At 38.9% G+C, this 58,836-nt stretch overlaps 2 protein-coding genes, 2 long non-coding RNA genes and 1 other non-coding gene across 5 annotated transcripts; 3 read left to right on the top strand and 2 right to left on the bottom strand.

The window, feature by feature from the left end:
* The first annotated feature begins 16,234 nt into the window (after nucleotides 1-16,234).
* On the top strand, nucleotides 16,235-23,503 carry LOC140620016 (uncharacterized). Its single transcript, XR_012019769.1, has 3 exons — nucleotides 16,235-16,470; nucleotides 19,893-19,954; nucleotides 23,054-23,503. It is a non-coding gene; the product is annotated as an uncharacterized lncRNA (long non-coding RNA).
* Nucleotides 23,504-25,822: 2,319 nt separating this feature from the next.
* On the top strand, nucleotides 25,823-33,101 carry NRG4 (neuregulin 4). The gene is made up of 2 exons (XM_072803812.1): nucleotides 25,823-25,869; nucleotides 32,694-33,101. Exons 1-2 carry the CDS (start codon nucleotides 25,823-25,825, stop codon nucleotides 32,977-32,979), a joined length of 333 nt encoding a protein of 110 aa, XP_072659913.1. The 3' UTR covers nucleotides 32,980-33,101.
* Nucleotides 33,102-37,929: 4,828 nt separating this feature from the next.
* Nucleotides 37,930-39,345, bottom strand: RPS20 (ribosomal protein S20). The gene is made up of 4 exons (XM_072804590.1): nucleotides 39,132-39,345; nucleotides 38,820-38,919; nucleotides 38,436-38,509; nucleotides 37,930-38,149 (listed from the first exon to the last, which is right to left on the bottom strand). The coding sequence occupies exons 1-4, from the start codon at nucleotides 39,132-39,134 to the stop codon at nucleotides 37,967-37,969; spliced, it is 360 nt and encodes a 119-aa protein (XP_072660691.1). The 5' UTR covers nucleotides 39,135-39,345; the 3' UTR covers nucleotides 37,930-37,966.
* On the bottom strand, nucleotides 38,581-38,647 carry LOC140620480 (small nucleolar RNA U54). Its single transcript, XR_012020263.1, has one exon. It is a non-coding gene; the product is annotated as a small nucleolar RNA U54 (small nucleolar RNA).
* Nucleotides 39,346-39,434: 89 nt separating the features above from the next.
* LOC140620390 (uncharacterized) lies at nucleotides 39,435-41,296 on the top strand. The gene is made up of 2 exons (XR_012020184.1): nucleotides 39,435-39,684; nucleotides 40,187-41,296. It is a non-coding gene; the product is annotated as an uncharacterized lncRNA (long non-coding RNA).
* Nucleotides 41,297-58,836: the final 17,540 nt, after the last annotated feature.

Raw genomic sequence — 58,836 nt, 5'->3', positions numbered from 1 at the left:
AGTGGCCACTGAAAGGCAGTCAGAACTGAAACACCAGCATCTGGTACATGGACTGAAGTAAAGCCCATGTTCAGCCCCTAGCTGAGCTCCCCAGCCTTCGGGTCATAACTGCCACGCTCCACAGCCAATCAGTTTCTTGTGTTCTCAGATGAGGTCAGACCACCTATCTCTCTTCGCACATCTTTGTTTTCTACTTCTGCTGAGTTGAAGGGAGATGCCAACTCTCCATCTCCTACATTTTGACTACCTGAAGTTATTAGATTAGGAGAAGATGAGCCTTGCTGTTCTTCCTGATGGAAATGATAGTTATAAATACACGAAGCTTGCTATACAACCATCATTTGCTCAGTGCTCTCTTTTGCAGTTTGGCGCTTTATAAAAATGACCTGTAACCTATACCACAACCCTTGAAGGTATGGACAGTCTTATGACTTTCACGGCTGAAAAATCGGATGAATTTTAATTTTGGAGGAAATGCCATGCAAGATTTCAACTCACCACTCAGACCTTTAAAAAGACAATTTAGGGACCCCTGGGTGGCTTAGTGGTTGAGCGTGATCTTGGGGTCCTGGGATCGAGTCCTGCATCGGGTTCCCTGCAGGGAGCCTGCTTCTCCCTCTGCCTATGTTTCTGCCTCTCTCTGTGTCTCTCATGAACAAATAAATAAAATATTTTAACAAAATAAAAAAGAATTTATAGAGACTACACCTTTTTTTCCATCTTTTTTTTTTTTTTTTAAGTGGTCTCAATGCCCAATGTGGAGTTCAAACTCATGACCCTGGGATCAAGATCACATGCTCTGCTGACTGAGCCAGTCAGGTGCCCAGGGACTAAACTTTTTAATAAAATGCTTTTATAACATTTATGCTTTGTTTTATAACATGAAGTTGTATTAAACTGATAAAGTTTTATTCTAGAAAGCTCTAACATGACAGATGTATAAGAGGAAAGCCTTCTGATTTAATTTCCTGTGTTCTTATGACTCTAAATACTTCAGATAGAAGTAAGTGCCAAAAGCTTCACAGGGTTCCCAAGATGGTCACCATGTGATCTTAACTGTTTCACTTACATGTTAAAATAATTGGGCAGTCTTGGTGGCCTCCAACTCCAAGTTGTTGGAAAGATTAGTCAGAAATAATCAGGATTGGGCAATGTTCAATATTAGCACAAAACTTCTAGAATCAAAGCTGGCTTTATTTACAGCACTCAGGTTAGATACCATGTCACAAAGCCGGAAAACAATATGTGAATTGTTGTTGTTGTTGTTTTTTACACTTATGTAGGGTTTGGACAAAAGTCCTTAATTCCTCATATGCTAATCTTAAGGTCAGATGTGTTTTTTTATTTCAGATTTTATTTTATTTTTTATTTAAAAGCTTAATGCAATGAAAATACTGAATATTTGGCGGTTAACCTTCCATGAACACTGGAGAAGAAACCTTTAATCAAAAAAATATATATATTTCTTTGCCTCCCTGAGCTGCGACTCAAGGGCCGCCCTGGGTCTGGGCATTGCCCTGCATTCTCCCTGCTACGCCCAGGTATGGCGGGCACAGCTGGGACACGGCCAGAAGATAGCCTGCCTTGTGCTGGCCATGGGGCTTCTGGGCCCCCTGGACTGGCTGGGCCACCCTCCTCAGATCAGCATTTTCTACATCTTCAATTTCCTCGAGTTCACCCTCTGGCCATGCTTTGTCTTGGCCCTTGTGCCCTGGGTGGTGCACAAGTTCAGTGCCCAGGGGACACCACCCATCAGCTCTTCCTGACTTTTTTTTTTTTTTTTAATTTTATTTATTTATGAGAGAGAGACCGAGACACAGACAGAGGGAGAAGCAGAGAAGCAGGTTCGGTTCTATGCAGGGAGCCTGACATGGGACTTGATCAAAAAAATGCCTAAACTCACATTAAGTAGGATGAATATAGCCTGTAAATTGCTTCAGGTCAAGTTCTGCCATCAACTGATTTCTTTAAAACAAAACAAAACAAAACAAAACAAAAACAAATAATAAAAAAACCCAAGTTTTCTGATTTTCAAAATTTTTTGGACTTCAGAATTGTGAATTAGGGATAGTCTTGTACTCAGAGATCTTGAAGAACATTCAAGACCACAAGACCTTTTAGTATCAGTGGTGTGTCTGATTCAAATGGAGGACTTTGGGACGGGGGTACGCAAAACCCATTTTATGCAGCCATGTTCCAAGATGCAAAATATTTTTAAGTCTCTTTGAAACAACACAGCTATGAAAATAATCTCTGATCGAATTCACCTCAGGGAGGTCTGATACTTAGCAGGTCCAGTGGAGGGAAATATCTAGCAGTTTTAGGTGACCACAAGAGCTACCAGTGCGCTGTGGTTGCAAAAATAGTTAAGAGGTGCAGTAGTGAGTTACATTAGGATCTCATAAAAGGGCTACAAACCAAAAAATATGTTCATCCATAACACACAATTCAGACCATGTGGAAGCATTACATTCAATTCTGAATGCTTAATGGCAGATTCTCAAATCTTAACTATTCTGGAAAAGTCACTTTGATGTGGGCGATGGGATATGCGTGAAAGAATTGGGAGCATGTCAAATGTGGAAGTTTTGGGGCAGTCAGGGGGAGCCACAGCACAGACGTTTTGACGGGAGAGATAAGTGGGATCAATTTAAAGCATTTGCTCTGTCAACAAACTGTATTTTGAATCTTACTTTGTAAGACATTTTAGAAGTGGCTCATCATGCCTGATCTCTCTTTTGTCAGTGTACTTCCCTTTAAATAAGGTGTCCTGTGGGCTCACAGTAGTCATTCAATGCAGTGCTTTGCTGCACACTCCCCTGAGGCCAGGCAAGGGAGTAGACATACAGATTGTTAGTCTCAAATTGCTTGCTTTGAGGGGATAAGTACAAGGATGATACCAGTAGTGCAAGAAAACTATCATAAGGGGGAAAAATCGATTCAAAATGGGAAGCAAATCATTCTGAGCAAAGATGGCAAAGCTGATTACGGGAACAGGCTTGGAGGTAAAGGAAAAAAGCTTCGTTAAATAAGCAACATTCGGGTGGGGTTTTGCAGGGGGACAGGGCGCTGGCAGGTAGAAAGGAGTCTGCAGGGAGAAGTTTCCAAGAAAGGATGCAGCAGAGCAAGAGCAGCGTGGGAAGCACCGAAGGACAGCGCCCCCCAGACTGGTGGAATTGGAGCCCTGAGACTCAGACTTGAGATTGCATCAGAATCACCTGGAAGGTGCATTAGAACAGATCATTGCCCGCCACCCCGAGTGTCTGGTTCTGAGGTGTAGGTCTGGGGAGGGACTCAAGAACAACAGCTGAGATTCCTGGCTCTGGACCGCTCTTTGAGACCCGTTGGACGTGCTGGTTCTCAGCAGCTGGGGAACCCAGTCAACCAGGATGAGGCCACATCACGGAGAAAATACAGAGTCCCTGGGGAGGAGTGTGGCCTTTATCAGAGCACGCAGTGGCAGTCCTACACATTTGAGGGAGCCTCACGTGCGGCAGCACAGCGCAGAGCCGGCCGCCCAGTTACTGGGGAGCCACGGGGCCTGGCTTCCCACCCTGGCTCTACTTACTGTGCTCAGCGACAAAATAGGGGTAAGAATTCTGCTCCCCTCACAGGGTTGTTATACAGAAAAAGTGATGTAATATTTCGTTATGAGCCAGGCGCATGGTCAAGCCAAAGTGTGAAATAGAAACGTGAAATCAAGATGTTTGGTAATTGAGATGTTGAATAAAATGCAGTGTCAGAGAAGCACAGTATGAAGTCCAATCGGCGAGCAGTGTGGGGGACAGATGGGCAGGAAAACCAGAGAGGAGGCTGTTGTGGCAGTCACAGTGGGGGGGAATAAGAGCCCTAACTAGGTAGGGTTGGTGTGCTTTGGGAGACGCTGTAGATGCAGACTCTGAGGACCTTGCCTGACACTCTGAGATTGATTTCTTCAGATGTGGGACAGGGTACAGAGATCTGTTTGTATGACTTGTTTTTTTGTTTGTTTGTTTTCAAGATTGTATTTATTTATTTATTTGAGAGAGTGAGGGAGAATGAAAGCACTAGCAGTGGAAGGGGCAGAGGGAGAGGGAGAAGCAGGCTCCCTACTGAGCAGGAAACCTGACACAAGGCTCGATACCAGGACCCCAGGATCATGACCTGAGCCAAAGGCAGATGCTTAACCGACTGAGCCATCCAGGCACTGTGGGTTTTGTTTGTAACAACCTCCCCCATCTGTGAGATCTGATTTCAGAATTCAAGTTATAACCCTGATACACTCAAGCAGGCAATTGGATATTGGAGGTGGTGACTGTTACAGATTTAACTGTCCTCCCAAATGGTATGTTGAAGTCCTAACCTCCAATACCTCAGAATGTAACCTTATTTAAAAATACAGCTGTTACAGATGTGATTAGTTAAGCCAAGAGGATTTCACCAGTAGGTCCCTAATCCAACAGAACGGGTGCCTTTACAAAAAGAATGTTCCAGGAAGAGCTAGAACACACATAGAAGGATGACTGTGTCTGCAGCCCCAGGGAGAAGAAGACCATGTACAAACCCAGTAGAGAGGCCCGGAACAGATCCTTCCCTCATGCCCTCTGAAGGAACCCACCTGCCAACACCGTAATCTCAGCCTTCTGGCCTCCAGCATTGTGGGATGAGATGTTTCTGGTGAAAACACCCAGTTTGTGGCACTTTGTTACAGCAGTCCTAGCAAATTAATGCAGCAACCTAGTGAAATTATAGGAGTGGCTAATAAAAGAAAAAATTGTGGATAACCAAAATAGAGAGAATCTGCAGTCAGGAAGAGGAGAACTGGGCCAGCAAACCAGACAAAGAAGCATTTGCTACGGCAGGAAGTAGAGCTAACCTGGTATGCTGTCCAGGGTCCAGAGACCAGGCAGCAGTGTGTTTCAAAATGTAGGTTTTGTACTCAATGCACTCAGGCGTACTGAGGCCAACAGATGAGGAGACAATTGCCCTTGAAAAGAGTTTGTGGGACACCTGGGTGGCTTAGTTGGTTGAGCGTCCGATTCTTGGTTTCTGCTCAGGTCATGATCTCAGAGATGTGAGATTAAGCCTTGTGTCAGGCTCCACACTCCACACAGAGTCTGTTTGTGAGTCTCGCCCCCTGCCTCTCCTCCAACTCATGCACGCTCACTCTCTCCCTAATACATAAGTAATCTTTTAAAAACTGGAGGAAGAAAAAAACAGGGAGTAGGCAAACGTTTTGTCTTGACAGGAGCATAAGCAACCTGAGTGCAAGAATCATGCCCCTTTGGTACCCTATCCTGAGTGCCCAGAAGAACCCTTTTAAACTTCAACTGCATCTGGAGAGTGGTGGGGGAGAAAGGATTACAAAGAGCTAAAGAGAAGGGATTTGAGGATGTTCCCCATGAGCTAATAGGGAAGGAGGCAGAGCAGTGCTTCTGCTCCAGCCTGAGGGATGCTTCTGGTATAAAGGATGTAAAGCCACGGTAAGGACTGCTGTTAAAGCTGAATACAGGAGTCTGCTAGGGCTGCCATAACAAAGCACCACTGACTTGGGGGTGGGGGGAGGTGTTCTGAACAACAGAAATTTATTTCTCACAATTCTGGAGGCTAAAAGTCCAAGATCAAAGGCATTGGCTGGGTTGGTTCCTTCTGAGGCCTCTCTCGTTGGCTTGCAGACGTTCACCTTCTCCCTGTGTCCTCACAAGCTCTTCCCTCTGCATATGTCTGTGATCTAACCTCTTTTTCTTATACATACCAGTTATATTCGATTAGGGCGCAACTCATTTTACCTTAATGACCTCTGTAAAGACCTTCTTTCCAAATACACTCAAGTTCTGAGTTACTGGAGGTTACACTCAATGTGTCTGAGGGTGACACAATGCAACCATAATACTCAGTCTCTCCAAGGAGAAGATGGAGTAAAGAGGCGACCAGATGACCCCAAGCTGCATCAAGGGCAGAGAGCAGTTACGATCTCCACGTTTCCTTACAGAGAGCATCAAAGCCCACACACTGCTTCCAGCTCCTTCTTGCAGCTGCATGGCACCGGACAGGGGCTCAGTTCCGGGGCCAGGCCCTGTCTGGCCCAACCCAAAGGCTGTTTGAACCTCTCTAGCCTTACTTTGCTCACGACCTACTCTGCTGGGCAGACAGGACTGGTGAGTATCAGGGAAGACAATGATCTGAAAGTGCGTCCCAGTCTACCAGGGACTTTGCCGGCTGCAGTAATGGGGAAGGCTGTCACAGTGCACAGACAGACAGGTGCTGGAAGCCAAGGTTACTGGGAGGGAGAGAACAGCACCTGGAGGCCTGGGCAAGGTCCAGTTCCAACTGGCTGCTGAGTGAGGCTTAAAAAAAGGTCAATTTAAGCCAGAGGGGGAAAAAGAAAGGTGAGAAGGGAACCTTTTCAGAGGTGAAAAGCTGCAGTGCCTCAACTACTTGCCAGGCAGGCACAGGACTGCCCGCCGGGCACACGGAGCTAGGGCCTCACTGAACCTGGCAGCTGCCCACCCCCTGCCCCCGCAGCTTCCTAAGGCATCTGTCAGAGGGGGAATCGATGGATAGAGAGCTCTGGAGCAGCAGCAGGCCAGAGCAACCTCTGATTCTTAGGATGGACAAATACAACCAGCTGGATGTTTGGGGCCACAGGCCCGGGCACATGAGCGTACACACACATACACAGGCAGTAATAATTATTAATAGCGATCATCTTTCACCATATCATTATTCCAAGGGATATGTAAGTACACCAAGCCTTTTTTTTTTTTTTAAAGATTTTATTTATTTATTCATGAGATAACAGAGAGAGAGGCAGAGACACAGGCAGAGGGAGAAGCAGGTTCCACGCAGGGAGCCCGATGTAGGTCTCGATCCCGGGTCTCCAGGATCACGCCCTGGGCTGAAGGCAGTGCCAAACCGCTGAGCCACCCGGGCTGCCCAAGCCTTTTTTTTTTTTTTTTAACATACAATTATCTCAGAGACAGAATGCTTTCCTATTACCACTTGCCAGAATCTTCAGCAATTGTGGGATTTTGTGGTTAATGTCATTTAAAATTATTAAAAAAAAAAATTAAAAAAAATAAAATTACTTTTATCCCTAAAGAAAACCAGAACTCGTGGATCAGAAGGAGTGAATTGATCTCAACTATGGGAAAAGTATAACAATAAGATACCAGCTGTTCGCCCATTTACTCGATCAGCTAATATTTATTTATCGATCGCCTGCCGTGTGTAGGCACTGTGCCAGGTGCTGGACTCTCGTTGGAGTGCACTTCATACTAACGAACACCTAGACACACACCTCACCCTCACCTCGCACACGCACACCCCAGCAATTCTGTTGTCACTTATCTCTCCAGCAGCAGCTTCCCATCTGTCAACAGCTTTAAAAATAGCCAAATCATACTGCAGAGAGCTGCTCCGCTGTGGTAGGAAATCAAGAGAAATAGAGAATGAAAATTTAAGAATCAATTTAAAACTCTCAACTCCAAAGAGTCAAATAAGAAGAAAATACTTTTATTATTATTCTATTAGTGTAGAAGCATTATTATACTTCCATCTTTATTTATCAATAATGTTAACAAAGACTCCCTTTAAGTAGTGAATTCCCCCATGCACAAGCTTCTGGGATGCGTGCTGGGAATGAGAAAATAGGGCTCTCTGTCCAGAAGATGTAAACTTGTGGCAGAGGAAGAGGTGAGAGCACCTCGAGCTCCTCCTCATAGAGCAAAACTTGAAATTAGTGCATCCCCACTAGATGCATTTCCCCAAACCAACATTCAACAATAGGCCTGAGTTTAAAACCTGAATGTGCAACCCCATAAAGAGACTCCCGTGTTATTATACCCAGTAATGCAACACAGGGACTGAACCCTCTCTTGCAAGAGAAAAATAATTTTAAAACTTTTTAAAAAGGACAGAAGGAAATATCCTCTTATTCTTTCAATAAATTACCTCGTATCAAATGTAGGAGTCTAACTTCTAGTATTTTCTGGGGTTTTCAGGCTACTATTTAACTTTCTATTTTTTAAAGATTGTATTTACTTTAGAGAAAGAAAGAGAGCACAAGCAGGGCTGCGGAGAGGGGAGCAGCAGAGGGAGAGGGAGAAGCAGACTCTCCCCTGACCAGGGAGCATGAATAGATGTGGGGCTCGATCCCAGGACCCTGGGATCATGATCTGGGCAGAAGGCAGATGCCCATCTGACTAAGCCACCCAGGTGCCCCTATGTTCTTTTTAATGAATATTGTGGCTAGCACTGAAGTGTAATTAAGCAGATTGCTTAGGAGAAATACAAATTCTCACTGTTTTGCCCACCTACGACAGTGCGTGAGGTTATGTGACCAGTGCTGCCCGAGATATGGATTCGTCTCCTCCTGTCCTGTGTTGAGCAAAGTTGAAATAAACTGGTCACACAACTTCCCCAAGTTTCAGCATAGCAGTGCGGATGCATGCTGAGAAAGGCAGCTCCCCCTCTCTGAATTAGGCATTACATCTCTGACAAGTCTTACGTCTCACTAATCAGCCCATTCTGATGAGATTCTCAACCAGAGACCCCTTGCTTATTTGGATAGTCTGGATGATATTTTTCCCTTTCTTTCAATGATTAGCCTCATATAATTTGCCCAATTTTGTAAAATCTAATCATGAATTAAGAGCTTCAAAAATATGCTATTATTGGACTCAGCTCAATTTCTAGAAATCTTAAGTATGTAAAAGTATTTAAGTAACTCATAGACTCAAACACACTCTTTTCATCATTATTTATAATTCAAAAATATCCAAACTCTCTAAATAGCTAATTTATTCTGTCCCTGTGTGTTAAAGACCTGCTATGCAACCAGAATCATGCAATACACTGAGGGTATTTATGAGCCAATTTTAATCAATTAAAAGGAAAGGTTGATTGATCTATGTAGAACATTTTAAGTGATATATATTAATGAGGCAGGAAAATGTTCACCACGTATTGTTAAATAGAAATAACCCAAATATGAATTATTTACAAAGAACAATTAAACCTTTAAAAAAAAAGAAATGGTGAAAAGGATGCAAAGAAGGAGGAAGAAAAAAGGAAGAAAAAAGGAAAAGAAGGCACTTCAAGAGAACACACTCAAGTAATAAACATTGTATTGCACTTTTTTTCTTCTTTCAATTTTCATTATTGTCTATAACTTTGATAATGGAAAAGAGAAATGCTCAAAGAATAATGGAGCTAAATTCTGTTTGTAGACCAAACAAAATCTATTACAAAGCAAACAGATTGCTTAAAAAAAACAAACTCACAATGATGAAGAAGACATGTCAAAGGGACACAGGAACCAAGTGAAAGAGCTCCCAAAGGCCAAAGCTGGAAAAATTTGAGTAGCTAAATAAATCAAGTAGTATTGGATTATAACCAAGTGTAAAATAAAAATTTATGAGTCTGCACTATAAATAAATAATTTGACAAATAAATAAGTGGAGAAGAGAAAATTTTCCCATGCAGGAGAATTCCAAATAATTTATGTAAATATTTCTCCTTCAAAGAAGCGAAGCATTGCATCCCACTCCTTAAGTGGTCATTGTGTGTAATGACTTCCTTCCAAAGCAGACAAGGAAGGGAAAAGGTATTTTGAGAGTGAAGAACCCTGACAAAGACTGCCTCGGCCAGGTAATAAAAGTCAACAGTAGTAACAATGAATAATCTCCTTGACATTATGATCCTTGATAGGATAAAATGGTACTTAACCTCTGTGGTCTTCCTCCTCTAAATATATCATCCCAGCCTAATCATAGGAAACATCAGATACATTCCAATGCAGAAGCATCTTATAAACTACCCAACCAGTAACACTCAAAATCTTCACGGTCATTAGAAATGAAGACAGTCTGAGAAATTGTCACAGCAAAGAGGAGCCTAAGGAGACACAAGGCTTAATTTCATGTGGTTGCCTGGATGGGATCCCAGAACTGAAAAAGGACATTAGGTAAAATCTAAGGAAATCTGAATAAAGTATGGACTTTAGTTAATAATAATGCATCAGTATCAGTTCATTAATTGTGACAAATGTGCCACAGTAGGGGGAATTGCATGCAAGGTATATGGGAACTTGCTGTATCACGTATGAAATTTTTCTGTAAATCTAAAACTGTTCTAAAAATAAAGTTTGTGGGACGCCTGGGTAGCTCAGGTTGTGATCCCAGGTCTGGGGATCAAGTCCCACATCGGGCTTCCTGCATGGAGCCTGCTTCTCCCTCTGCCTACGTCTCTGCCTCTGTGTGTGTGTGTGTGTCTCTCATGAATAAATAAATAAATTATTTAAAAAAATAAAAAAAAGTTTGCTAACAACGACAGAAAGGGAACCAAGTTCCATGAGTCTGTTTTTGGTACCATGAAACATAAAAGTTACTATCCTGTTATTTACCTTTACCTAACATCTTAGTTAGAGTTACATTATTCGAGAAGTCCATGTTTGTTTCAAGTGCAGATGCTTATTCATAAAGTTAAAACTTCATTAAGAACAAAAAGTAAAGGAAATATTTATCTAACTTATGGAAAACACAAAATAACAAACTAACCACTGACAACAGGCTTTAAAAAATTTAGTATTCCAGTTAATTCCTTTGGGGGACAGCGCCATCTAGTGTTTGATTACTTAAATGAACCAATGTGGTTCTGTTTCCTTCTCTGTGAGGGGCTGGCTATACATTAACCTAAGTCCTATTTCAAAGCTGAAAAGAACAATAACATGGAAATATATCTCTACCCCCACACCCCCAGAAACTGCTCATAATCTCAACTGACTCGAGTAATCCAATTGAAATAACCTGGTTTCATTTACAACTTCAGCCTTGAATCTGTCTATATAATGTGTGTGTTCGTTTTCAAAACTTCAGTCCAAAAATAATGAAAGAGATTTTATCAGAAATACAAACTCATGAAAATGTCTCATAATGCGGTCACTGTTTAAAAGTTGTAAAATGACTTATGTCTTATAAAACAACAGATCTCCATTCCAGCTGTCAGTTCTAGAAACTGCAGAGCTATGACAAGTTCCTATTGGGTTAATTTTACTCCAACCCCTACAGCAAGTCCCTTGCTTAATAAGTCCATGCCTATTTTAATATGATATTGTGATTCATAAAGTTATGTCTTTATTAAGAGTAAACAGTAAAAAAAGGAAAAAATGGGCTTAATTAAGGTCTTACATGTCTCAAAAGAAAAGACTCAAATGTTTAGTTAATATATATTGTTTTTCAACCTGGATGATTTTTCAAAATGTGTCACAAATGGAAAGGAACGCAGCTGAAATAACTGGCACCTTCCAATTGCAAATACCCTAAGAGGTAGTTTGCCTAAAATATAAATGGCAAAAGTTTACTTTCCACCCCTAATTTCCTCTGGACTTGGCATATAGAATAGGTGAGGGAAAAACCCCATTCTGGTTATTAATTTGAATGACACTTCTTGTTCTTTTCTGACCACATGGACATATTAAGATAGGCCCTAAAAGCAATTATTTCCATCATACCTTGAATTAAGAAGTATGTTCTTGTATTAAGAAATCACCTCTCAAGACTCCTAACTCTGGGAAACGAACTAGGGGGGTGGAAAGGGAGGTGGTCAGGGGGTGGGGGTGACTGGGTGACGGGCACTGAGGGGGGCACTTGATGGGATGAGCACTGGGTGTTATTCTATATGTTGGCAAATTGAACACCAATAAAAAATAAATTTATATAAAAAATAAAATAAAATAAAATATAATGATTTAAAAAAAAATCACCTCTCAGGTAAGATTGGTTTTGGGTTTTGTTTTTCAGATTTCATTAAGATTTAATTAGTAGAGAGTTTAAAAGCACTGATAACACTTAGCCAGGTTATAATTTATTCTAGTGTTTTGGTTTGTTTTTTCACATAAAAACTTCTCTTAGGTTTGAGGCTTCAAAGTTTTCCTTGAGAGTGGGGCACCTGGGTGGCTCAGCCAATCACGTGTCTGCCTTTTGGCTCAGGTCATCATCTTGGGGTCTTCAAATCAGGCCCCACAACAGGCCCCATATGGGCCCTGTATGGAGCTCCCAGCTCAGTGGGGAGCCTGCTTCCTCCTCTGCCCCTCACCTGCTCATACTCTCTCTCGCTCTCTCAAATAAATAAATAAAAATTTTTTTAAAGAAAATGTTTTCCTGAAAGCAAGCAAATTATTGTCCAATTTAAGTGATGATATCTGAGTTATGATATAACTACAGACAATTTACCCCATTTTATTGATTGATCTTTTTGCTCTTGAAAATATTAAAACTTCCCAGCTACAAGCCAACCAGTGATGGCAAGAAAACAGAAAATGTCTGAACTGTAAAACACGTAACCGAGAGGTGTATTTTTTCTTAAAAGGTTTAGCCTCAAGAGAACTATGTGGTAATAAACCACAGTACAAGAATTTGGACAAAATTGACTCTGATAATAAGCACAGTGATTACCAGAAATGGTCACCCCTTCTTACCTGGAAGCAGGTGCCTACCCCCCTACATTCACTGGAACGCCTGCCCTGTGCAGGTCTAACCCAGAATCAAGACTGTTAAGAGGTATAAGCCAGGTGCCTTTCCACTGTCCAGCAGTCCCAGCTCAGCCATGTTTTGTTGTTCCCCAGGAACTACCTCTTATCAGTAGTGACACTTATAAGATAAAATAGAATTGGTTTGCCCTGGTATAGACAAGAGAAAGCCAAATACTTTTCCTGATGATAGAAACAAACAGAAATCATCTAAGGAAGTGATGACACTGGAACAGAAAATAAGAATTTGGGACAGAATCAACACTGATCCCACAATGGCTCTGATAGGTGCTAGGAATCTTCAGAAACAAGAAGCAGCAATTCATAAAAAGCCCCTGCCCACAAGGCTCTAAACAGAGGCTCTAAACAATGGGGAAATTTCTGTAGCTGTAGATGTGAATGAGAAATAGATGACCTGCAGCAGGGCAGTATGGCCCAAGGCTGGAGAGGTCCCCAGGACAACGGGCTAGGATCTTCCTCCTGCCAACATATACTGGGCACAAATATGTCAAGTCCTTTGGAAACATTTTCTTTTTCACAACGTGAACTTACGAGAATAACTATCAAGGTGCTTTCCTTCCTGAGCTGAAGCACACCAAGGACAAACTAGAGCAAATGTTCAGCACAGACAGAAACTAGCCTGTGTTACAAGAGAAACCCTTCATGATCTGCCAGGCTCTAGAAGAAGAAAAGCCTGGGTTTTATGATGACCAAAGACAAACGGACTTATTTTACAGCAATGCAGGTTTTATGAGTCTGAAGGTTTTGCTTTTTTCTTCTCAAAATCTAGGATATCACAAAGAATGGAATTACTGTTATCAGTCTAAAAAGCTTGAGACACGGTGCATTTGTATTTAAATCTGCATCAAAAATGTTCTTACTGTACTTGGAGAGAATAGGCAACAAGCCTCCAAGGCTGGTGAAGGAGAGGCAGTTTTATCAGGGACAAAACAACATGAGGAGAAATGATATGCCGCCACTAACTCCAACAAAAATAGAAAGCAAAACAAAACACTGCCCAGAACTTTATGAGGAGAGGGTTGGAACCTAGTGGTGCTGGGACGGAATAGCCTTCTGCTGTGCTAATATCTTCTCATGAAAATTAGTGGGTCCTTGGGCCAGGAAGATAGAATTCATCTCCTAGACAGCAGAAGAGCACTAGTAAAGAGCCAGGAGAGCTGTCCCCATCAGGATGGGTCATGGGAGCAAGCCCCTGGAGCACGCTGGATAGGAGGCTCAATGCAGTGATCTGCAGGCTCTGTGGACTCTACCCTGCTATCCATGGAAGGCAAATCTGACAGTTGTTTTTACTGGGTTTCATTATTTAAACATAATCTGTAAACTGAGGCTAACACCATCTGCCTCACAAGGCTATATTCAGGAGTAAATGAGCTAATATGTGTGAAGATGCTTACCAGAGTGTCTGACACAGAACAAGCCCTCAGAAACAACTTTATTTTTAATTTTTATTTTTTAAATGTTTTTTAAAAAATATTTTATTTACTTATTCATTAGACACACAGAGAAGAGAGAGAGAGAGAATGAGAGAGAGAGAGAGAGGCAGAGGGAGAAGCAGACTCCATGCAGGGAGCCTGACATGGGACTCGATCCCTGGTCTCCAAGATCACGCCCTGGGCTGAACATGGCGCTAAACCGCTGAGCCACCCGGGCTGCCCCAGACACAATTTTATTACTCATATCCCCAAAAAATAGCATTAAGGATACTTACAAGTAAGAAATGCTGTGCATTCAATAGGCATATTCCAGGTATTGGGTGAGGCTGTGTCACCAAGTGAAATATGATTTCCCCTTCTCTCTCATGGAGCAACCAGGAGCCCTCAGGCCATGATGTGGGGGATACTTTCTACTCGTTACCTTAGAACCAGGTCAGCTCCCATATTGTCCTTTCTTCTTTGCTGAGGGTCCCAAGGATGCTTTCTTAATGAACGGCCACCCCTGGGCCTATCCTTTGGGATTTTTGTCCTCCAAAATAGGATTCACTTCAGCTCTCACCAAAGATGATTATAAGCTCCTTCCATTTTAAGAATTTATCATAAAGAAATAGACATTATGAAATAAGAAGTCACAAAGTCCAGCCATAGTGACCTGGTCCTCAAGTGTCCAAAACCTGACTCAACAAATAGAAGCCCCATTGGGCTCCTGATCTTCCCTCATGTTCTCCTGAGAGAATGAGGTTTCAATGGGTAACCATGCCCCCACCCAATATCAAAAGGGAAGCTGGATTTAGTAGAATTTTCTTTAAGAAATGTCTTTTCATAATGATTATAAGTTGATTTAAAAATAAATAAAAGTTATAAGCAATGAACACATTTCCTTGTTAATTGAAGGAAGTAGAATTTCAGTTTTAATGCACCTCCTCATCGTTTTGGTGTTTGTTGTAGAGCGACTTCAGAATTGTTCACTTACTTCACAAAGTTTTATATGTAACTGTAATTATAAAGATATCCCTTAAGGGTTTTGTGGATTTAAAACATTTTAATGACTTTCAGTGACACTGGTAGGTGAGTTGAGGTCACAGAGATTTATAATTGGATGAAGTCTGGAGTATACGTCACTGCAGGTGTGAACACATTCCCCATCAACTACCCAGCCAGATTAATGACCAATTGGGTTATTTCATTAAATTTTCAAGTAAAAGTTTTTTTTTAAATGTCCCTCAGGAATCTCTTCAAGGTTGCAATTAAATTGTGCAATGAATTAAATTTTCTCTAATAAATTTCAGCCCAATCCTGAGTCCCTGAGATTAATAAAACATATAGAGATATATTATGCTATGAGTTCTGGAACCTCCAAAAGAACTGAAGAGACGTTCTTAAAGAAACAATGTGGGCATAGAAGCTGAAGAGGGTCTTCAAGGTTGGCCTAATGGCACCACTCTCTACAAGAGGACAGACAGTGCCAGGGTAAGGTGCCATATTCTCCAGTCCCAGCAAAACGGCAAAGGAGAAGGAATGCCACAGCACCTCTGTTGAGATAGATATGGGGAAATGGAATCTGGGGATTTTGGTATGATTCCACTTGGTTCTCAAGAAGGCCTAGGTGGGAGGAGAGGAGATTTGAACATGATTCTAGATTTTTTCCATTATTACAATGTACTGCTGTTTTCCTCCACAACACTCCCGGACCCTCAAGGAAAATGAGAAAGAGAAAATAAGCAAGGCAATCTGTACCACTTGGTGGGGCTCCTTCTCTTTAGGCAATGACCAGGACATCCAGACCATGGTTCTCCAAAGGAGGCGGTCCCTAGGAGATGTAGGGAGGAGAGAGATGGAGGGAGCTGGTTTAGTTTGCACCCTTGGCTCTCCCATCCATTTTAAGTGAGGATGTCTTACATGTTTTTTAAAATTTTTAATTTAAAATGTTTTAAAAGATTTTATTTATTTATTTGAGAGAGAAAGAGAGCACAAATTGGGGGCGGGGGCAGCAAAGGGAATAAGAGAACCAGGCTTTCTGGTAAGTAGGGAGCCTGATGCAGGGCTCCATCCCAGGACCCTGGGATCATGACCTGAGCTGAAGGCAGACGCTTAACTGACCGAGCCACCCAGGCATCCCTTTTTTTAAGTAGCTACTTATTGCAGTGTAATTTTAAATGCACAATTCAATGACCGTTGCCATGTCATCTAACCACCATCACAATCAAGATGTAGAACGTTTGTATTATCTAAGAAAGTTCTCTCATGTTTCTTTGCACCTTTGCATCCACCCCTGCCCCAGGCAACTGCTAATCTACTTTCTGTCAAGACAGTTTCACTTTTTCTACAATCTCATACAAAGGAAATCATGTGGCACAAAGACTTTTTTGCTTTGTTTTTAGAAGAGGAATTACCTGTCCAACCTTAGCTCCCTGTTGCCCTCAGTGGTCACTGGAGTTCTGGCAACTCCACGTGGCTGTGTGGCTGCAAAAGTCCTCCAATCACACTGCATGCTGACCATCTTGCAAGGTCAGTAATGGAGCCTTCCTGTGTACCATTAATGTACACAGGGGTCTTGCATTTTCGTCAGAAGGAAGCAAATAGAAGTCTTTCTAGGACTATCATAGCATAACTTGGATGACTCTTCCCTCTGCCTTTCAAAGGTCTCCCTTTCCAGCCATGTGTGAGGAGAGAAAGAAGAGTCTTGACTGTTTAGATTGTGGTGTGTGGATGGTGGGGGAGGGAATAAAATCCCACCACATAAAATTGGGCTTATTTGTTTTCCCCCAAATCCCACATCAACTTGAATTTTCTTCAAAGAATGCACTTTTAAAAAGACTTATCCTGGACCAATGGAGTAGAAGGAAAATTTGTCCTGAGGACTCAGTCTACTAGGGGCCATTGGGGGCTAAGGAGAAGAGAGTGATGCCATCTGAAGGAGAGCACTCCATCAGACTCAGCCAGGGTCCAGCCCCATACTCAGGGCTCCTGGCTGGGTTCTCAAAAAGAGAAAAACACCCCTGGGCTGAGATGGGTTCAACCTGGGGGGCAGGGGTTTAGGAACCACATCAAGGCCTTAGAGGAAGGAAACAGAAGGGTCCCAGAATAAAATCATATTGTTTGGATTCTTACAGATGCACCTTCTTCCAAGAAGGCATCAAAAAAGAAAGCCAGAAAGCAAGAAGGTGTTTGTGTGTTTGCTTTAATCTCCCCTAGAGAAGGGCAGGAAAGTCAGTGTTTCCTGTCCATCCACTCGATGGCAGGTACCATATTAAGTGCTTTATACCCATGGTCTCATGAAAAAAAAAAAAAACCCTAAACTAAATTATAAACTTTTTTCCCACTTTTTATGAGAAGGGAGAAGTTGACGTAGGAATGAAAAGAAAAGGGATCTTTTAAAGAAAAGTAACAGTAGAAGAGTAAGAAAAGAATGAAAAATCCTAAGGGTTTATACACGTGTAACGGTTCACAGATTTTCAGAGCAGGCATGCTCTGATGCTCTGCTATGTGTTGGCCAAATTAATTCAGTAGGACTCACTGATGAATGATAGAATTCTTAGACCCAACTCAAGGAAGGTTAAGTTTTTTTTTCAGGATAATTACAAAATAAACAAAAGCAGTGTCCAAGAGTAGACAAGCTAGTCACTCTCACTCAAAGAGAGAGGCATAGAAAGCTAAGCAAGTCAAGAAAAGAGAGATCCGAGAGGGTTGAGGGTATTCAAATGTGAGGGAAAAGGAGTAAGGAGTTAGGACACTGGTTAATAATCATGTTTAATGGTAATAATAATTAACTACAAAAGCTGGTGTCCCTGTCCATAACATAAATAATCTTATTTATGACAGCTCACTATGTAAAATGTTTGGCTTCTTACTCTCCCTAGAATGGGTAAATAATGTCATGATTATTTGTAGACAGGTCCAGAGGACACAGACCTTCTATAAAGGATTGGGAACCTCTGGGTTCTAGCACGTAAAACTGCCCTCTATCCAGCTTCTAAGACAAAACTTCCCTTTATCTGTAGCTTCCAACCTGGCCCAAAGCCCTGCCTGATGTCAAATAGCATTTTAGGGCAAATAATTCACCACAGTAAAGAGAGTGCTGAGCCCTCTCCTGCTTCTATATCTGCATCATTGCTTATGGAGGTGGTGAGGTGGGAACTGTTTCACCAGCTATTTCAATGTGAAAGTAAATATGTTCCCATCCAGCCAGCAGGTCATTCACTTTGGGTGCCACCTATCTCCAGTCATTCTTCTTTCTCATCATTAGTCCTCCAGAGCCCGTCAGTATCCAAGAAAGCCCACAAAATGTCTCCATCTTCATTCACTTTTAACACTTTAATGCATGGCACATACATCAGATACAAATGCAAAATAGAATCACGTTATCTTCTTCAGCCTAATGCCTTATGCTGGAAGACAGGAACCTTAAATTATGAAGGATTTTTTTTTTTACAAGGGTTTATAGAAAGCTCACTACATTGTGGCACTTGTGCAGTGGCTTAGAAAAAATGTCCTCATATCTCACAATAGCTACGATTTGTCCGAAATTTATATAATCCCTTAAAATTAGTGTTATCATGATATACCTTTCTCCATCTTTTTACTTTTTATGTATCTAAGTGTATCAAAGTATAATGTACTGATAGAAAACCTGAGGTAAAGTAAGATCAGTAATCAGTAGATGATTACTATTACAAAGATAGTTTATTACCATTCCTAAGAGGAGAGGACACACCATGCTGCAAGGGGCCACACAGGGAAACATCAGGGCCAGTCAAGAGGCAGAGAAAGAGGAGAACCCCTGGCAAGAGTCTTTATTGTGCCTTCTTCAGGATGAAAACAGCAAGGGGGGACAAGCAGGCTCAGGATTGGCTTGTTTGAATAATTTCAGTGGGCTCCAGGGTATAAGGACACCTGGTCCTGGTAGGTAGAGCAAGGGGATAATGACTCAGTGTGAGAGTCAGATGGGAGAGGTGGTTGGGAGCATGGACTCTGGATTGATTGGCTTGTATCTGAGAAGCACACTCCACTGAAGGGAGGGCAATGAGGAAGGCTGGAAGTCAAGGAAAGGTGACTAAGGTATATTATTGAGTCGCCTAGAAAAAGACATGTCAAGCAGATATATCTAGAAAAAGACACATAGAACAGATGTTAAAACACAGAGTTTAGTGAAGCTAGAAAACATGAGTTTAATACATTGAGTCTTAATTTTTAAACTGAGTTGGATCTATTTTTAAAATCTAATCTGACAATCTCTGGTTCTTAACTGATATGTTTAGGCCACTCTCATTTAAATACATTGTCAGTATAGCTTAGTGAAAATCTCTCATCTTTACAAATGTTTCTATTTACTGAATTTGTACTTTCTTTCCTCTTCTTTCTCTACCTTCTGTGGTTTTAACTGAGCATTTTATTTGATCCCATTTTCTGTCTCCTCTCTTATATCATTTATACTTCTTTTAAACACATTTTAGTAGTTATCCTAGACTTTGCAGTATACCTTGCAACTACTCTAAGTCCACCCTCAAATAATACTCTATCTCCTCATGTAGAAAGCAGTTACCTTATACTAGAATATTCCAAGTCCTGTGACATCTTACTTATCCATATGCTATAAACTAACTCCTTTAAACAGGGACATTGTTGTTCTAACTCCTTTAAACAGGGACATCTGGGTGGATCAGTGGTTGAATGTCTGTCTTTGGCTCAGGGCGTGATCCCGAAGTCCCAGGATCAAGTCCCACATCCAGCTTCCTGCATGGAACCTGCTTCTCCTTCTGCCTATGTCTCTGCCTCTGTGTGTGTGTGTGTGTGTCTCATAAATAAATAAAAATCCTAAAAAAATAACTCCTTTAAACAATTCTCTTTTAGACGAGTTAAAAATAAGAAAAAGTGAAGAATCAATTTATCTTTATTTATACCTTTTATAATATTTTTCCTTTCTTTTGTAGATCTCAATTTCTGACTTAGATAATTTTCCTTCTTCCTGAAGGCTTTCCTCTAACCTTGCAGGGTAAGTCTATTAGCAATAAGTTCCTCAGTTTTTGTTTGTCTTCAAAAGTCTTTATTTCTCCTTCATTTTTTAAAGATTTTATTTATTTATTCATGAGAGACACAGAGAGAGGCAGAGACACAGGCAGAGGGAACCTGATGTGGGACTTGATCCCAAGAACTGGAATCAGGACCTGAGCCCAAGGCAGACGCTCAACCACCGAGCCACCCAGGTGCCCCTCCTTCATTTTTGAAAGCTAACTTTGCTAGCTATAGAATTCTGGCATATTCTAGATGTCAAATTCAATCCTCAACACTTTAAAGATTTCCCTCCACTCTCTTCTTGCATGGTTTCTGAGAAGTCAACTGTCATTCTTTTTTTTTTTTTTAAGATTTTATTTATTTATTTGAGAGAGAGAGAGAGAGAGAGAGAGAGTGCTTGAGACAGAGCATGAGCAGAGGGAGGAGGAGAAGAAGAGGAAGAAGCAGACTCCCTGCTGAGCATGGAGCCTGATGAGGGGTTCGATCCCAGGACCGTGGGATCCTGATCTGAGTCAAAGACATTTAACCTCTGAGCTCCCCGAGCATCCCATCAACCGTCATTCTTATCCTTATTCCCCTAGAGCCAAAATGTTTACTCTCACTCTGATATCTTTCAGATTTCTCTTTGTTTTTGGTTTTCTGCAGTTTGAATATGATATGCCTACCTGTAGATTTCTTGGTATTTAAGCCGACACAGTGCCTTCTGAAATTCTTGGATTTGTGGTTTGATATCTGTCAATAATTTTGGAAAATTATCAGACATTCCTTCAAATATTTCTACTGCTCCATTCTCTTTTTTATTTTGTCTCTGATAGTCCAGTTATGCATGTTACACCTTTTATAATTTCCCCATGGTTCTTGGATGTTCTGCTCTATTTTTCATTCTTTTCTCCTTTTTTTCTCATTGAATTTCAGCTTGAGAACTATCTATTGACCTACCTGCAACGTCACTAATTCTTCCCTGAGCTGTGCTAGTCCACTGATGAGCCTATCAAAGACATTCTTTATTTATGTTACTGGGCTTTTGACTTTTGGCAACTGCTTTTGATTTTTCTTTAGAGTTTTTCTCTCTTTACATTACCCATTCATTGTTCATGCATGCCATATATCTACTTTTTCCATTACAGCATTTAACATATTCATCATAGTTATTTTTTAAGACTTATTTATTTATTTGAGAGAGAGCACTAGTGAATGGGAGGAGGGGCATGACTCTTTCTTTTATTCACAGAGACACTAGGAATTGACATATGAGTAATTACTGAACTTCAGGTACCAAACAAATGCACATACTTACCAAAAGGGCTTGTCCTTAGCTCTTTCTTTCTAGTTACAAAAGAAAAGGGTAAGGTGTCCCTCCTCTTCTTCAAGCTAATTTCTCTACCTGTCTCTGGATTCCTTCCCTTCAGCCTTCTCAGGAATCCCACTATCTCCTCCCACGATGATGTCATTCTTCACCACTTTTTCCTTCACTTGCCACCGACTTCTCTTATGTGTTCAATTCTTGCCTCTTTTCCCATCAGCCTTTAAACACACCTTAAGTTCATCTGGAGAACACAAAGTCTGCTCAACCACATGCTGCTGGCCTCCAGCCCTTTCTCTCTTACCTCCATTACAGCCAAACTTTTCCAGAAGTATTTGTTTGTGCTCACTGCCTCCATTTTCTCATCCTCCTCCCACTCCTCAGCATGCCCCCTCCATCTCCCTCACATCTCCACCAGCTTTTTGAAGCCATCATTGTGTAAGTTTCTGCTAAAACTAATAGACTCATCTTATCTGACTTGTATCTTATTTGACTTGTATCTTATTTAACCTGGTTGATATCTCTATCATTTTTGCAATGTTTTCTTGGCTTCTCCTATTTCACAGTCCCTTGGTTTTCTTGACAAGGATTTGTGATCTCCAGGGTTCCACACACTTCATCTTATCTCACTTGACATGTGCCCTCTGTGCCATCTCATCTGTCTCTATGTCTGTACTTATCTTTGTGCTGAGGCTCCCACATCTGATCTCTATTCCAGATTTCTCTCCTAATCTTCAGATCCATTTTATCCGGCTATCTATCAAGTGTCTGCATGTGGATGATGTATGGCCACCTCAAATATGTCAATGCAGCACTCAAAACCTTCTCTACTATTCTTTGTAAATGCTCTATCAGCTCTTCAATGCTCAAAGACATCACATCACTCTTCACTTTCTTTATCCTATTCAATCTATTTACAAATATGGTAGATTCTTCCTTCTGAAAACATCTCACATGATAGAACTCTCTCCATTCCAGTTTCTACTATTTTAGTTAAAGTTGCAATCATGTCTCATCTGGGTTGTTAAAATGGTCTTCCAGCCTTTAGGTTTCTCCCTCTCCTCCAATCCATTTTTAATACTGTATCTCATCATCTTACTCCCCTGGCCAGAATTCTCTAATGTTCTCTTCTTTCTTTGAAGGTAGTCTATATTCTTTAGCATAGAATGAAGCCCCTGAATAACCTGACATGTCTTACATCTCCAGCCCTATCTCTCTTCTAACAGGAATCCCAGGCTAGATATTTCATCCACTCCCAACTTCTTTCAGTCCCTTTCACATGCCATGCTCTTTCTCACTGGTGAGCTGGTCCTTCTTCCTGGAATACTGTTTCACCTATTTTTTTCCTCCTCCTTGGCACTTCTTGGCCTCACCTCCAGGCCCTTAATATAATATGTTCCTACTTATATTTCACATTGCTAATGGGTCCTTGGCAAACTCCAAGTGAGTTAGGTAAAACATCTAGCTTAGAGCTGTGCAGATAATAAAACAAATACTCATTGAATTGAAACCATGATTTATCAAAACCATATTGAAATTCACAGAAAAACATATGACCTACCAAGCATTGCCTTCATTAATAGAGCTTGGCTGTCTTCTTCATATGGAACCACACTCTTACTATACTCTCAAAGAATCAAGTGACATATTAAAATAAATATTACAACTGTCAAAAACTTGCAGGGAGGGCAGCCCAGGTGGCTCAGCGGTTTAGCACTGCCTTCAGCCCAGGGTAGGGAGACAGGCTATGTATCGAGGTTAACCACGATTCTGTAGGGGTCCTTCTCGCCGAGACAGCCTGGAGAGGATGGCAACGAGGAAGATAAGGAAAATCAAGGAGAGGAGACCCAAGGTCAGCGGCCGCCTCAACGTCGGTACCGCCGCAACTTCAATTGCCAACGCAGAGGCCCAGAACACCCTAAACCGCCAGGAGGCAGAGACCGAAGAAGCAGCCGATCCCCCAGCTGAGGAGGCCCAGCAGGGCGGGATCCAGTAAATGCGGCTTACCACCTCTACCATCGTCCGGTTTAGTCATCCAACACGAAGAAATGAAGATGAAATGCCAGCAATAAGAAATGAACAAAAGATTGGAGCTGAAGACCTTCAGAGCTTGCTTTTTGCCCATTGACCAGATAAGTAGAACTATCTGCATTATCTATGCAGCATGGGGTTTTTATTATTTTTACCTATAGACGTCTCTTTTTGGTAATGATAAACGTGTTTTTTTGTTTGTTTGCTTGTTTTTAGCCTGGTTTTTCTCAATACACCTTTAAAGGTTTTTAAATTGTTTCATATCTGGTCAAGTTGAGATTTTTAAGAACCTCATTTTTAATTTGTAATAAAAGTTTACAACTTGATTTTTTCAAAAAAGTCAACAAACGGCAAGCACCCATTAATAAAGGTCTTAAATAATTTAAAAATATATATAATACTTATAAAGATATATTTATTGAAGCAAATGGAAACATACAGTTCATGGAAAAATAAATACAAATACTCCATCTATACATGGAAATCTTTAAGGGAAAAAATAGAAAGCAAAAGTACAAGACACAGTTTTCACCTATCGTTCTGGAAAATGGCCAAAAGATAATTATGCCTTGCGTCAGAAGGGAATGAGCAAAAAGGCATTGCCATACATTATGCAAAGCCAAAAAATACAAAGATATGCAGTGCTGCATTGTTCACATGACAAGAACAACAAAACTATAATAAAAAATCTAGATATCTATCAAGGGGGTGCCAAAAAAATAAATTGTGGTATAGTCATACAGCAGAATCCCATGTAATCCTTAAAAAGATTAGCATAGTTTCATAAACACAAAAATAAAATGCCTAAAAAGTTGTCCATGGTATATTAGTGAAGAAAAGAAAGGTGCAGGATGCTGTGTGGGGAACCTTATGACTTAAATGTGATATACGCTTATATATGCTTCAGAAGCTAACCCCATAGAGGTAACTGTTGCACTTAAATTTGTTTACACCTGATGTTTAGCTCAGATTGAGCCTGTCTAAAAGACTAATGTAACTCACTTAATCACTTCTTTTTCTTAAGAGTTAGAGGGGTAACTTCTTAGCCCATTTCATTTCCTCTGAGAATCTGACAAAATATTGGAACTTCTTCCCAGAAAAGTCAGGCATAAGTACATACAAAATTTTATCTATGATTTCAAAGTGAATTTATTGGAGTTCACTCACAGATTTCTGGTGATCCAAAGATCCTTAGCAAGGAGCTCTTTGTTAAGTAAGAACTTGTGATACAGTACCACACAGAATTCTAGGAAAGCATTACAGCTAGATCTGGATAAGCTGCACACTCTCTTAAGTTTAGTGGGTGTGTTGCTCCTCAGATATGTTCTCAAAGCCTTGGAAGGGCAAGTGAGTATAATCATATGGGTACAAGACTGACAAGGGACCTAGATGGGTTCCAGTCCACACCACTCCTACTTGGTCTACTGGTACTTTTCATCTGAGAGCTAAGGTAATTGGAACTTTGCCTTGGTCTTTCCAAAGGGAAGGTTATCCCCTAGGCATTATGCCACTGAAAAGGACAGCCTTAAAGGGCTTTCCTGAAGCAACAGAAGATCAGCTAGAGGAGTATCTCTTTAAATGAACTTCAGGGCCTCTCATGGGTAATGGCCCTTGAGGACATGATGGTCTTCTAGCATGGTATAACACCTGCAGTTCAGAGTGATCCTCTAGCCAATAAAGCCCAATAATTGGTATGTAGATTCTATTTTATAGAGCATGGTAAAGTAGAGCACATTTTAGAAAGATTTCATTGCAAATGGATGAAATAAAAGCTTTAGAAATTAAAGCATTATACTTTAATTATCTGTAAAATTAATTTTCAGAATGTAATATTCCCCAGTTGAGATTTTCTGAAATGTATAAAGTACAAAGGATAAAAAATGTTTGATTCTTCTTAGCAGCTGCATCTGCCCCAGAGAAGCAAATGCTTGCATCTTGTCTCTCACATCTGGTTGCCTTAAGACATCAGCAGCATGATGAGTTCAATTAAAGTCATGAACTTGAGGTTTTTTCCTATGTTATTGTTATAAGGTTGGGAGTGGCTCTTCTTCTAGCTCTGAACATCCCAAGCAGAAACTAGCTATCTCAATTGGAGAAGTTTAAATAGAAAAAAATGACACGACCTGATTCAAATATTGGAAAGATAATTTTAGCACCTAAGGAAAAAAAATAAGATGATCCTGGGGCTTAGGACAAGAGAGAGTAGGGAGACCAGTCAGGAGGCTATTGCAATAGCTCAGGTAAGAAGTGATGGTGGACCACAAGATCCAGCAATCCCACTTCTAGAAATTTACCCCAAAGAATTGAAAGTAGGGTCTTGAACAAACATGATCATTGCAGCACTAATTCACAGTAGCCAAGAAGTGCAAATAACCTAAATGTCCATTAATAGATAAACAGATAAAGAAAATGTGGTAGCTATGCAGTGGAATATTATTCAGTCTTAAAAAGAAAGAAAATCTTGTCAAATAATACAACATGGGTGAACCTTGAGGACATTGTGTTAAGTGACATATGCCAGTCAAAAATGACAAGTACTATTATGATTCCACTACTGTGAGGTATCCAACATAAGTCAAACTCTGAAAAACAGAAAGTAGCATGGTGATGGAGAGGCTAGGGGGCAGGGGAAAGGGGAGTAGTTGTTTAATGAGTATAGAATTGCAGTTTTGCAAAACGAGAAAGTTCTGAAGATCTGCTTCACCACAACGTGAGTATATTTGACACTACTGAACTGTACACTTAAAACTAGTTAAGATGTTAAATTTTCTGTTAGAGGTGCAAGAGAAAAAAGAAGTGATGGTGGCATGGATGGACTAGCAGTTTCCCGTAGGAAAGAAGGTTTCCTGTAGAAAGATTCAGCCTGCCATTTGTGATGGTTAAAAATTTGTTTTTCTTTTTAAGAGAGGGAAATGGGAGGAGCAGAAGGAGAGAGAGAAAATCCCAAGCAGGCTCCATGCCCAGTGTGGATGGAGCCCAACACTGATCAGGATCCAGCCAAAATCAAGAGTGAGACTGAGCCACCGAGGTGATGGCTAATTTTATATGTTGACTAGACCATGAGAAGCCCAGATATTTGGCTTAATATTATTCTGGGTGCTTCTGCAAAGTTGTTTTTGGATGAGATTGACATTTAAATCAGTACCCTGAGTAAAGCAGATTGCCCCCCACCCCAATATACGTGAGCCTTATCCAATCAGTTGAATGCCCAAATATAACAAAAATGCTGACCTTCCTGGGAGTGAGAGGGGCCTCCTCTTGTCTGACTACTTTTGAGATGGGACATTGACTTTTTCCTACCTTCAGACTTGAACTGAAACCTTGCCTCTTCCTGATCTATCTTCGAGCCTATTGGCCTAGAGACTAGAACTACACCATTCATTCTCCTGCTTCTCAGGCCTTTAGACTGAGACTGGAACTAAATCACTGGCTCTCCCGGATCTCTGTTTGCTGACTCACCCTGCAGATCTTGGGACTTCTCAGCATTCATAATCACATGACTCAATTCCTAACAGTAAATTTCATATATTTCAATAAATTTCATATACATATGTTATTGGTTCTGTTTCCCTAGAGAACACTAACATAAAACAGGAACCCACATTTTATAATAATATCTTATTAATTTAAATGTTTTATACAATAATTTTTATTGATTTCATTTTTTAGTTTGAGCAAAGATTGAATATCATTTTTGTATATACACATAAAATGTTTAATACAGTGAATTCTCTGTGCATGTTTTAAAAATAATCATAGTCAAATGTGACCACCCATTTTAATACCTCAAAATATGCCTTTGGGATTCGTGGTATAAGCTAAAAGATTTTTTGTTTAAAATTTGTAGAAAAATGACTTCAGTTTGTCAACTGGTTCAGACTTTTGTCTGCTACAATTCATGTTTAGACAGATCCTAAGACATGTTTCTTAACACTGTCGAAAGCTTGTCCTCTTCTTTTCCCCATTATCTATCTCTCCCTGAGCAATTCAGCCTTTGTGTGAAACCACCCACCTAGGGAGTGGGAAGCTGCAATGGTATCAGGACCTGAGCAGGGGAAAGTAGGTGTCTATAGAGGGACTTCCAAGTGCAGGTTCCTCAGTGAGAGGGGTGCCTGCATGGGTGGGTGGGGGGGCCAAGTGCAAGGGTGTGGAAGCCTGAGCAGGTGAGATGGTATCACTCCAGTGGGCAACCAGCCAAAGAGGGAGGGTCTCAGCAGAGGTGGGCACACTTGTAGGAGTCAGCCCTGAATGAGGTGCTGCAGTCTGAGCTGGGTTAAGGAAGATATCCTAATGTCAGTGCCTATAACTTTCAGAAGGGTCAAGGTCGCGAAGGTCAAGGGAACACCAAGAAAGAATTGAGAGCTAAATGAGACTAACAAGATCTATTAACTCAATGGGATGCCTGATTCTTATCTGGACCCTTGTGTTCTAAAGGGTAATAATAGGACAATTAGCAAAACTTGAATGAGATGTGAGGCTTAGATGGAACTATCATCATATCAGTGTGAATATCCTCATTTTGATGGTTGTATTATGGTTGTGTTGGAGAAGGCATTTTCACACGGGAAATAATATATTGAAGTGTTTGGGGGGTGATGGGGTGTCAGGTTGACAACTTTTACCCACATGGTTGACAAAATGTTCTTTGTACTGTTCTTGCAGCTTTTATGTAAGTTTGAGATTATTTCAAAAGAAAAACAAAAAGAAGAATCTTTAAGGAACATGTGTCAACCTTATTTTCTGGCACTGTGGCACCACTTGACTGAATTGTGATGAATCAGGTTTCAGGATACTGGTTCATTTCTCTTTCCTCAGTTTTACAAGACAAACTACTTCTTGCTCTTGTGGGTCTTCCCTCATTTTCTTTAAAGCAAAGTTTAATGGGATTTGTCTTTGGAAAAGATTTAAACCCACAGTGTTGACTCTTTTAGAAATGAAAACACTTTAGACTTGATAATGTACCATGTACCGAATTGTAAGTGAACAAATGATGAATCTGATATGATTAAAAACACCTGTCAAATGCTTATGGGCAAACCATGTCAAAAGTTCTAAAAAATATACCGCAATTTTGTAGAACTATATTTTTTGTTATTTTATTATGGTCTTTTGGAAGGAAACGAATGTTTGGAATCTGTTTCCTTGAGTATTTCCTTTGCCAGTTGTGTCTCTTGCTTCTGTTAGTTGGACCTTTTGTGAATTCATTTCAATTGTGACTATGATGCCTGTTTATCTTGTCAGTCATTCAAACTCACACATTTTTATTAACTACCTACTTAAACCATGAAAGCTGTCACCACTGAATTCTAGCTGATTTCTAAGCAGAATTGTTTTTAAATGTTGTATTCAGGGTACTCTGTACCAGGTATGAGTGAAACATATTCAAGGGGCTATATTCTCAGATACATTGCATTTCTGAAATTCAAATGTATTAATTTCCAAATATTGAAATAGCTCTTACTCTATGCCAAAAACTAACCTGAGCACATTAAAAATATTAACTCATTTCACCCTCCAATAACTCAACGAGGAATTTTTTATTATTATTCTCATTTGACTGATGAGAAAATTAAGATACAAGAGTATAAGTAACATAATCAAAGTCTCAGCTAGAAAAGAGCATGGCCAAATTTGGAATCCAGATGGTCTGGTTCACAATGCCCTATCCTTAAGCACAATGTTACTCTACCCTTCTTCTTAATGAGAAGTTGTCCTAGATGGATTGTCTTTAGAAAATAGATGCTCAAGAAACTTAAGAATCAGTTAAATTTCAGCTCAATATTGCAGACTGAGCAAACATAGTTGCTTCATCTCTCTGCCTAGCAACCTCACTGAAATTATCATAGAGGAATAAATAAATAACAAAATAGAAAACGGAAACAGACTTGTGAGTTCAACAACTTTCTGGAATTCAGAAAAAACAATTTGGCCAAATTCTTTGGTCAAGGAATTACGAGGGAAATTAGAAAATATTGTGAAATAAATAAGATTGGAAAACAATAAGCCAACATTTATAAGATGAAGAGAACGCAGTATCAATAGGGAAGACTATAGGTGTAAATGCTTACATTAAGAAAGAAGAAAGTCTCAAATCAAAATCTAACTTTACATCAATTAGAGAAAGAAGAAACTCAAAGTTAGCATGAAGAAGATAACACTAAAGATTAGAGCATAAACAAGATAAAGAATAGAAAAAAGCCCAATAGGGATATAAGTAAAACTAAGAGTTGGATTGTTGAAAAGATCAACAAAATTAAAAACCCTTAGCTAGATTGCCTTGAAAAAAAGAGAGACTTCTTAAATAACTAAAATCAGATTTGAAATATGGGACATTGCAACTAATGCCACAGAGATGAAAAGGATTATAAGAGAATACTACAAACGCTTATATGCCCAAAAATTCAATAACCCATAGGAAATGGATCAATTCCTAGAAACATACAACCTACTAAGACTGAATAATGAAGAAACAAAAAATTTGAATAGACTAGTAAGGAGATTGAATCTGTAATTCAAAACCTGCCAACAAAGAAAAGCCCAGGATCAGATGGCTTCACTGGGGAATGCTACCAAACATTTAAAGAAGAATTAATACCACTCCTCCTCAAACTCCTCTAAAAAATGGAAGAGAAGGGAACACATCCAGACTTCTTCTGTGACAACAACATCACTCCAATACCAAAGCCAAAGACACCACAAGAAAACTGCAGACTCTATACAAATATTGAATTATTACCTCGTACACCTGAAACTATTAAGTTACAGGTCAATAAAAACTGAAATTTTTTTATTACAGGTCAATAAAAAAAGAAAACTAGAGACCAATATCCCTGATAAATATTGATGCAAAAATCCTCAACAAAATACTAGCAAGCTGAATTCATCAGCACTTAAAAGGATTATACATCATGACCAAACAGGATTTTTTTTTTTCTGGAATGCAAAGATGCCTCGACCCAAATGTTTTTCAATCAGGGTGCCAAGACCACTCAGTGGGGGAGAAACAGTCTCTTTAACAGTGATGGAAAAACTGGATATCTATATGCAAAAGAATGAAGCCACATAAAAAATAGCAATATACAACAATTAACTCAAAATTAATGGGTTAAAGACTTAAACTAATGCCTAAACAACAAAACTCCCAGAAGAAAATACCAATGAAAAGCTTCATAACGTGATTTGCCAATGATTTCTTGGATATGACACCAAAAGCATAGGTAACAAAAGCAAAAATAGACAAATAGGACGATATCAAACTTTTAAAAGCCTGCGCATCATAGGAAACAATAAATAGTGAAAAGGTAACCTACAGAATGGGAGAAAATATTTGCAAATCACATATCTAATAATGAGTTAAATATACAGACTATAGAAAGAACACCTACAACCCAGCAAGAACAAAAATAACCTGAAGGAAAAATGGACAAAGAACTTACATATACATTTCTCCAAAAAAGATATAGAAATGGCTAACAAGTATTTTTAAAAAAAGATGCTCAACTTCACTAATCATTAGAGAAACACAAATCAAAACACAATGTGATACCACCTCACACCTATTAGGATGGCTACTATCAAAAAAACAAAACTCCTAGAAGATGTGTTGTTGAGGATATGGAGACAATGGAATCCTTGTGGGAATGTAAAAGGGTCCAGCCACTATGGAAAATGTTACGGAGGTTTCTCAAAAAATTAAAAATACAGTTATGCCATATTATCCAGCAATCCCACTTCTGGGTATTTACCCAAAAGAATTAAAGCCGAGTCTTGGAGAGATATTAGTACTCTTGGGTTCACTGAAGCATTGTTCACAATAGTCAAGAAGTAGAAGCCACCCAAATATTCACTGAGGGATACATGAATAAATAATGAATATATGTGGTATATACATGCAGTGAAATATTATTCGGCCTTTAAAAAGAAAGAAATCTTGTCATGGCACAAGGATGGAGGTTAGGGACATTACGCTAAATGAAAAATGCCACTCACAAAGAGAAATATTGTACGACTCTACTTACATGAAGTATCTAAAGTAGTCAAAGTCACAGAAACAGATTAGAATGATGGTTGCCAAGGGCTGGGAGAAGGGAGAATAGGAGTTGTTGTTCAGTGGGTATAGACTTTATTTTATAAGATGGGAAACTTCTGGAAATCTGTTGCACAGCAACATGAACATAACACTATTACACTGAAAAAAAAGTAATAAATGAGTCCTTATCTTTTCAATTTAGACACTGAAAAATGTGTGTATAAAATATCATTATGTCTGCGATTAACTTCAAAATAATCTTGGGCAGCCCGGGTGGCTCAGCGGTTTAGCACCGCCTTCAGCCCAGGGCATGATCCTGGAGACCTTGGATCCAGTGCCCCGTCCGGCTCCCTGCATGGAGCCTGCTTCTCCCTCTGCCTTCGTCTCTGCCCCTCTCTTTCTCGCTCTCTCTGTCTCTCATAAATAAATAAAATCTGTAAAAAAAAATCTGAAGGTTGCTTGGAGGAGAGGGTGAAAGTATAAATGAAGACTGGCATCGGTTGACAGTTCTTAAAGCTGAGTGGGTTCATTATACCATTCCCTCTACCCCATGTAGGTTTGAAATTTTCCAGAATGGAGGAGTTTAAAAAAAAAAAAAAAAAGCAACATTATCAAAATGAAAAATTAAATCAATAAAAAGTGCTAGATGAGAAAGTCAAGGAAATATCCCACATTGTATAATGAAAAAAGATGAAAAGAACAGGGAAAGAAAGCTAAGAGATATACAGGACCTCCAGAAGGTCATCCAATCATAGGAGCACCAGAAAGAGAAAATAAACAATGGAAGATAGGAGAAAATGGTTTATTTTTTTGTTCATCAGATGGATGTTATTGTACTTCTACTATTGGTAGGAGTATAAATGGGCAGTCATGTGAGGCCATCAATCTGATTATATCTTAAAATGAAAATATCTGATATCTTGCAACTGAAATCTCTTTTATCTACCTTAGAAAAAGTCATAACTGCACATAGTAAATGTTCTTAAATAAATGACTAATTCTTTAATTAATAATTTTATTATTTAAATAAATTCTGGTTATTTAGATTGGCTCTTCCTCCTCTCATTATCTAGGAGCAAAGAAGATTACTCCCTGGATCTAATCCCACTCCAGATTTCCCTACCTGTGTCTTAGGTTCTGTTTCTCAACCCTAAACCTTTGACCAAGAATGAAACTATTTAAAAATTAAGATGTCAACTGTGATCCCAGTCACAGGTCTTTTTGCCTGAATGGAAGGATGTGATACCTACTATTCCCCATCCGTTTTGTAGGAAGTGAATTGATGCTGGCTTCTCTTTGTCTTATTCCAAGTTGGGACATGAGATTTGCCCTGCATTAGGTTGTTGAGACCTGAAGCCTGGGAAGATGCATTGAAAATTACACAGGAGCTCATTGTGAAGAAGTTTTTCCACCAAGCTCCAGCATCCAAACTAAAAGTGACCTGTTTGCAGCTTTTGTGACATTGACTGTTCTTCTGGGAACTCTTATCATTGGAACCCCCTACTTTCTTCTCAGGAAAGGCCACCTTCAGAGGGCCATTTCAGTCCAGGATGACATAGACCTGGCAGAGACAAGCAGTACTGGTGCTCACCACAGTTTCCAAGATATTGGATGTCAGAAAACAAAGGATCATGATCTCTGAGAGATGGGAAACAAGATTTTCATTAAGCAGACTCCTACCCAGTTTCTACAAATGAAAACCAAGTCACTCATCTAAAAATCTCACAATTTCTAAACAAGAGGATTTAGAGTCTTCCGTTTGCATTAAAACTCAACTTATGGTGGTGGTAACCTGGCTTTGATTGCATGGGCATAGAATGAGAAAGTTTTCTCAAAAATTGCTGTATAAGGCATAGAAAATTCTCAGATTTGTTAGTTTTACATTCTTTGCGTGTTCAATGTGTTAAACTTGCACTACAAATCAATGGCAAGCCTTTTGCTATCTGGCCTCTTTTACAAATTTGAGAAGTTGCTATGTTTGCAACTGATCTGGTTTTAGGCAAAGTTGAGAGAGCTGTAATGGGTGAAGTGGCCTACTGAATGCCCTTTATTAGTATAGGTGACAGTAGATCATTATGTCACTATGTGGTGTGTCTCTTCCTAAGTCTGAATCCCAAGATCTGTCTTCTCTCCTTCTCTTTAGATTGCTATGCTTCCTTCGATAGCTTGTAAGGTGTTTAATTCTACTTGGATAAAGGGAATGGAAACATAATTCCTCAAAGCAGACTTCTACAGAGCAAATTACAGCAAGATTGTGCAGTGAGCATAGAAAGGAAGTATTTTAAATGTCATGATTCAATAAACCATCCTGTCAGTCCCATCATCACTTGAGAGGAGGCCGTTCAGTGTATGAAGACACTAAGACTATGATCTTACCTTCTCTTGTGCTCATGTATGCTTTCACATGACTTTTTCTCCAGCTTCAGAAAATGACTACATAAAAGTTGCCTTTTCTAGAAATTTAGTAAGTTTTTAGCTGAAAAGAAAATCTTTTAGTGCTTTTTATTTATTTATTTATTATTTATTGGAGTTCAATTTGCCAACATATAGCATAACACCCAGTGTAATGCTTGTTTTTAACACAGGTCTTCAAAATTGTAATTATTTCATTTTAACTTTAATTCCGGTTCCCTTCCATGCCACATCAAGACCTCTAGAGGCAGGATAGATGGCCCTTGTTTTCATCAACTGCTTTGTTCCTATTGAGTCAATTTCTCCTGCTTCTATTCTGCACCAAGATTACACCTTGAGGTCAAATGAATTTACCATCATAACAGGCCCCCAAAGCTCAGGTATACTAAGGAACCCTAGAACCTCAAATATTGTATTGAAATGATCGTGTGGCTGACTCTCCTTTGGGAAGTAACAAAACATTTTGTAGGAGTATTAATTTGAAAAAATAAAATAATCCATTCAATCAAAAAAAATTCTGGTTATTTAATTAAATTCAGGTGTATCCATATAATGCAAAATTCATGGAAAGAAATGAAGTATGTGCAGATATAGATATATCTCCCAGATACATAATTAATGATAAAAATCATTTACAGAACAATGTTTAATATTGTTTTTTAAAAAGATATAAATTTTATACAGCTAAAGAGAAAACAGATTATAATTACTTCTTACGTACATGGAGTTTCAAGTAATACATTAACAATACCTCTTTGGGGGGCAGCCCGGGTGGCTCAGCGGTTTAGCGCCGACTTTGGCCCAGGATGTGATCCTGGAGACCTGGGATCAAGTCCCTCGTCAGGCTCCCTGAATGGAGCCTGCTTCTCCCCCTGCCTGTGTCTCTGCCTCTCTCTCTCTGTGGGTCTTTCATGAATAAATAAATAAAATATTTAAAAAAAAAAAACCCCTCTTTGGGATACATTCTATGTAAAGAAAAAAAAAGCAGTTTACAGAACATAATGTATGGGTTTACTTCTCTCACTCTAAAAAGTTTAACTTGCTATAAAAGTGAAATAGACTATTCCTAGGATGAAGGAAATAATTCATCTTACTTTCAAAAGATAAAACTTTGGCTTTCGGATGCCCGGTTGGCTCAGCGGTTTAGCACCGTCTTCAGCCCAGGGCGTGATCTTGAGTCCCAGGATAGAGTCCCATGTAGGGCTCCCTGCATGGAGCCTGCTTCTCCCTCTTCCTGTGTGTCTCTGCCCCCCTCTCTCTGTATCTCCCATGAATAAATAAATAAAATCTTAAAAAACAAACACAACTTTGGCTTTGCCAGGTTCTCCAGTATAGTTAGATCTACATGGTTACTTTTTGGTTGAAGGACACATTTAGAAAGGCCATGCATGCCCCTGGGGATTCACATATATTTCTCCAAGTGCCATTTGACCTAATACCATTGGCTAGCAGTGTACCCTGCTCTGTGGGAATGGAGGTCCTAGTGTGAAAAATATATGCCCTTAGCCAGCCAGTCTTGGTTTGGTTGGAAAATGTCTTCCAGAGACAAAGGAACATACGTATATATTCTTGAGATAGATACTCTAGTATTTTACATATGAGAACTGAGGCCCAAAGACTCACTTACCAAGCCCACATATCCAAAATAACCATGTTTTGAGATCTGATGGTATGGCCAGGATTCTCCTTTTACATTCTTTGGCCTCTTCACTTTATATCCAGAGTTTACACATTTGCACTTAAGGATGTCAGGTGAGGAGATGTGATCCAGCAAATGCACAGCCATGGTGGTTTCTGCTGCCTTATGTTTAGCTCACATTTGTAAAACAGCAGCAGTACTCTGAATCCAAGGGAAATGAGGTAAGGACTGGAGAGGCCCATTTCTTTACATGCCTAATCCATACAAGTTGGCCTCTAACTCTCGAAATCATTGGCACCATTAGCACTACTTAACCTACCTTTAGTTGGTTTCTATATATTCCAAGGTCCTGCAGGTGGTTTGTTTCCAAGTAATTCTTAAATGTTTGAGGAATTGAAGGCAATAGCAGTTCCCAAAATTTTAAATGCTGTATTCTGGCTGTATTACAGGCTCTCTCAATATTACCTATTAGCTTAAATACAACTCCCAAAAATCTGAGTGGGAAGAATTACAATTGTTTATGTATTAGTTACTTTGGCATACATCACTTAAAATTCAGAACTGTTACGAAGGCCATAGAGCTGTTCTTTCAACATCTCCTGATTTACTGAGGCACGCTTTTCCCTATTCTGTAGTCCTAAGTAGCTGTTTTCACAGAATTGTTATTTTCTCAACCAGTTCTCAGGGTATTAAGTGTATTCCAAGACTTCTATGTCGCAATATATTTAGATCATCAAAACAAACTTGCAAGTACCTGCATGGAGGTCACACATCACCAGGCACTTGTTTTAAAATGATTGTAACTGCTACCTAACTAAAGAGCTCTCTTAGCAGTCCTCAATGTAAAGCTTAAAATTGGCTGGAAAACAGGCCAGTAACTCACCATCTGGCTTCTGATTAATAATTCCTTCACTTCCTTTTTAAAAATATTTTGAGAGAGAACACAAGAGGGCCAGTATAGAAAGGCTGAGGGAGAAGCAGACTCCCCATTGAGCAGGGAGCCCAATGAAGGGCTCCATCCTGGGATTCCAGGTCACGACCTGAGCCCAAAGCACACTTAACTGAGCCACCCAGGCACCCCAATAATTCCTTCACTTCTAAACCAAGAACACCAGTTTCTTAGAATGAATCACTGCTCACCTCAGGAGACCTACCTAGACTCCTATTGTGGAATTCTTCAAACACTATGCTTTTGGCTCAATGTTTACTGAACAGTAAGTAAAATCTTTTACCAAGCATATTAGTCAAAAAATACCTGGGATTGAGTTTATCAACTTGGCATATTTCTAGATTCAGTTCCACTCAAATCTCTTAAGTCCAAATTTTCTGAAATCTGAGGAAAAATGGTGAATCCAAAGGACTTGGATGTTGAAAGTAGTGAGATAGGGGATGTGGATTCAATTTTTGAGTGACCCATGTGGTTGCATGGTGAACATGGATTGAGCACACACGTTTTGGGGAGGGAAGAGGATTTTCATTTTAGACATGTCAAGTTTGAGCTATGTGAGATGCAGGTCATCTAGTACACAACTGGATGTACAGAGCAATCTCAGCTGAAGTTCAATTTGAACAGTTACTGAGGACAGTGGACAACAGTCTAGAGTATGGTTTAAGCCTAAATCCAGAGAAAGGCATGACCTTCATGACTATAATCCTATTAAGCATAGCAAATGTGATCACAATGTTACCTATTATCATGCCAACAGGGGATGGCACATAACATGCTTTCCTCTCCTAAAGTTAACATAAATATATTATTTACAGACCATGTTAGTGTAATTCCATATTGGATTTAAATTCCAAGGATTGTCTATAAAACAAGTGTTCTATAGATATAACCATAATGTTAACAAATACTGATCTGTTTTAAAACCTATTAATTTGGGACACCTGGGTGGCTCAGTGGTTGAGCATCTCTGCCTTTGGCTCAGGGCGTGATCCTGGAGTCCTAGGATCAAGTCCTCCATCGGGCTCCCTGTATGGAACCTGCTTTTCTATCTGCCTCTCATGGGAAAAAACCAAAACTATTAATCTAAAATATAATCTGAACATTTCTCAGCAAAACTGCTTAATATAAGGGCCAGTATTTCCAGAACATTTTAAAATTTGCAAGGTTTACTCTAGCCCAAAGAGGAAGGACTATTAATTGGCAGAAACCACTATTTCCCATGTTAGTTACCTGTCCATGTAAGCAGCACCCTGTATCTACTAAGTCAAAATTTTGGGGGTAGAACTCAGATATCCTTTTGGAAAAGCTCCAATATGCAGCCAGTTATGAACCACCACACCGTATACCTTTATCAATACTAAGATCACCGTGTATTTTAATACAATTCAGTTTTTAAGCGATGTCAGGTGTCAACTGCTTTAGTGGCCTCTATGACATACGATGAAAACAAGATAGACCACCCACCTTAGGATGTTCATCTAACTTTGACTACTCCAAAGGTAGGCTAGATTTCACAGCACAACTCTGTATTCCTAAAATTCGTTGGTATGATGAATGTCAACAAGACTTAACAACAACAACAACAAAAAGACTTAACAACAGAATATCAATTTATTAAAAAAGGTTGATTTAAGCATCTGCGATGGTGACTTCAACCTCGACTCCAGGCTCAATACTGATGGAGGTAATCTGCTTAACAATCTCAGAAGGACTGTGCAGATCAATGAGTCGCTTGTGGATCCTCATCTGAAAACGATCCCAAGTCTTAGAACCTTCACCACAAGGAGTCTTTCTCGTAGTGATTCTCAGAGTCTGCGACAAAAGAAACCAACCATTTATGGTTTTGTACTCACCCCCACGACATCTGGAAAATCACCAGTCTCACATATTTCATTTGAATACTTCCCTAAAAGTTCTCAGACACCACTAATTGATAATGGCCAGTGCGTTTTTCCCTCAGCCTGGACAGCGCTCTTAAAAAACACCCCACCCCACCCCACGCAAGGGACAAGTTACCTGTGAAAACCAGCTACCTAACATGAACTCAATCCTACCCAGTTTTTCTTTCAGCGTCTGTGTTCTCTCCACCTCGGCTCACCTTGGTAGGCATCCGCACTGGTCCTTTCACTTTGAGATTCTTTTCCTTTGCACCTCTGATCAAGTCAGCACACACTACAGGAAAATAAAACCGTCTTTCAGTTCGTTCAGAACAGTCCAAGGCGGCGTTAGGAAATTTTAACTCCTGCTGGCTCAGAATAGCGTATAGAACTATCATCATTATTCAACACAGTAATGGTCTCCTCATCGCCAACAAAGATCTAAAAGACACGGTAACAGTTAGGGATACATCATGCTTCCCTTCCCTTTTAAGTTAAGCAACTTGTCGCTGGACTTGAATCAAGAGTGTGCAGCGATAAAGCCAAATTCATGGTTTTGGGGGTTTTTCTGCCCAAGCGTCTCACCCTGAAGGTATCGTACTGACCCTTTTCCAAGGATTTTACGTTGCGGCTGGTTAGAGTAATTCTAATTCGGTGAATCGCCACCTCTGGTTCTACGGGCGTCTTCCCAGTGTCTTTAAACGCCTGTTATCACACAAACGAAACACATTTCTTAAAAGCCTGGACGCGGCCTTCATCAAGAGGCCTCTCAGGCTGCTCCACCATCCCATGAGCCCCTTTACTAGGCAAGGGAGGCTCGGACTCCCGCCGCCGCCTCCTCCCATCCCGGAACCCGTCCCCAGAAGGGACCAAGTCCCGCCGCGTCTCGGACCCCGCGGCGCCGCCGCCCGCCTCACCATGGCTGCGGCGCGGCTTCCTGACCGACTTGTTCCTCAGCGAACAGCGGTGAGTCAGGAGCGGGAGCGGGGCGCCCTGAGCTCCGCTCTAGCTGCGACCGCGTCTTCCTCAAAGAGAAAGGCCGGAGGCCTGCGTAGCGCTTATATAGCTGCGCTGTCGTCCGCATCCGGGTCGCGCACGCGTCTCCGCGCTGCCCCGGAAGAGGAATTGCCCTGACGCCTCGGGAGGCGGCTGCGCGAGCCGGGGCTGCAGTACCCGTGGAGCTGGCGGGAAACGCGCGGTGCGGCTGCGGCTGCGGCCGCCCCCTTTCGGTCCGGCGGAGACAGCGCCCCGCGAGGGGGCGTCCCCGCCGGCGCGGTTTCCCTGGTCCTCTGGTCCTCTGGTCCTCTGGCCCCCTGGGAGGGAGGGCGGGGAGGCGGCGACCTAAAGCCTGAGAAGCTCCTCTGCCTGCCGCGTCCGCCCCTGGCGTCTGCAAAGTCCAAACGACTCCTGCGGTTTTGACGGTGCGGGCGTTGCCTCCTCTACAAACCGAACGGCTGGTTCTCGGAGCAGGTGGGTGACTTAGTTCCGGGTCCGACCCCCGTGGATGTTAGGAAGGATGCCTGACAACCTGGGCGCGTTGTCTTAAGCTTCAGCCGGCAGTTGCTCTTCGTAGCCTGAAACACACGTCCGTGAGTCTTCGCCTGCTGGCTTCCCGGAGCGCAGAGGCCTCCGGTCGGTCTCTAGGAAGCCCCTGACCCTGGGTTCGTTCCTCCTCCGAGGCGATTGCCCTGGCGCGGGTGGAGCATCGCGGCCCCTCCCGGGCGCCCGCGCCGGCCCCCGACCCCCGGTCCGTGGGGATAAGACCCTCCAAGGTCTCCCTGATACCGAGTGCGGGAGACCCAGCGTCGTGGAGAAGCCAAGAGTAGTCCACTGACTTGGGTCCACACAGGAGCGAGAGCGTAAGGAGGACACGAACAACTGAAAGATGACGCTGGGTTAAGTGGAACGAGACGGGAGAGGCTGGTTTTGGTACAGGGCAGAAGGAAGAGTGAATAACCGCATTATTTTGCAGGTGCGCGTGAATGCAGAAGACTTAGTGTGCCCGGACACGAAACCCTGAATGGAGGAGATCTGACCTCTCCCCTTAGGGCTCCTTCTGGAGCCTCCCTCTTCTGTTCCTTGAAGGGAAATTATACTTGAAACTTTTATCAAATAATAGCACTAACCGATTTGGTCATAATTGGGCTTAGCTAATCGCTGGCTCTCTTTGGCTCACAAAAATAGGTATACTAGATTTTTCTGCCACTTAACAATTAATTGAAATATTGAAATAGTTCTGTTTTTGGTTCAGTTATTCTAAGTGTCATCTGGCTGTAAAAACCCTGTTAGTAGAATTTGCAGCAAAAAAACTGAAAGCCTGCATTCTTAGTTTACTGGCCATAACCCAACTGAGACGTTGTAACTTCGGGCTTTAACTTATTGCTATGGCTACCAGGGAATGCTTGGGAAGTATATTTGTGATTTTTTTAATTTTTTTATTTTTATTTTTTTAGGAATAAATCTGGTACAGCTATTCTTAGGTTTCCCTTTCCTTTCAAGTACTTGAGAAAATGGTGGACAAATTAACTACCTTGACTATAGAAAAGAATTTCAGTATAGAAAAAGGCTAAATGTAGCCCAGTATGTATGGGAAAAAATTGTGGATGTGACTAGAATGAAGGAAACAGCTGGTTGAGATAATGTTAGAAAAATGTAATGAAAGCATCACAATTTTCAAATTTATGTTTGGTTCAGACAGTTTGTTATATTTTTCTCTTAAATTAATACTTAACTGCTCCTGTAGCCCCCACATTTTCATTAAAAGTGTAATGTTCTAACATAACGTAAGATATTGGAGAAAAAGTAAAAATTAACAATTTATCCAAAAGAAGAAGAAAATACAGTATGCCATCCTTAATGCCTTAGATCAATTACTAGATATACGTATCCTTTGATGGCTTATCAAGGGATATGCATATTGTAAAATTGTAAGTACTTTTGGTGTTAAGTAAGTTGGCCTCTGGCAAAGTTATACCCAAATAGATACTTCCTCCAGCAGTGTAATGAAGATCTTACTGTGAAAGATGGACTTAAATATCTGTTTCATTTTAAAATTAAAAAATATTCTTAAGACCATTGCAAACTTTATGTTTTCAACATCTCCATTCATAGCCTTCCTTTTCTGATTTTTGTAGGTCTTTTAAAACGATCTCATAAAAACTTTTTACTGTAGGTATTTGTTCCTTTCTGTGGACAGCCATCTACTGGTCTTTTGCTGCAATGACAGTGTCATCATATTCCTTACAAAAGGAAATTAACAGCTTAAAAACTACTTAATTCGTGGTACACATTAGTAAAATAAAAAGAGCAAAATTTCAAATGAATGTGTCAAATGTCTGTTTAGACATTATTTTATTTGCAGAGTTTTTATCTAAATAAATTTGTGTTGAAATTTAAGAATAAAGTCTGAAATTTAACAATAAAAACCAGAAAGTTTAAAACTTTCTCTTGTGGTTACCCATGTTGTATTGATAGGGGAGTGAAATGTGGAGGCAATTCCTTGTGGTTTACAAGGATTACGTGTGAGGACTTGAACAGTACTGGGTACATGACAGCATTAATTAATTACTATTACTGTATTAACTAATATTACTGCATTAATATCCATTTGTTTGATCCTCACATCAACCCTGGAGCGTAAGTGCTGTTATTCATATTTTATGCATGAGAAAGCTGAGGTTAGGTGACCTGCCCAAGGTCACAGGAAAAGCCGGTGTTTGAACCTATGCAGTCTAACTCCAAAGTTTGTGCTCTTAGCCACTGTGCTTATGGTGTCTCTTACTGTTTGTCTCTTACTGTATATTAGCTCTTACTGTTATCATTAGTAGTAGTAGTACGCATCTGCGAGGTGTAAAATCCTATTATGTTGGATAAAGTAGCATAGCAAGGCTGTCTGTATTTTACTTTAGTTGAGGATAGAAATTTTATTGAGCTACTAATATGTGTCCTTTGTAAGGTTGAATCCTTATTTTTTAACTCTTCATTTTTTTGGTTTGAAGTCCTATAGATACCCAAGGCCAGTTAATTCGTTTTGCTCATTAAAATCATTTCACTAAAGTGAGCAGTGGAACAGAACTAGGGACACAGATCTTTTCATTGAGAATGATTCATATGGAACATGCATTGGGTTGATAATTTTTTGATCATATTTAACTGCAGAGCTCAAACAATTCTCTGTAGGGGTAGAAATGTTCTATTCACCAGGCCTTGTAGTACTTCTTTCCCCTCTTCCTTTCTCATGTTCCCAGGCCTGCAGGCCTAGAGATTCTAATGTTTCTTGAAATGCAATTTGAAAAGTTGGTCTACTCCTGTCACATAGTGCCATTTCCTAGTTTTAGCAGAGAACCTGCAAAGGACTCCCATGGTCAGATTTTTGGGATCCTGATATCATGCAGGGGAGCCAGGGATAGATTTACCTATCAATCATTTCCCCCTGAGGTTGTGCTTTTCATGTTGTATAGAATTGGTACAACTTTTTAGAAAATGCCATTTGCCTCCCTTTATGAGAAGATTGAAACCTCTGGCTTTCATGACACAATTCTGCTGCATTGCTTGTGTGGTGGACAGCCCAAATGTAACCCCACAGAGATCTCCACCACCTGTTACTCATGCCCCTGTGGAATCTCCTCCTCTTGAATGTGGACATGTGTAAGATGCTCTAAATGCTGGAATTTGGCAAAAGTGCTGGGATGTCAGATTGAGTAGGGTTCTGACTTCCATCTTCCTGGCAGACTTTCTCTCTTGCTAGCTTTGTTAAAACCAAGCTGACAGGTTGGGAGGTGCTATAGGGAGAGGACCCCAGGCAAGGGAATGAGGGTAGTCTGTGGTCAACAGCCAGCATGAATTGCAGCTTTCAGTCCAATAGCCCCCAAAGAACTGAATAATTGTGTGATTTTGGAAGCAGATATCTCCTTGGTCGAGCTTTCAGATGAGACCTCAGCACTGGCACCCCTTAAGTATTAAGGTACCTCCCAAGGCCTGGTTCTGGGTCTGATGAACACATGTAGGAGAGGCAGCTGCAGTGCAGCAAAGGGGACACTGATAGGAGTTTTGAGGACATGCTTAAGTCCACTGCTAGGGCAGCCATCTCTCATGAGTCATCCTATCTATGTGGGCCTCAGTTTTCTCATTGTAAAAGGAGGGTGCTGGACTATGTGATCTTCCAACTTTGAAAGGCTATTGCATGGAGATAAACAGATCAGAGAATATCTCTTCATTACCAACATATTGCCAGACATTCAAGATGGCTTCTGCTTCCTTTGTCCCTCCTTTGGGCTACCCAACACCAGAGGGAGGAGGCTTGAAATAGCAGAGGAGACTCCCTCTCCTCATTTCAAGTCCTTTGATCTCAGGTGGCCATTCATCTGCTATGGCCAGGATAGCCTCAGTACATCATGACCAAGATGTTACTATTACTAGTGCTAACTTTCACTCAAGAGTGCTCCTATCTGGAATATAGATGTTATAGTTTCCTTACTCAAGCACAAGTCTAATTGGTGATAGCAAGGACAAAGCTTTGAATTAGATCAGTTTAGGGTTTCAAACTGAATTTGACTGAGTTCAATAACCTGAAGTTACCAGAAAGTCATTGATTCTTTCCTAGATTTTAATTAAGGGGTGGGAAAAGATGAGTGACACAATGCAGTTGAAACCAATAATTAGAAGAGAAAACTTTTCCATGTTTATACCCCACTTGATGGGACTCCTCAAGAAATTAATTGACTGCTAAGAAAGACCCTCCATGTTCTGAGATCATTTTTAAAAATTATCCCATGGTTGGTTTCTTTTCTTTCTTTTCTTTTCTTTTCTTTTCTTTTCTTTTCTTTTCTTTTCTTTTCTTTTCTTTTCTTTTCTTTTCTTTCTTGATTTTATTTATTCATGAGAAACACACACACACAGAGGCAGAGACACAGGCAGAGGGAGAAGCAGGCTCCATGCAGGGATCCTGATGTGGGACTCGATCCTGGGACCTCAGGATCACGCCCTGGGCCAAAGGCAGGCACCAAACTGCTGAGCCACCCAGGGATCCCAGGTTTTCTTAGATCTTAAAAATCTATTAACATGGTGAATAAGTTTTTTAATATTGAGCCTTTTTTTGCATTCCTGGAAAGAATCTCTCTTAAACATATTACAAGTGAGATTGTTTTTAAATTATGTGTGTCTGTATGTGTATTTATATGCTGGCATCAAATAAATTTGGAAGCTTCCCTTCATGCTGTGGAAAGTTTATATAGTAGTATGGTAATGTGTAAGACTTGGTAGAATGCATGTTTTAGTGAGAGGTAACTATAAAGTATAATTTCTTCTATGGTGATTAATTTTCCCTGATACCTCTGTTCCAGCATCAATTTTAGTGATTTATAATTTTCTGGAACAGTGCTTCTCAAACTTTCCATTCTTAGTAACTCTTTATATGTTTAAAAATTATTGAAGACCCCAAAGAGCTTTTAAGTGGCACTATGTCTATTGGTATTTGTTATATTAGAGGCTAAAAATGAGGAAGTCCACAAACATTTGTTAATCTCTTAAAAAATAATAACAAACTTATTCATTGTTAACATATTTTTTGAAAAATAACTATTTTCATTGTTTTTCTATTTTTGTTCAACTCTTTAATGTCTGACTTCATAGAAGAAACTCAATTTTCATATCTGCCTCTGCATTTAGTCTGTCACAATATGTTGCTGTGGTTGAAGTATGTGTAGAAATTCTGGTGAGCACAGATAAGAAGTTGGAAAAGGGAAAGGATTTTAATAACCTACTTAGATATTTGTAGATACTCTTCTTTGATGCACTTACACTGGCTAAGTGGTAGTTTCTTAAGGATTAGGTACAATGAGAATCTGAAACCATGCAGTGGAGTGATCTTGATATGAGATGTTTCAAGACAGTATCAGCGTGGTTTGAAGTGAGAACTACTCTTTGAAAAACTTAGTTTAAATGGAAGCATGTGGGTACATAAGCCATTTATTTAATTTTATTATATTTTTTAACTTATTTTTTAAGATTATTTATTTATTTATTAACGAGAGACACACACACAGAGAGAGAGAGAGAGAGAGGCAGAGACACAGGCAGAGGGAGAAGCAGGCTTCATGCAGGGAGCTCGATGTGGGACTCGATCCTGGGACTGTGGGATCACGCCCTGAGCCAAAGGCAGGTGCTCAACTGCTGAGCCACCCAGGCGTTCCAACTTAATTTTTTATTGTGGTAAAAAAGCCATAAAATTTACCACGTAAAGCATTAAGCGTATAGTTCAGTAGTGTTAGGTGTATTCATATTGTTATGAAAGGATCTCCAGAACTTTTTTATCTTGAAAATTTGAAACTCTGTATTTATTAACAACTCCTTTTCCTCCTTTCCCAGCCCCTGTTAATCACATTCTAATTTCTGTTTCTATGAATTTGACAATTTGAGATACCTCATGTAAGTGTAATTGTACAGTATTCATCTTTTTTATGGCTGGCTGTTGCCATAATGTTCTTAAACTTCATCATTGTCATAGCATATTGCCAGATTTCCTTCCTTTTTAAGGTTGAATAATATTTCACTGCATATATATATATGCCACATTTTGTGTATTTATTTATTTATTTATTTATTTATTTATTTATTATTTATTTTTTTAATATTTATTTATCCATTCATCTGTTTATGGACTTTTGGGTTGTTTTCACTTCTTGGCTATTGTGACTAATGTTGCGATGAACATCATTGTGCAGTATGTCTTTGAGACCCTCCTTTTAATTTTTTGAATATATACCCAAAAGTGGGATTGCTGTATTGTAGGGTAGGTACTTCTACTTTTAAAATTATGAGACTCATCCATACTGTTTCCCATAAAGCCTGCACTATTTTACAATCCCACCAGCAGTGCACAAGGGTTCTAATTTCTCCACTTTTTAAATCCTCAGCTTTTTAAATTTATCTATCTATCTATCTATCTATCTATCTATCTATCTATTTATTTATTTATTTATTTATTTTTGATAATAGCCCTCCTATGGATGTTAGGTGATATCTCATTTTGATTTTAGTTTACATTTCTCTGATGATTAGTGACATTGAGCAATCTTCTCATATGCTTTTGTCCATCTGTATGTCTTCTTTGGAGCAAACATCCATTTAAGTCCTCTGTCCATGTTTAAGTCAGGTTATTTGAGTTTAGTCTTTGAGTTGTATGAGTGTTACATATTCTACATATCAACCCATTGTCAGATATATGATTTGTAAATATTTTCTTCCATTCTCTAGGTTGTCTTTTCACTCTGTTTCCTTTGAGTGCAAATGTTTTTAAGTTTAATATAGTCCCATTTGTCTGTTGTTACTTTTATTGCTTGTACCTTTGGTATCATATCCAAGAAATCATTGCCAAGTTCAATATCATGAAGCTTTCCCCCTATTTTTTCTCCTAGAAGTTTTATAGTTCTAGGTCTTATGTTTAGGTCTTTAATCCATTTTGAGTTAATATTTGCATAAGAGTAAGGTAAGAGTCTAACTTCATTCTTTTGCATATCTTCTTTGCTCAGAACCATTTGTTGAAGAGACTGTTCTTTTCTAATTGGCACTCTTGTTAAAGATCATTTGACTGTATATTTGAGAGTTTATTTCTGGGCTCTTTATTTTAATCTATTGGTCTGCTTGTCCATCTATGCCAGTAGCACACTGCTGATTACTGTGGCTTTGTAGTATATTTTGAATCTGGAAGTGTGAAGCCTTCAACTTTGTTCTACTTTAATCAAAATTGTTTGGGTTATTTGGGGCCTCTTGAAATTCTGTATGGATTTTAGGATGACTTTTTCCATTTCTGAAAATTGTCATTGGGATTTTGATAGGGATTGTGTTGAACGTGTAGATTGCTTTGAAAAATAAATAAAATAAAATAAATAAAAATAAATAAAATCTTTTAAAAAAAAGAATTTTGTGTATGTGTCAATTTTTTAAAACCCTATTTTTAATTTGCATCTCTTCAAGCACTTGTGAGATTAACATTTTCCCATTTTTCGTATCTGTCTCCTAAATGTGGTTTTTTTTTTTTGTGAATTGACTTTTCAAGATTTGTGCATTATTTTATTAGAGCACAGTGATATTTCATGTTTATTAGTATGTATTTGTTATAGAAAAAGTATTAACCTGATGTCATATTTTAACCAAATATTTTCTCAGCTCATTGTCTGTATTTGTTTTATTTTAATATCTAGAAATTATCATTTTTATGTAATTAAATGTGGTAATGTTTATGGTTTTTTACCTTGCTTTTAGAAAAGTTTAGAAATTGCTCCCTCCTTCAAATTTATATAAACTATTCAATTCTGTCTTCCTTCAGTTTTACAGATGCTCCTCTAATCCATCTGGAAATGATTTTGATGTGTGGTATGTAAAGTATTTATTTAAAAAAAACCTATAGTTTTAGTAAAACTGTTGGTGGTAGGCTAAAAGCTCCTTTAAAACAAGAAACATGACTTACTCACTCTTTGGTTTCCTCCACTTTCCCAGACAGAAGACTCACTAAGCAGCCTCTGTTTCCTTGGGCTGCAGCATCCAAGCCAGAGGCAGGAAAGATGGGTGGCCCCCTCCTTCCCTCTTCTCAGAGATAGGAGCTTGTTCCCGTGCTGGTGTCCTAACAACTCCCCAGGGGCTGCTGCCCCTGTGGACCCCTGCGACCTCTACTGTGGTAGAATCAGGAAGACTACCCTAGCTGTTGGCTAGCAGCATCCCAGGCGCCTCTTTTTATTTTAATTGTTCTGATTTCAGTTCAAAGGACCCGTCCACCCTCCCCACTGGTAGCCCCTAAGGTAGCTTAACCTCCTTGCCCGGATACTCTTTTCAGAGTAAATTTCCTTTCCATTTGAATAACTCCTCCTCAGTTGTGGAACTGCCATTATTTCCTGGTTGTCTTTTTATATTTTTGATGGGGAGAGGTGGAGGGATGGTGTGTATGTGGGGGGCAACCATTGGCCCCAACTTCTCAGTGACCTCTTCCATAAAGTCCTTGAGGCTTTGTACAAACAACATCCCAAGCTGGCCATCCTGCTACCTCCACCGATGCCTGCAGTTGTGAGTTCCAACTATAGGTCTCACTCCAGGATCTCATTAAAGAGTTAAAAAAAATCCAGCTGTTTAAAATTGAATTTTTATTGCCTAAGGAGGAATCTATAAAATAAGGAGGTGGAGAGGATACAAATGAACTCTAAAAGTATTCTTCAAATCTAATTAAAGCCAATACTGAATAACAGACCTGTTAGAAAATAAACCATTGAATGTCTCTTAACATCCTAGTAAGAGTGCTGAGTGCCAGAATGGCCAAAATAGGGACAGCAAGAAATCCAGAAGACAGATCCTGAACAATCCATGAATTACATACTCAAGCCTGAGTTCAGTCGATTTTGTCATAGAAACAGAATTGTCCTTGTGATAGGTAATTCTAGCTCAAGTTAATAGCAGGAAATTCTGAAGTAATTTTGGAAAGATACACAGTAGACAATTAATGGTAGTTATATGATCTACCTATAGTAGACCAGTGTGGCCCTGTCATGACATTTGTTTGAGAAATAGGGGAGAAAACAGGTTATTTTCCTGTCTTTTTTTTTTTCCAATAGTTTATTCTTCAGACTGTGGCAGAATCACCATTTCTTAAGGACTTCAGTAAAGATTACTCAATGTTTGACAAATGTTTGGTCAGACTGACTGTACAGTGTGTTCTAATATGATTCACCGTTCCTGAAAAGGGGAAAATCGACTTCCTGTTCTGAAGTCAGGGAAATTCTGTAACTTGACTCCTCTGTAAAGGGATTTGCTTCTGGCTTTGGCTGCCATTATTCTGTCAAGTTTTTCTCTCCTTTCCCTTTAAATTTCTTCTGGCTGTACTCTATTATTCCATAGACCTTTAGGTTTTCCTCTTTGTAATTTGATGCCCTATTCAGCAGTGTTCAGGAAGCTGTCTTGCTTTACTTCAGTCTGCTGCTTCTGCTTTCCTTAGCTGAATGGGTGGCTTGTTCCTTCTTTTAGGCTTTTCCCCTTTTGAGGGAACCTGTAGTATTTCATCATGCTATTATAAAGTAAGTATGGATTTCACATAGTGAGTTGATTCACATGTATCACAGTAATCAAAGAGAATATTTAGTTTAGTTACTTTGATTTTGTTTCTTAAAACTCATTTCAGAGAGGAAGCACATTAAAATATTTCCTTATCATCCACCTTTTCCTGAGACACACCCACGGACTCATTTTCTTTTTCTTTCTCAAATTTAGTTTTACTCTTCATCAGTTACACATGAACATCATGAGTCAAACAGTTGCAAAAAAATTTAAAAAGGTCTCTAGGATGCTACACCAACTCTTCGAGTCTTGCAACCATTTTCAACTCCCTTTTGCTATTGGTTTTGATATCTGTGCCTGTGCCTGGAAGTAGTATACTTATGTAGACATTTCTTGATTTTTTTCCCCTTAGTTTGGGAATTACCTATTGACTTCTGTCTTCAGAAGACTAGGATTTCGGTTTTTTTCCACTCCTATCTCCAGTACATATAGTCAAAATTCCCCTCCATTGGCCCCTCCTTCATTGTTATAACTTTGGCTAGATCAACATACAGTATTGCATTGTTATAGCTACATAAGGCTATTTTGAACTGAATCATTGGTTTTGCTATATTTGCTTTTCTTGTATTGCCCAACTATTTTTGTCTCCTGAAGTAAATAAATTTTTTGTTTCATTTGCTTTGTTTTCTCTTATACTCATCACTTGAACCCAAACTCTCCTCAAATTGTGGGCATGTTCTTTTCAATGTATTCAAACACAGATATTCATTATTTTTATCTTCTTGAGTCTTCAGATCTGCTGTAATATGTCACTGCATGATTGACAGCTTGTGATCTTCAGTCACCATCATCCTTGGAGTTTCTCTGTGTCTGTCTATTGAGTTGTATCTATTTCTTGGATCACATATATATGTGTGTGTGTGTATATATATATATATATTTTTTTAAATATACTTTTGCTTTGGTGGAATACCTCCACAAGTAGTTTCCTGAGAAAGGGTACACAGAAATAAATTTTTGAGATGTTTCATGTTTGGAAAGGATTTCAGTCAATACACATCCCTCGATAGTTTGGCTGGGTATAGAATTGTAAGTTGGAGATGGTTTTCCCTCAGAATTTTGGAGGTGGCAGCCTGGGATCCCTGGGTGGCACAGCGGTTTGGCGCCTGCCTTTGGCCCAGGGCACGATCCTGGAGACCTGGGATCGAATCCCACGTCAGGCTCCTGGTGCATGGAGCCTGCTTCTCCCTCTACCTATGTCTCTGCCTCTCTCTCTGTGTGTGTGACTATCATAAATAAATAAAAATTAAAAAAAATTTTTTTGGAGGTGGCAGCCTTTATTGTCTTTTAGGATCTTTATCTTTTGTATGTGACTTTTTTTGGGGTGGGGGAGGAGCTTTTAGGATTTTCTCATTGTCCCTACTGTTATAAAATTTTATGGTAATATGCCTTCATGGAGTTTGTTTTCATTTTTTTGTCTGGGCAATCAATTCTGCATCTTTTCAGTCTGAAAACTCTCTTGTAAATTGTTGATAATCTTCTGTTTTCCATATTTCCTCTTCTTGGAACTTCTATTATTTGGATATTAGACTTCTCAGACTGACTATTCATTGCCTTGTCTTGCTATTTTTAATTTGCTTTACTCTTTCTCTATTTTCTGAGAGATTTATTTCTCTTCATGTATTAGTTTTTTGAATGAATTTTTCATTTATGTTATCATAGCTCTAATTTCCAAGAGCTCTTTATTATTTTTTAGGCTTTTAAAAAAATAAAACCCTTTTTTTCCATGTTGCTGATAGCTCCTTTTATACATCTGTGAAGATAGTTAAGGTTTTTTGATCTTATTCTTTCATATTCAAGACATTCTTTAAAAATAAGCTGAGCTTAAAAAAAAATAAGCTGAACTGTCTGCTACTATTTAATAGTAGGGCACTAAAAAGCTGATTGGTAATTTTGTATATGTGGATGGAACCTTAAAAATAAAAGACTCACTGTAGGTTATTCTGGCTGTTTTACTGGGGAACCTCTACTGTCAGTATCTTGGGGTATATTTTCTTGAACTATTTATTCTTCTCTACCTACAGAGTATTAGCTCAGTTGCCAGACTCTGTGAACTTAAATAACCAACACTAAGACCTTTTGGCATTTTATGGTACTACTCAGGTTGTATCTAATATTCCCTATTGCTGCTCAGGCATACTGAACTTGCCAGCTTCTAAGATTTTGTTCCTCTTACTCCTCTTATTTGTTCATCTCTTATTCTCTTTGCCCTTGTGAGTTAATGCTTTAAAAAATTAATCTGTCACATATGGAGCTTTAGGAAGGAAAAGAGAGAGATAAATGACTATGCTTTGCCCTTCATCATTCACTGGAAGTTCCAAAATTTTCAAGGATGGTCAGGCAATTTTAAATTTTGGAAATGTATTTAATATACCAATAATGAAATCATTATCCACAAAATTTTAAATATAGTATTACATGACCTCTTCAGCTAGAATGTAATATCAATTCCTGGGTCTCTGTTTGTGCCTTGGGCTTTCTCATGCTGTTCCTGCCATGGTGCTGAGGATATATTGGATTATGAAATATAGCCTTGATGAATGTGTGAATACATGGATAAGAATGGTTTTTATTATCATATTTATATGAAGGAAAGCAGATTTATATGAAGGGAAGGAGTAAGTACAGACCATAACTATTTTTTTTCAGCCTTGGGCACCATATAGTTCTCAGATATCTTTTCTATTTCCTTTTAAAAATCATTCTCAACTGCACTATTCTACTATTTGTATAAAGAAATGCCTTAAATAGTAATTTTATTGGTTGATTTTTATGAATTAGATAAAATAAATTCTTTAAACATTTGAAATAACAAAGCTACGAATAGCTATTCCCTGCTACTACCACCATCCTAGGTGCTGGAGTGAAATGGTTAAGGACATGGGTTTTGGCCCTATCATTTAGCAATATGACCCTAGTAAGTTCTTAATCTCCTTGTCTGTCTCCTCAATATTTAACAAGGAGATAGCAGTAAATATAGGAATAATAATAATAATAATAATAATAATAATAATAATAATAAGTTAAGATTAGTTGTAAGGATTTAATGTGATATCTATGTAAAACACTTTCAGTTCCTGGTACATAGTGCTCTCAACAGAGTTTAGCTCTGATGTTGATGATTTTTCTAAGCAGTAAAGATAGTAATTACAAGAATGATGGATGCTGTGGAGATGCAGTGTGATGGAAATGTTTATCAGAGGATGTAACTTAACCTAAGTGAGCTTTAGTCTTCCTTCAGAGGCCATGGCCCTGGCAGCTGCTCTCTGCTTTGAGTCTGAGAAAGATCAGAAAGAAATGAATTTCCTGGCACAGTTAAAAGCATGTTTGCCAGAATTTCATTGGCTTGAGGGAAGCTGGATGAAGGGAGGGGATTAGGTGAGGGGATTCAAGGTGGTTTAAGGCAAACTTGTACAGATTGAGATTTGATTTTATTTTTAAATATTGTTATTATTGAATGTTACTATTTTTGAATAGGCAATGCATTGATATGGTTCAAATATCAAATTAACAGAAAAGATATACAGCAAATCTCTCATTACCATTCCTGTTCCATCCATCTCTTTTCCTTCTACAGATAATAGCTCTTATTTTATTTTTCCTTCTAGAATTCCTATACAAATACAAAGAAATATTAATATTAAATTCTTATTTTCTTTCTTTCTTTCACAAAAGAAAGTATAGTGCGGAATACTGCATTTGTTACTTACACCTTGCTTTGAATTTAAAAATACACTATGCAGATTTCTCAGTAACAGTAAAAGGTTTGTTCTTTTTGTTCACATGCATAGTATTTTATTATATGGATGTATCATAACCTAACCTGTTCTTATTGAAAGGTGCTTGACTTGCTTCTAAACTTTTGCTACTAGAAAAATGCTACAATGAATAAGCTTGTTCATATACCTATGAGTATATCCAGAGGATACATTTCCAGAAATAGGATTACTGGATCACAGGGGAAATGATTTTGTAATTTTAATAGTTGCAACCAAATTACTTTCCATGAAATTTATTACAATTTGTACTTCCACTAGCAATATGTGAGAGGACCTATTGCCCTGTACCTCACCAATGATATCTGTCAATCTTATTTCGGTGATTTATTTTCAATTTCTATAATGGAAAATGGTATCACAAAGTAGCTTTAATTAGGAATTCTCATATATTTAAGGACTATTCATGTTTCTGTTGCAATGAACTGATCATTCATCCTTTGTTTTTTTTCCTTATTAAATTCTGAGAGCTCTTTTTCTGTTAGGGAGATTAGCTCTTTGCTGTGGTTTGAAGTACAGATACTTTCCTCCCAGTTTGTTATTTCTCTTTTGACCTTCTCTATATTGTTAATTTTTCCGCATGTTTAAGAATTTGCCTTTTATTACTATTATTGTTTTGTAATAAAAACAGATAGCTATGCTCTCAGCAAAACAAAACCAATTTTTAAAAAAAACACAGAAATCTATTAACAGCATTGCAAAGTAAGGTTTTTGAAAGATTTATTCAAATAAATTATCTTGGCCTAAACGTTTACTCATCACTCCTTTCAGTGACTTGTCAAACAACTGGCACTGAGTGGGGCACTTAATGGGATGAGCACTGGGTGTTATGCTATATGTTGGCAAATTGAACTCCAATAAAAAATATACAAAAAAAGTCTTGTCAAACATTCCAAAAACTTTCAATTATGTAAAATACATTTAATTTTGCCAATAATTTTAGATATTATGGGATTCTTCCCCAAAGGACTACTATAAAAACATTAAAAAAAAACTTAATCCAATAGGACATAAAACTGAAATGTATAGCCTGTGATTGTGTGTTTCAAATCCTGGAAGTTAAACGTAGAAGAATTTGAAGAACAGGTTCAGGACCTGGGTCGGCTCTGAGGCAGGTGTTCCTTCTTTTTGTAGTTGAGAATACCAATTATTCCTTTCATGGCTTTGGAAAGACTTTCTCATTCTAATGTTATAAAGGAATTTAGTCTTTTTTTTTTCTTTTCTTACCCCTGGTAGCTCTCATTAGTTCATTTTTTACTCTTAAATCTTAGACTCATCGAGAATATATCCGTATAGTGTGAGATCTAGACCTAATTAATTTTGGTTCCAGTCGGCCACATAGGTGTCCCAACATAAAATCATTGAAAAGTCCATCTTTTCTCCACTGATTTAAGGAACCATCTTTACTGTATACCAAATTCCCATATGTGTTTGAGTCTTCTTTGGATATTTTTTCTGTTTGAATGGTCTGTGTATTCATACATGATACCACAATATTTTTATTACTTAGATTTTATACTACATATTAATGTTTAATAGGGTTAGTACTTCCTTATTGCTCATCTTCTTCTGGAATTTTCTGACTCTTTTTTTCCATATAAATTTTAGAGTCAGCTTGTCTGATTTTCAGTTGGAGATATACACACACATATACTGAAAATTGGAATCATTTTAGTTATAAATTAATTTAGGAAGAATAGTCACCTTCATAGTAGGTCTTCATTTTGTTTGATGCTTTGAAGTACTTTTTAAAGTCTTCCCCGTAAAGATTTTGCACGTTTTTACTAAGCTTATACCTGCCTATTTTCTTTTTATTTTAATTGTTTTATTTTGAAATAATTCTAAACTTATAGAAGAGTTGCAAGAATGACACAAAAGTCCCCCAAATTCTCATCAACAATGATTTTTTTAATCAACAAAGATTCTAATAGTTAAATTTGACCACATTTACCTTATCATTGTCTTTATATATATTTATAATTATTTTTAATTTTGAACCAATTGAGAGTAAGTTACAGACATTGACAACTCATTGCCCTTTTAGTATTTCAATGAGTATTTTCTAAAACAAGGACATGCTGCAACATAGCTGCAGTATAACTATGGAAATCAAGAAATTGATATAATACTATCATCTAATCTAGAGACTATTCAAATTTTGCCAGTCATCCATTTTAATGCTCAAATAGTCTTAGGTTTGGCCAGTGGAGACCTATATATCCTGTGTCCTTTTGACATGTCCCTCTCATTCCTAGAGTACTTTCTTAATTTGGGGCAGATGGTGTTTTGGGTCTATTTTAAGTTTTCCCTGCTTGGGAATCAGTCATTTCTCTAAGAAGCCCTCCCTGGCTTCCTTCTCTCTTGAATAATTAAGAATTTAGTAACTAAAAATTCAGAATTCACAAACTAAAATCTGATGCTAAAGTCTGCTTCAAAACAGACCCTCTCAGAGGATAGACCTAGGAAATACATATATGTGCATGTATACATATCTGTATCTCTCTAGCCATCTGTCTCTGTTAAAAACTGAGTTCACACACTGATACCTCCTACTTTAATCCAACAGAATATAATTTATTATAGATTTCCTCCATTCTGTACTTATAGCCCCTTCTCCAACATTTGCAAGACATGATTCCCATTATCTTCAATATATTTACTGCTTCAACCCCCATGTATACAGCTAATATTCTGCCCACACTGGCCAAATATCCCATCTTCTGGCCATAGTATCACCAACCCAGCAGGCCATGGATGTGTGAGGGAGAATATTTTCTTTTTTTCATTGCTATTGTAAAAGGAATCCTATTTTATAAAGTCAGGATTTTAAAAAATTGTTTACATATTTGAAGTCTATTGACTCATATTAATTTTATTATTGAAATATAGTTCATATGCCTCATGTTAATTTTATATAGTGCTACTTTACATAGTCTTTTCATTACTCATTAGTTTTTCTATTCTTTTTATTTTCAGTTATACATCCTGAAAAATGGAATCTGTAAACAGTTTTTCCTGTTTTTCCAATTATTAGACCCTAAATTTCCTGCTTTTTTCTAATTTCATTGACAAAGTGTTAAGTAGTAGGACAGTAGTGTACTACTTAGGTTATGCTTGGTTTTAGTGGGAATGTCTCCAGTGACTACCTATTGAGATGGTGGCTATTAATGGGTTGAAATGTGTGCAATTTACGATGTTTAACTTTTTATTTTGAAAAAATTTTAGATATGTAGAAAAGTTGCAAAGATAGTACAGATAATTCTTGTATACCTTTCACCCAGCTTTCCTTAATGTTAACATATAATCATGATACATTTATAAAAACTAAGAAATTGACATTGGTATGTAGAATGTTTTTAAAAATATTAAGGGTTCTTTTTTTAGCCTCTTTTTAAGAATTGGGAATGAATGTCTAATTTTATCAAATATCTTCTTAGTATATATTCTTATTTTTTCTTTTGACCAATTAATATGATGAATTAATAGGTTTTTAAATACTGAACCATCCTTGCATCTTGGGATAAATCCACATTTATTTATCATTCATGTTTGCTGACCATCCATTTGTGAATGATTTTTAAAATTAACTGTTGGTGGGGCACCTTGGTGCCTCAACTGGTTAAGTGTCCACTCTTGATTTTGACTCAGGTCATTATCTCAGGATTGTGAGATTGAGCTCCATATCAGGCTCTGTGCTAAGTGTGGAGCCTGCATAAGATTTTCTCTTTCCTTTTCCCTCTGCCTCTCCCTGCCTCTCTCCCTCTCTAATAAATGGATGGATGGATGGGTGGATGGATGGATGGATGGATATATAGATACATAGATAGATGGATATTGGATTCTGCTTGCTAATGTTTTATTTAGAACCTTTACACTGATAGTTATAAATAAGGCTAGTCTGTAGTTTCTTTTTAAAGCAGTCTTCATCAGGCTTCAATGTGTTATTCTCAAAAAGAATTTGGAAGTTTTTCTTCTAATTTAAGTAGCACTGAGATTACCTAGTCCTTAAGGTTTGCCAGAAGTCAGTGGAACTTTGTGTCTTATGCCTCACAGGGTGGGAGGGGGAAGGATTGGATAACCTTCTTTATTCTGTAGAAATTGGCCTGTTTAGATTTTCTATCTTCATTGGTGCCAGATTCTGTAAATTATAGTTTCCTAAAATATTATATATTCTTCTAGTTGTTATAACTACTTGAGACTACAAATTTTCTTTGACTGTATTGTTTTCCTTTGTGTTCTAATATATGTGCTTTCATTATTGTTTGCTCTCTGGAGTTCTTGCAATTTTGACTAGCATTTCTTTTGATACACGGTTACTTAAAAGTCTTAAAATTTCTAGAAAAAGCTTTTTAAATTTTGTTAAAATTTCAAATTTATTTGTCTTTACTATTTTTTAGGTTTGAGAATTTAAGGTTTTCTTCATGGTATAAATCAGTTTTCCACAGGTACTTGAAAAGAAGCTATATTTATTTTTTACAGTCTTGAATGTGTTACAACTAGATGTATTCTATTAATTTTGTCAATGTCTTCTACATTATACCTTATTTTGTGCCCATCAAATCTGTTAGTCTCCTATGGATAGTGTTTCAATTTGTTCTTATACTGCTTGTTATTTCTGGTCCATGAAAATTGTTACTGTGTTTTTTGGTTCACAGTCATTTCTAACTTTTGTTTCTTTCGTGTGAGTTATATTCTTTGACATTGTTCAGTATCCTTCTTTGGCTTCAATTCCATTTTCTCTTATAAAATTGTGGCTCCTATTTTTGGTTTGCACTTAGTTGGTATATTTTTGTCTGTGCTTTTAACAAAGAACTATGTCTTACAATACAAAGATTTTCTTTTAATGGATGAATTAAGCCACTTACATTTATTGATAATGACAGATAAGTTTGATCTTAATTCTCACATTTTATGTTATTTTGTTTCTATAGTTTATGTTGCTGTCTTGCATTCTGTGCTTGGTTCTTTTCGCCTTTGTGTTTTGTTTTGGTGGTTCTGATTTTGAGGAAGGGTGTTTATTATATTTTTGTTCAATTATTTAACTGTATATAATTTCTTTAATCCTATATGATATCTGTAAGCTTATTTCTGTGAAAATAATAACATTGACAGCTTATATCTGTTTCCCTCTCTCCTTCTCTGCCCCAATTTAAGTTAATAGTATATATTTAATACATTGTACTGTTGAATATGCCTTTACCTCTGACTTGGTTCGTCTAGTTCGTCTAATTTCCTATGACTGTTAATATTATGGGTGAAGCAGTCTACATGCTTACTCTGCCTCCCATCAGAGCAGTCTTCCCACAGCTCAAAGGCTTCCTTTCTCTGTGACCCCAAAGACCGTATTTGTTTCCTTCAAGTATAGCATTTCTGTGGGTTTCTCCAGGCAACCTCACCTTTTTCTCTCTCCAAACAAACCAGGCTTAGGAGGCTCCTGTCCTGTCTTATATTGCCTGATCCCACCCCCAGAATGACCCTCTCATGTGCAGAAGGGGATTTTTGCTTCCACTTTTCTGAGCTCTGCCATGGCCAGACCCTCCTCAACACATTCTCTTCCTTCTTTCTCTATCAATTCCTGTAAGCTCAGCTCAGTTTGACCTCAGCCCTGTCTGCAGGAGTTCTTTCCTCACCTTTTGCACTTGAGTGTGTATCTGCTCATTAGGACATCTGTGTTTGCCAGGACTTTCACTGCCACTGATAGGTCCTCCCCTGAACTATTCCCTGCTGTTCCCTGCACTTTTTTCCTATG

Source organism: Canis lupus, chromosome 28, assembly GCF_048164855.1.
Source record: "Canis lupus baileyi chromosome 28, mCanLup2.hap1, whole genome shotgun sequence".
Classification (NCBI taxonomy): domain Eukaryota; kingdom Metazoa; phylum Chordata; class Mammalia; order Carnivora; family Canidae; genus Canis; species Canis lupus.
Note: the sequence above shows the minus strand (reverse complement) of the source record. Positions and strands in the feature narration are given on the sequence as shown.

Excerpts from the sequence above, each read along its gene's own strand:
- RPS20 (XM_072804590.1), bottom strand. Across the intron at positions 38,510-38,819 it reads CGTAAAATCCTTGGAAAAGG|TGTGTGCTGACTTGATCAGA; the intron begins GTCAGTACGATA and ends ATTTTCCTGTAG. Across the intron at positions 38,150-38,435 it reads CAGTGCGGATGCCTACCAAG|ACTCTGAGAATCACTACGAG; the intron begins GTGAGCCGAGGT and ends CTTTTGTCGCAG.
- NRG4 (XM_072803812.1), top strand. The coding sequence starts at position 25,823 with ATGCCAGTCAAAAATGACAAGTACTATTATGATTCCACTACTGTGAG. Across the intron at positions 25,870-32,693 it reads TATGATTCCACTACTGTGAG|CCTGGGAAGATGCATTGAAA; the intron begins GTATCCAACATA and ends TGAGACCTGAAG.